Genomic DNA, 72,089 nt, shown 5'->3' with positions numbered 1-72,089 from the left:
TTGATTACATCAAAATTGCACGTCCATTTCATTCATTCTTGATCTCAGCTTGCCAATCCATATGGAATTGGGCCCTCCATGTGCCTGTACAGGCCCATGCATGGAGGCCCCCTTCATTCATGCAAGTTTGAAATCACACTTTCAGCATGGCATTGGCTATAAATACATGGCATGAGAGCTTCCATTATACGCCTAATTTCAACCTGAAATGCTGCAGAATTCATTCCCTAACCATCACTAAAGAAGCAAGTTTCATTTCTCTTAAAATTTTCAGATCTAGAATTCAACTTCATCTGGTTGTATTCTTAGATCTAGTGCTTCTAGACCTTCACCATACACTTCATTGAACTTCTGTTTTGATAAGGCAAGAAAGGTTTCAAGCGCAAATCACCAAAACTCAAGCTTACACTCCAACTGGTATTTTCTTCGATTCTCCTAATCCTTTGACCTATTGGCTATGATTTTGTGTTGGCTGAAGTCCTCTCAATGGAGGCATCATGTTTACGCTTTTAATTTTTGCAATTCATTGAGTTCATGATGAACACCAGATTTTTCAACTTTTGATTTCTCAAATCATAGAGATCTAGAATGAAAATGGATGGTATAGGGATGATGTACATCATCCCAACTTTCTATTGATATATAGATCGCACGTTTTGGTTGCCTTTTGAGTTTCTACATTTTGGTCGGAATCTGGAAGCTCACCGGAGAAGACGGTGGCTCCGGTGGCTTCATCATCTCCAGTTTAAATCTGGACCGTGTGATGATGTTTCCAGATTCGATCCCAGGCGTCCATTGTTATGACTTTTAATTCTTTCTCATGTGCACGCATTGACTTGGATCCATGGTAGGCGCGCGCTTCGTGGCCTCTTGTTTGCCAGCTCAATTAATGAGCTTAGATCAAACGGTTCGCGCTTTTTACAATTTCTATTTTCTGTTTTATTTTCCTTTTATTTTCTTTAATTCCAATTATTTTCAAAAATTAATATCTCTTTCATTTTTTATCCAAAAAATATGGGACCAATTGCATTATTTCCCAAATAAATTCTAGTTTCTATTTCTGATTTTTATTTTTTTTATTTTGTCATTTGATATTTTTTGTGAATTTTCTCTTTTCTGGTTATTTTTAATTCATTTTAAATAGTTTTTAATATTCAAAAAATACAAAAATATTTTCCTAATCTATTTGAATGATGATGGATCCATGAAAAATATTCTCATTAATTTTTGAATTGATTTGAGATTTATTTGAGATTTTAGTTCAATTAGGTTATTTTTATTCATTTTTAATTGATTAAAAATAGTTTCTAACTTTTAAAAATGCTGAAATTTTTTGTCAAACTTTGTTTGACCTTGTTGGATTTAGGATAAATCACTTGGACCTTCCAAGGTTGATTTGAAGTGATTTTGAAGTTTGACCTTTCCATTTATTTTAATTCAAGTTTATTTCTTATATAAAAAAATGCCAAAAATAGTTTATTCATTTCTTGACTTCCAATCTTCATCTCACTTCTGTTTTTGATTGTTTGACCTTGACTTTCAATGTTATTGGTCAACATATGAGGATTGGTACATGATTGTTCCATTTAATGCATTTATATTTCTTTTACCACTTTGACATTTCCATTTCTCTTATTCATCTCTTTCTTCTTCTTCTTTTCTTTTTAATCAACGAGTTGATGGTTGATAAGTTAGTATTGATTAGGGAGATTTAACCTTCCTTGATTCAAATCTAATTCATCTTGATCAATTGATCAAGTGGATGGCTTTGCATTAAGGATAGGTTGTCTTTTAAATCATGCAAAAGGCTTAAACCAATACAAGATCATTTCTCATTTTCTTTTTGGCATGGCAAGTTGTTGGGACTTGGTTCACTAATCAAGACTCCTAACTTGTGTTTGTTGCCTACATTATTATTGACCGGCCTCAGATAGTTGTGACTTCTACATAAGTCCAATTACGATTGCTTAACATAGCGCTAAATTTTGCCTTAGGGCATACTAACCCTCAACCACTAACAACTAACTTTTACTTTGTGTAATTTAATTTTATGCAATTTACTTTTCTTGCACATATTATCCATTTGATTTTCTCTTTGCTCACTTGAGCACATGTTTATGTTAATGTCATTTGCCTTTTGCTCACTTGAGCACATAATTGTGTATATACTATTATGCTTGTGTTTTGTTTTGATTGTTGTGAACCAAATGCAAAGAAATGGACTTAGCTTCTAGGACTTTCCCTATGCTAAAAAATGGAGAATTGGACTTAGATTCTAGGACATTCCTCATGCAAAATTGGAGTAAAAGGATCTTAATGTTGAAGATGGATTAGAAGGACCAAATCTCTAAACTCACTCTTGTCCATTCTTGTTTTACTCCATGAAACTTTTGATGTGTGTGTTTTTGTGCTAGGAGTTTCTATTTGAGCTTAATTGGAGGACCATTACCATGAGTATCCAAAGTGAGAAATAAAAAAGCCATTGGAGGATTCTTGGAAGCATGACCGTGTGTTTGATTGCTTGAAATATTTGCTTTGTGGTTGCTTTATTCCAAAGGATGGGAGCTACTTGAATCATCAATATGATCTCAAGAGAGGAACTCCTTGTGTGGTTTTGTTCTCTTTCCCCTCACCTCTTGTATGTTTAAGACTTAGCCCTTCTTCTTCATCTCTCCACTCTAACCCAAGCCAAAACTTTTGCGCAAACATTTAACATTTGTTTTCAACATTAGAAACCTAAGCCTTATGCTTTTGATTTTCAAACTTTCTTTTCATAACACTTATTTTGAATTGAATCCTTAAGTCAACTTTGACCATTTTTGTATATAGTTTTAATTGGTAAATATAACCCATTCAAATTTCTTTTTGTGGTTCCAATGGCCACTTCTTTAATCAAATTTTCCATAACCTTTAGTTATTAGGTTTGAGTTATCCTTGTGGTAGATGTAATACTCACCTATATCCGTAGTGATGGACAATGAGTCTTCCATTCTTATTATAGGGTTAACCCCTCATTAGCATATTGAAGCTATCCCCACATGGTGGATTTGTGGTTTGGTTGAGTTTTCTCCCTTTGATAACAAAAGACCTTAAGGCTTTTGGACCAATCAATTCACCAACTCATTTTGAGTTTTTTACCCCGAACTACGAGGTTTTGATCCTAATCTGTTTAAGATGGTACGTAGGCAATGGGTTTTATCCATCCAAACACAAACAAATGTAAATAAACTTATATATTCTCTTCTCATCTCTTCAATCAGGTTTGCACAAACAATTTTTTTCACAAGAAAACAACCTTCACAAGTATGAAAAGGGCTCCCTAGGAGTACCTAGGATGTTTTGGGTGCCTAACATCTTCCCATTGCATAACCAACCCCCTTACCCAGATCTCTGTTTCTTTTACTAGTTTTTGTTAAAACTATTAGGTTTTTGTTCGCTTTCTAACCATTCCTTTGGATAAATAGAAGTGCGGTGGCGACTCGACTTGTATGATTTACCTTGGATTTAGTCAATATCTCTAATGGTAACGAATACCCCTCTACAGAAAAGTGGCGACTCTGCTGGGGACACATTTTCCTAGTGGGTTTTGCCAACTTTTCATATTTGTTGTATTGTATTGTATATTTGTTTTGTGACATATTTTTGTGCAATTTGGGATTACTGTATTGTATGTAATGATTGAATTGCTTGGTATTAATTCCTTGTATGCTTGGTGATCTTTGTGAGATGAGTTCTATACCCGAACTCGAGTGCACTTAGGATAGGAGAATGGCGTAGTCTTGTTGACTTGTGTGGAGTTATTCCTTAGCAAGTTGACTTGCAAGTCCATTCACTTGGTGGAGGTCATGTTGGGATCAATAATGTCACACAAGTAAGTTGTGGTTAGACATTACTCTTTCCAATATAGAGCTTAGAAGCCAAGGACCTTAGTTTACCAAGCCCATCTTGGCCTATTCTTAGGATGTAGTGCGAAAGTCGTTCAAGTGTAAGATTTGATACGATTGTTACGCGATACTACACTCATAAGAGTCTCTCTTGAGAATATTTTTGGAATAGGAGTAGTCGTTTCTCCGATAATATCCGAAAGATGGGATGATGACTATGGGAACCTCTTGTAGACCATGTTTGGCAGGTTTAAACCCTAGTACACTCCCTTTGGGTGGTTCTTAACCGAGACTCCATGCTCGTGACTCGCAACAAACCCTTGATTCATGGTTGATCCGTTCATGTATCCTTAATATCAATGGAACTTGGGTGTTGATAAGGTGTAAACCATAATCCACCAAAATGGATGATTGATATTAGGGATAATATGATCCATCCCATGACCTTTGTTTGGTGTGCTTTGCTTGATCCTTGTGTGTGATTGTTGCATTCATGCATTCATGCACTCATTTGCATCCATATCATCGATAATGAAGAAAGTTATCAAGGAACTTAAGGGGTTTATTTGCAAATTTTCAGACATGGAAAGACAAAGAAGGAATACAAAGAAGTACAGCTTCAGACAACCAGATTTGAAAGAGTTAAGGAATCTGACATCCTATGTACTAGATCCCTTGGGTTTCAAAGCTCGTTTTGGGAAGCTTCTTCCTCTTCTGACTACTCAGGTGGATGAAGGATTGATGAGTGTATTGGTGCAGTTTTATGATCCCTTGTACCATTGCTTCACGTTTCCGGACTTTTAGCTTCTGCCTACCCTTAAGGAGTGTGCTTATCTTGTGGGTATACCTATCCTGGATCAGTTGTCGTTCAGTGGTTTGGAGAATATTCCTACTTCTCAAGAGATAGCAGACATGTTGCACATAGATGAATCCCTGGTTGGTGCTCATATGACTACCAAAGGTGGAATTCAAGGTCTCCCTTCTGAGTTCCTCATTGCTCAAGCTACTGTATATGGGAAGGCCATGAGTGAGGATGCCTTTGAAGCCATATTTGTACTTCTCATCTATGGATTAGTGTTGTTCCCCAACATCGACAAGTTTGTGGATGTGAACGCTATTAGGATCTTTTCTACTCTTAATCCTGTTCCGACTCTGTTGGGTGATACTTATTTCTCTTTGCATATGAGGAATGCAAAGGGTGGTGGCGCCATTGTGTGCTGTTTGCCTCTGTTGTATAAGTGGTTTATTTCTCACTTACCTCAGACGGTCGCCTTCAAGGAGAACAAGGGATGTCTACGGTGGTCCACAAGACTTATGTCTCTCACTAATGAAGATATCTCTTGGTATAACCGTGTGTATGATGGTGTGCAGATTATTGACTCTTGTGGTGAATTCTCCAATGTACCTCTTCTTGGTACATGTGGTGGGATTACCTACAACCCTGTTTTAGCACGTCGTCAGCTTGGGTTCCCCCTAAAGGATAAACCTAATAACATTTTGTTAGAAGGTGTGTTCTTTCAGGAGGGTAAAGATCCCCAAGGCTTGAAAGCTAGGATGGTCCGTGCTTGGTGCAAGATTCATAAGAAAGGAAGGAAGGAGTTGGGTCCTAATAATTGCATCGCTTTGGAACCTTACACTGCTTGGGTAAGGAAGAGAGCGCCTGAGTATCTCATGCCTTACGTGTATCCGAGACCTACACCTATGGTTGTGGCTGGGCCATCAACCCTCCCTAATCAAGGAGTAGAGGAGTTGAGAGACGAAGACCTATCACGTGCCTGGATCCGTGAACGTGAAGAGTTGCTTCAGCAAATTAAGGAGAAGGATGCTTTGATTGAGTTCCTCGAGCATCAGGTTATTGATGATCTTGATGATGCATGGACTTCTTTACTTCCTCAGTCTTCCCGATTTTGGAAGAGGAAGTACGATCGACTCGCCAAAGAGAAGGCGGATATGGAGGAAGCGTATGAGGAGGAAGTAAAGAGACTTCGTGCATCTTATCTTCCTGTGTCCCGAGCCTTAGATGATTGTTTCTAGGGATCCATAGGATGATCATTTTTCCTTTCCTCTTGTACATGATTGACAATGCTGTACTTCTTTTCCCTGATATTATTTTAAGAGATATCTCTATATGCGATAAATATTTAATGATTCCAAAATTTGCAAGTAAAACCCTAGAGTTCCTTTGAAATATAAAAACAAATCATGTGCATAAGCATTGCATGCATCATGTGCATAAGCAGGTTTTGTTTCCGGTCTCTTGTCCTGTGGGCTAATTCTGTGTTCTTCATTTATTTTGAAGACAAGCTGACTCACCGGTACTACACTAGAGCCAACACTTCAAGACTGATGGATCAACTAGAGCAAGAGAACCGTGAACTCAAAGAGGAAGTGGCCAGACTAAGTGCTTTGATGGAATCGTTCCTGAAAGCCCAAAGCCAGTCTTCTCCGACGCCTTCAACTCCTCCCCAGAGGACAGTTATCTCAGAGATTGTCTCCTCAACTGTGCCTGCAGCTAGTGCACACTTTGTTCCGACAGCCATGCCAGCCATATTCCCGTGGGGGATGCCTCCTAATTTCATGCCTGAGGGTCCTGCTCCAACTTTTGCTTCTATGCCGATATCTAGCCCGGTCCTCGCCGTTCCTCCTCCAGTCGTGCATACCATGGCTAGGGTAGACGACACCATCTATCATTCTGAGTCGTCTGAAGGCCCAGATGTCTATGAGAAGATGGACGCTATGAATGATCAATTTCTTGAGCTTCGCAAGGAATTGAAAACGCTCAGAGGAAAGGATCTTTTCGGCAAGTCTGCTGCCGAAATTTGCTTGGTTCCTAATGTGAAGATCCCTGTGAAATTCAAGGTCCCTGACTTTGAAAAATACAAGGGAAATACTTGTCCTCTCAGCCACCTGGTCATGTATGCCAGGAAGATGTCAACTCAAACCGATAACGACCAATTGCTCATCCACTACTTTCAGGACAGTTTGTCCGGTGCTGCCCTGCGTTGGTATATGGGTTTAGACAGTGCGAACATCCGATCCTTCAACGAACTTGGCGAAGCCTTCGTCAAGCAATACACATATAACGTGGATATGGCTCCCGATAGGGATCAGTTGAGGGCCATGTTCCATAAGGATAAGGAAACATTCAAAGAGTATGCCTAGAGGTGGCGAGAGGTGGCAGCACAGATCGTACCTCCGCTAGAAGAGAAGGAAATGACCAAGATCTTTTTGAAGACCTTGAGTTCATTCTATTACGAGCGGATGATTGCTAGCGCTCCTTCTGATTTTACTGAGATGGTGAATATGGGGATGTGTTTAGAAGAAGGGGTTAGAGAAGGACGTCTAACCAGAGAAGAAAGCTCTTCTGCCAAACGTTATGGGGCATTTTCAAAGAAGAAAGATGGAGAGGCACATGCCGTGACCTCCCATGTAAAACCTAGAAGACCCTCTGTGAGGAGGAAGACTGTGCGTCCCGCCAGTAACCAGCACCAGGTGGCTCATATAACACCTGTTTTCAGAGATAATCAGCATTATCACCAACATAGCAACAATCAGCAACCACCACAGCAATATCAGCAACAACAACACCGACCGCAACAGCAGGCCTACCAGCCTCGAAACCGTAATCAAACCAGCACGAGTTACGAGAGGAAAAGGGTCACCTTTGATCCTATTCCAATGATGTACGCAGAAATATATCCCTCTTTAATAGAGAGGAAGATGATTACTCCGAGAGACCCACCGGCTATACCTGCTAACCCTCAGTGGTGGTATAAGCCCGAATTGCATTGTGTTTATCATTCGGGTGCTCCCGGCCATGACGTGGAAAATTGCTACCCTTTGAAGACCAAGGTTCAAGACCTTGTGAGGTGTGGCATTTTGTGTTTCGAGGACGTAGGTCCTAACGTGAAGAAGAACCCATTGCCCGAGCATGGGAAATTTGTCAACATGGTCCAGGGCTGCCCTGGCAAGTACAAGGTCAAATATGTTAGTCATATTCGACAGTCTCTGGTCGAGTTGCACCGTTTGCTGTGTGATTACAGTCACTATGAGCACGATCATGATAGATGCCGAATATGCCCTGTTAACCGATTGGGTTGTCGCCAGGTGCGTAAAGATCTTCAGGAAATGCTGGATGAAGGAGTCATTGAGGTTCTTCAGAATAGGAATATTGATGAAGATGAACCTGAGGTCAACGTAATCTCCCCAGTATTCCGGATGCCCGAACCTGTTATCATCAAGTATGATGGTAGCAAGCAGAAGGCTTCTCCTTCTCTGATCATTAAACCTGTCGGTCCAGTACCGTACTCATCTGAAAAGGCAATTCCCTTTCGTTACAATGCTGTTGCTGTAGAAGATGGGAAAGAGGTGACTTTGCCATCCTCCTCTGTTGTGAATATTGCAGATGTAAGTGGTTTGACCCGTAGCGGTCGTGTATTTTCAGCACCACCGAAGCCTCAAACTAATGCTGATTTTGCTGAACGCCCGATTGGGAATACGGTGAATCCTCCGAATCCGGCACTTGCGGTTAATCCCTCCTCTGTACTGAAAACTCCTACTTCTATTGGCCCTAGTGGCAATGAGAAAGAAGACTATGATGAGATGCTGAGGCTCATCAAAAGGAGCGAGTACAATGTTGTAGACCAGCTTCTACAAACGCCATCCAAGATATCTGTGTTATCATTACTTCTGAATTCAAAACCACATAGAGAGGCTCTGCAGAAAGTTTTGGATGTGGCATATGTAGATCATGATGTCACAATAGAGCAATTCGATAGCATTGTTGCAAACATTACCGCTTGTAACAATTTGAGCTTTTGTGACTCTGATCTCCCTGAGGAGGGAAGAGACCACAACTTGGCATTACACATCTCCATGAATTACAAAGACGACGCCATGTCCAATGTACTGGTGGACACTGGGTCATCTCTAAACGTATTGCCAAAGTCCACTCTCTTGAAACTAGCATATCAAGGGCCTCCCATGAGGTAGAGTGGAGTTGTTGTGAAAGCTTTCGATGGGTCTCGAAAGACTGTGATTGGGGAAGTGGATCTCCCAGTCAAGATTGGACCGAGTGATTTCCAGATTACCTTCCAGGTTATGGACATTCACCCATCGTACAACTGTCTCTTAGGCAGACCATGGATTCACGAGGCGGGCGCCGTGACATCCACCCTACACCAGAAGCTGAAATTTGTGAAGAATAAGAAACTGGTAGTGGTATGGGGAGAAAAAGGCTCTCCTGGTTAGCCGCTTGTCTTCCTTCTCGTATATAGATGTTGAGGATGAAGTTGGAACTCCTTTCCAAGCTTTATCTATAGTTGAACCTGTTGAGAAGAGAACTCCTTCATTTACTTCCTATAGAGATGCGAAGTTGGCCATCGAGTGTGGTGCAACTGCTGGATTAGGGAAAATGATTGAGTTGGAAGACAACAAGTCCCGGGCTGGCATTGGATTTTCTTCTGGGGTTTTCAACGCGCAAGGGCTATTCAAGAGTGGAGGTTTTATCCATACTAGTCAGGATGAGGAAGCTGCTGCTGTCTTGGAAGAGGATGCAGAGGATTCTGACAATTTCATTATCCCTGGAGGGATCTGCAACAATTGGGTCGCTGTGGATGTTCCTACAGTTATCCACAAGTCAACGTAATGATCACTTTGTTTAAAAACCCTTCTCCCATGCCAAAAGGAGGAGTGATGACATTGTTGGCAACATAAATACAATGATACTTTCATTCAATAAATTCATGTTAAATGTTTGTTTTTCCAAATTATTTTCCCTTTTTGCTTTTTGCATGAAATCGGTGATCACATAAAACCCTAAAAAAGAATAAAATCAATCTTTTCATCTGCATAATGATTTGCCTTGTTTAAATTCTAAAGCTTTTCATATCCAAAATCATTATGCAGGTTGATCAAACCCATTGAACATAATGATCCAACACCATCTCCCAATTTTGAATTCCCTGTATTTGAGGCGGAAGAAGATGATGTTGAAGAGATTCCTGATAAGATTACCCGGCTACTTGAGCATGAAGAGAAGATCATTCAGCCGCACCTTGAGAATCTGGAAACAGTCAACTTGGGGTCTGAGGATTGTGTGCGAGAAGTGAAGATTGGGGCACTCCTGGAAGAATCTGTTAAGAAGGGGTTGATTGAATTGCTACGAGAATACATTGATGTCTTCGCCTGGTCATATGAAGACATGCTCGGTCTAGATCCTAATATTGTGCAACATTTCTTGCCTTTGAAACCTGAGTGCGTGCCTGTGAAGCAGAAGCTCAGAAGAACTCATCCTGATATGGCAGTGAAGATCAAAGAGGAAGTTCAGAAGCAAATTGATGCGGGGTTTCTGGTGACTTCTACGTATCCTCAATGGGTGGCCAATATTGTGCCCGTGCCTAAGAAAGATGGAAAAGTCCGGATGTGTATGGACTATAGAGATTTGAACAAAGCTAGTCCGAAAGATGATTTCTCACTACCACATATTGACATGTTGGTAGACAATACAGCTAAATTCAAAGTCTTCTCATTTATGGACGGATTTTCCGGATATAATCAGATTAAGATGGCACCCGAGGATATGGAGAAGACAACATTCATCACACCTTGGGGAACATTCTGTTATCGAGTGATGCCCTTCGGTTTGAAGAATGCCGGAGCCACGTATCAACGAGCTATGACTACCTTGTTTCATGATATGATGCACAAGGAGATTGAGGTATATGTCGATGATATGATTGCTAAGTCAAGAACGGAAGATGAACATGTAGAGCACCTGTTGAAGCTTTTTCAACGTTTGAGAAAGTATAAGCTTCGTCTGAATCCCAACAAGTGTACATTTGGAGTCCGTTCTGGTAAGTTATTGGGCTTTGTTGTCAGTGAAAGAGGTATTGAGGTTGATCCTGCAAAGGTCAAAGCAATACAAGAGATTCCTGAGCCCAAAACTGAGAAGCAAGTCCGAGGTTTTCTTGGCCGCTTGAATTAGATTTCCAGATTCATATCCCACATGACTGCCACATGTGCACCGATATTCAAGCTCCTCCGGAAAGATCAGTCCCATCATTGGACCGAGGATTGCCAGAAAGCTTTCGACAGTAATAAAGAGTATCTGTCTGAACCCCCGATCCTGTCTCCGCCTGTGGAAGGAAGACCATTGATCATGTATCTGACTGTTCTTGAAGATTCAATAGGTTGTATCCTGGGTCAGCAAGATGAATCAGGAAAGAAAGAATATGTTATCTACTACTTAAGTAAGAAGTTCACTGATTGCGAGTCTCGATACTCAATGCTTGAGAAGACATGCTGTGCTTTGGCTTGGGCAGCTAAGCACTTGCGCCAGTATATGTTAAATCATATGACTTGGTTGATATCCAGAATGGATCCAATCAAATATATATTTGAGAAGCCTGCTTTAACTGGGAGGATTGCCCGTTGGAAGATGTTGTTATCTGAGTATGATATTGAGTATCGAGCTCAAAAAGCTATCAAAGGTAGTATCTTGGCTGACCACTTAGCACACCAGCCAATCGAAGATTATCAGTCAGTTCAGTATGACTTCCCGGATGAGGAAATTCTGTATTTGAAAATGAAAGATTGCGATGAGCCTATGCTCGATGAAGGGCCAGAGCATGGTTCCCGATGGAGTATGGTATTTGATGGCGCTGTAAATCAGTATGGAAATGGTATTGGGGCAGTGATTATTACTCCTCAGGGCACATATATTCCTTTTACAGCAAGGCTAACTTTCAAATGCACGTATAATATGGTTGAGTATGAGGCCTGCATTATGGGATTGGAGGAATGCATTGACCTCAGGATCAAGCATCTTGATATATATGGTGATTCGGCCCTCGTTGTTAATCTGATCCAGGGTGAATGGGAAACGAATCAGCCTGGCCTCATTCCGTATAGAGATTATGCGAGGAGGATTTCAACGTTCTTTCTTGAGGTTGACTTTCACCATATTCCTCGAGATGAGAATCGGATGGCAGATGCTCTTGCTACGCTTGCTTCAATGATTATGGTTAAACTGTGGAATGAAGTTCCCAATATCACTATGATGCGCTTGGACATACCAGCTCATGTGTTTGCAGTTGAAGAAGTGAAAGATGATAAGCCATGGTATTATGACATTAAATGTTTCCTCCAGAACCAGAGTTACCCGCCTGGGGCATCTGCGAAAGATAGGAAGACCTTGAGGAGATTGTAAGGCAGTTTCTACCTCAATGGCGAAGTGCTTTATAAGAAAAACTTTGACATGGTACTGCTCAGATGCGTGGATAGACACGAAGCAGACCTGTTGATGACCGAAGTCCATGAAGGTTCATTTGGTACTCATTCCAATGGACATGCCATGGCTAGAAAGATGTTAAGAGCAGGCTACTATTGGCTGACAATGGAGTCTGACTGCTGCAAATATGTGAAGAAATGCCACAAATGTCAGATTTATGCGGATAAGATTCATATTCCCCCGACACTTCTGAATGTGATTTCATCACCACGGCCCTTCTCCATGTGGGGAATTGACATGATTGGCATGATAGAGCCGAAAGCGTCCAACGGACACAGATTTATTCTCGTAGCAATTGATTACTTCACCAAGTGGGTTGAAGCAACATCATATGCAAATGTGACCAGGCAGGTGGTGGTGAAGTTTATCAAGAATCAGCTCGTATGTCGTTATGGTGTGCCAGATAAGATCATTACTGATAATGGATCTAACCTGAACAACAAGATGATGAAGGCACTGTGTAGTGAGTTCAAGATTGCACATCATAATTCTTCTCCTTACAGACCCAAGATGAATGGGGTTATTGAAGCTGCTAATAAGAATATCAAGAAGATTATACAGAAGATGGTTGTCACGTATAAAGATTGGCATGAGATGTTGCCATTTGCTTTGCATGGATATCGTACGTCTGTCCGCACTTCAACAGGGGCAACCCCTTTCTCTCTTGTTTATGGCATGGAGGTTGTACTCCCAGTAGAGGTGGAGATCCCATCAATGAGAGTCTTGATGGAAGCCAAGTTGACTGATGCTGAGTGGGTTCAGAGTCGTTATGACCAGTTGAATTTGATTGAAGAGAAGAGATTGACTGCCATGTGCCATGGTTAGTTATATCAGCAGAGAATGAAAAAAGCTTTTGATAAGAAGGTCAAGCCTCGGGTGTTCCGAGAAGGTGACCTTGTGCTCAAGAAAGTCTTGTCTTTCGCACCCGATTTCAGGGGCAAGTGGACTCCAAATTATGAAGGTCCATATGTTGTTAAGAGAGCCTTTTCAAGCGGTGCTTTGATACTCACCACTATGGATGGGGAGGATTTCACTCGTCCTGTGAATTCAGATGCAGTCAAGAAATACTTCGCCTAAAAATAAAAAACAGAATAGCTCGCTAAGTTGAAAACCCGAAAGGGCGGCTTAGGCAAAAATGAGCGTCTCGGTGGATTGAAAACCGAAAGGGCGGTCCAGGCAAAAGTTAGAGACATGAAAAAAAAATATGTATCCCACTAGATTGAGTACCTCATCCTGGGGAAATATAGACAAAAATTAGGGATTTGGTAAGTAATTGCATCCTAACAAGACTTTGTTCTACATCTGTCATCCGTCAGAAATTCTTGTTCATTCGTCATCAACCGAAGCTTCGAATACATCGAATTCAGAATTGGTGGAGAAATGGTCATTATGTTCAATGTAACCCTTTTCCAATATATATCACCAATTTCAAATTTGTAAAGATCTATGGAGTCTTGCCATTTGCGGACTACCATTCCATCAAATAAATTTGAGCCTTTATCCAATTATTTGCACTCTTATTTGTTTCTATTTCAACAAATGTTTCGCATGCTTTTAACTGAGAAAATATCATTGTTTTGAAAAAAATATTTTTTATAACTTGTTTTTTTAACAAAGTGAACATTCACAAAGACAAAAGGATACTTAAGAGATCCCCAGTGCTCTCCCAAGAGTGGTATGATCTCCAACAGGGTAAGACATTAGTTCATATTCCTGGCATAACTGTATCCTCTTCCCCCAGAATATTGTTGTGGTTTATCCCACCAAGTAGAGTGCTTGTTGAGGTTATTCACCTCCCTGCCCTTCAGCAGAGCAGCGATCTTTCCTCCTCAGCAGATGTGTCCTCTCTGGAAGATTCGTTTTTTTGGTGGTTGGTCCCCATAATCCCTTTATCCATCGGATAAACTCCCTAGTAGAATTGCTCATGTGGTGGAAGTGGTCTCATTGTAACTCATATCCCCGGCCAGGATGATTATTGATTCCTCTCTTGCAGAGACTTTGTTGTTTCCTGGTATCTCTAATCCCCGGCAGATTGGATACTCTCTGGTGATTCTGGCTTTCTTTTTCGAGATGTAGTACCGGGTGGTGGATTCCTGGATCCTGTGTGTGTTAAGTATGTTTGTTTGTCAGCATTCATCATACATAAACCACGCATATACATGCATAATTATAACATTCAGATATTCATGTTGCATTTTTTGCCATATATCATTGTTTGTTGTCTCCTGCTATTTGGTGATATATATCTCCCCAAGCAGATGTGTGTGTCTGATCTCTCCATGTAGAGAGTCGGCCCCTTAAGCATAAAGTGTTTATCTTTCCTTCCGCATTCCCCACTGAGTTATATCCTCGTGGACGACGTTTATTTTCGTTTCCTCCCAACACAGACATTGGGATGGGTTCCCCTGTGGAGTTATATCCTCACCAAGACAAGTCTTGATTCAGTTTGCCTTTTTGGTTTGATCCTAAATAGGCCCCTCGAAGCTGTTTCCTTTGTTTCCCGCGGTATAAATGAATAATTACTCGATAATTAGTAATCATTCATATTATCCCCGGCGGAGTCTGTGGTTTTCTACCCTTATACCGGTAGTTGTAAACCCTATTCTCTTTCCCTTTGCAGAGTTAACCTTGTGTTCATGGTAATTGATAACGGTTACTTTTCCGTGGTTTCCTACCCAGTATCCGGTAGGTTTAATCCCCTCCTTGATGGTTATCTTCATCCAGTATTCGGTGTTGATATTCCCTCTTTTGCCTGGATAATTGCCCTGTTTTCGCAATTTATCCCCAGCGAGTCATCTCTCGTTAACTCTTCATTTCATGCATATTTGAACTTATTTGAGTCTCCTCAATCATCAATTCATCAAGGTATGAGTTGTGGACCTGAGAAGTTGATCAATCAATTCATCTGACTATTTTGAAATGCACTGAGACCTAACTTTTGATGTGTTGGTCAAATGGAGATGATTCCAAAAGAAAAAATGTTCTTAAGGACAATATGAACAACTTTAATGTTCATCAAAATTTTATTTGAAGCTTGGAAGACCATCTTCTATTCCAATACATTATAGGTCATTTTGACTGAAACCCTAATTTTGGGTCAACTTCCCAAGGACATAACGCATTCATTTTTTATGATTTTGAGGTGGGATCAAATGAATTAGAAATCTTAATATGTCTACTTCAAATGTTATGTTGAACAAAATTTCAAAATCTTAAATGAAATACATGTGATAATGCAAGACATTATAGGTCCTTTTGGGTCAAACGCATTAAAAGTAAAAAAAGTCCAACTTCAAGTGCCCATAATTTCTTCATCAAAAATCCAAATGATGCAAAATGCAAGTCCATCTTGATTGTCTTGAAAAGATCTACAATTTTGATGTTGGAGGTTTTTCCATTTGAAGCTTGCATCATCCAAACAGAGGGGCTTGAAAGTTGGCCAATTTTAGAAACATTGCCTTGACATGTTTTGCACATCACACTTTAAACTCAAATTTCCTAAATTTCCATATTCCAAATTGATTTTTGACCAACATAACAATTGTTCCTTACACCAAGACCTTTCCAACCATTACTCACATGGCTACATTTGGATTTGGCAAATATCATTTTCGAAGAGGAGAACGTTAAGTGCATTTTTGGGAAACTTGATTCAACTACCATGCATGAGCTGATTACATCAAAATTGCACGTCCATTTCGTTCATTCTTGATCTCAGCTTGCCAGTCCATGTGGAATTGGGCCCTCCACGCGCCTGTACAGGCCCATGCATGGAGGCCCCCTTCATTCATGCAAGTTTGAAATCACACTTTCAGCATGGCATTGGCTATAAATACATGGCATGAGAGCTTCCATTATACGCCTAATTTCAACCTGAAATGCTGCAGAATTCATTCCCTAACCATCACTAAAGAAGCAAGTTTCATTTCTCTTAAAATTTTCAGATCTAGAATTCAACTTCATCTGGTTGTATTCTTAGATCTAGTGCTTCTAGACCTTCACCATACACTTCATTGAACTTCTGTTTTGATAAGAAAAGCAAGGTTTCAAGCTCAAATCACCAGAACTCAAGCTTACACTCCAACTGGTATTTTCTTCGATTCTCCTAATCCTTTGACCTATTGGCTATGATTTTGTGTTGGCTGAAGTCCTCTCAATGGAGGCATCATGTTTACGCTTTTAATTTTTGCAATTCATTGAGTTCATGATGAACACCAGATTTTTCAACTTTTGATTTCTCAAATCATAGAGATCTAGAATGAAAATGGATGGTATAGGGATGATGTACATCATCCCATCTTTCTATTGATATATAGATCGCACGTTTTGGTTGCCTTTTGAGTTTCTGCATTTTGGCCGGAATCTGGAAGCTCACCGGAGAAGACGGTGGCTTCATCATCTCTAGTTTAAATCTGGACCGTGTGATGATGTTTCCAGATTCGATCTCAGGCGTCCATTGTTATGACTTTTAATTCTTTCTCATGTGCATGCATTGACTTGGACCCATGGTAGGCGCGCGCTTCGTGGCCTCTTGATTTGCCAGCTCAATTAATGAGCTTAGATCAGACGGTCCACGCTTTTTACAATTTCTATTTTCTGTTTTATTTTCCTTTTATTTTCTTTAATTCCAATTATTTTCAAAAATTAATATCTCTTTCATTTTTTATCCAAAAAATATGGGACCAATTGCATTATTTCCAAAATAAATTCTAGTTTCTATTTCTGATTTTTTTTTTTTTTATTTTGTCATTTGATATTTTTTGTGAATTTTCTCTTTTCTGGTTATTTTTAATTCATTTTAAATAGTTTTTAATATTCAAAAAATACAAAAATATTTTCCTAATCTATTTGAATGATGATGGATCCATGAAAAATATTCTCATCAATTTTTGAATTGATTTGAGATTTATTTGAGATTTTAGTTCAATTAGGTTATTTTTATTCATTTTTAATTGATTAAAAATAGTTTCTGACTTCTAAAAATGCTGAATTTTTTTGTCAAACTTTGTTTGACCTTGTTGGATTTAGGATAAATCACTTGAACCTTCCAAGGTTGATTTGAAGTGATTTTGAAGTTTGACCTTTCCATTTATTTTAATTCAAGTTTATTTCTTATATAAAAAAATGCCAAAAATAGTTTATTCATTTCTTGACTTCCAATCTTCATCTCACTTCTGTTTTTGATTGTTTGACCTTGACTTTCAATGTTATTGGTCAACATATGAGGATTGGTACATGATTTTTCCATTTAATGCATTTATATTTCTTTTACCACTTTGCCATTTCCATTTCTCTTATTCATCTCTTTCTTCTTCTTCTTTTCTTTTTGATCAATGAGTTGAAGGTTGATAAGTTAGTATTGATTAGGGAGATTTAAACTTCCTTGATTCAAATCTAATTCATCTTGATCAATTGATCAAGTGGATGGCTTTGCATTAAGGATAGGTTGTCTTTTAAATCATGCAAAAGGCTTAAACCAATACAAGATCATTTCTCATTTTCTTTTTGGCATGGCAAGTTGTTGGGACTTGGTTCACTAATCAAGACTCCTAACTTGTGTTTGTTGCCTACATTATTATTGACCGGCCTCAGATAGTTGTGATTTCTACATAAGTCCAATTACGATTGCTTAACATAGCATTAAATTTTGCCTTAGGGCATACTAACCCTCAACCACTAACAACTAACTTTTACTTTGTGCAATTTACTTTTATGCAATTTACTTTTCTTGCACATATTATCCATTTGCTTTTCTCTTTGCTCACTTGAGCACATGTTTATGTTAATGCCATTTGTCTTTTGCTCACTTGAGCACATAATTGTGTATATACTATTATGCTTGTGTTTTGTTTTGATTGTTATGAACTAAATGCAAAGAAATGGACTTAGCTTCTAGGACTTTCCCTATGCTAAAAAATGGTGAATTGGACTTAGATTCTAGGACATTCCTCATGCAAAATTGGAGTAAAAGGATCTTAATGTTGAAGATGGATTAGAAGGACCAAATCTCTAAACTCACTCTTGTCCATTCTTGTTTTACTCCATGAATCTTTTGATGTGTGTGTTTTTGTGCTAGGAGTTTCCATTTGAGCTTAATTGGAGGACCATTACCATGAGTATCCAAAGTGAGAAATAAAAAAGCCATTGGAGGATTCTTGGAAGCATGACCTTGTGTTTGATTGCTTGAAATATTTGCTTTGTGGTTGCTTTATTCCAAAGGATGGGAGCTACTTGAATCATCAATATGATCTCAAGAGAGGAACTCCTTGTGTGGTTTTGTTCTCTTTCCCCTCACCTCTTGTATGTTTAAGACTTAGCCCTTCTTCTTCATCTCTCCACTCTAACCCAAGCCAAAATTTTTGTGCAAACATTTAACATTTGTTTTCAACATTAGAAACCTAAGCCTTATGCTTTTGATTTTCAAACTTTCTTTTCATAACACTTATTTTGAATTGAATCCTTAAGTCAACTTTGACCATTTCTATATATACTTCTAATTGGTAAATATAACCCATTCAAATTTCTTTTTGTGGTTCCAATGGCCACTTCTTTAATCAAATTTTCCATAACCTTTAGTTATTAGGTTTGAGTTATCCTTGTGGTAGATGTAATACTCACCTATATCTGTAGTGATGGACAATGAGTCTTCCATGCTTATTATAGGGTTAACCCCTCATTAGCATGTTGAAGATATCCTCACATGGTGGATTTGTGGTTTGGTTGAGTTTTCTCCCTTTGATAACAAAAGACCTTAAGGCTTTTGGACCAATCAATTCACCAACTCATTTTGAGATTTTTACCCCGAACTACGAGGTTTTGATCCTAATCTTTTTAAGATGGTACGTAGGCAATGGGTTTTATCCATCCAAACACAAAAAAATGTAAATAAACTTATATATTCTCTTCTCATCTCTTCAATCATGTTTGCACAAACAAATTTTTTCACAAGACAACAACCTTCACAAGTATGAAAAGGGCTCCCTAGGAGTACCTAGGATGTTTTGGGGGCCTAACACCTTCCCATTGCATAACCAACCCCCTTACCCAGATCTCTGTTTCTTTTACTAGTTTTTGTTAAAACTATTAGGTTTTTGTTCGCTTTCTAACCATTCCTTTGGATAAATAGAAGTGCGGTGGCGACTCGACTTGTATGATTTACCTTGGATTTAGTCAATATCTCTAATGGTAACAAATACCCCGCTACATATCCAAAAAATAATTTTAATTCAAAATATTAAAGAGGAATTTATTTAAATTTTTTTGGTGAAACTCTCATGTTTTTTGGATCAATATTAAAATTAATATGAATTAATGAAAATCAGATGATAATAAGAAAATCAAAAAAAATGTGGACCACTTGATTTCCCTCTTTAATTGAGGTGGCAGATCAAGTGGATGAAGACGCGCGTTCCATGGTGGAAGTTAGTCAGTGCGCCACACGCGTGGTAATCACAACCAACGCCCAAGATTAAAACATTTTAAATGAGATCAATGGCTCAGAACCTGTCCATCACACCACCGGCGCTGGACCGCCGGTCACCTTCTCAGGCGAGGTCCACCGGACTGGTTCACTCATCACCATCATGAAAAAAGAGGACATGATCTGAAAGAAAAAATGGCGTAGAGCACGAATCTGACCTCAATTTTAACTAACTCCACACATATGGAAAGATGTGAGGAGTTAAATTTTGAGGTGTGTCAACTGAGTTGCTTCAATTTGACCTCAAAGCAACTCAATCTTCTTGCCTACATTGGTAGGACTTTAGATAACCAAAGATCCAAGAGAATTGATGAGAATTGAGTGAGAATCGAAGAGAAAAAGTTTTCGGAAATTTATGTGTAGAAATGGATCTTGCTTGCTTCAAACTTGATCTGATCACACTTGAGAAGCTTGTAGAAGAGGTTTAGAAATGGTACAAAGCTTTGGATCATGGAGTTTTTGAATCTCCAAACAGTGAGATTCAAACTCAATTTTCAAGTTGAAAATTCTCAGGTTTTCCTTTGAATGGCGAGGATTTCAATTGGGGGGCAAAGCTGGCGCGCAAGGTGTGTTTGAAATGAGCTCTAAGGGCCAGTGTTTATAGCATTTAAGAGTGATATTTGCACACTTGAAAAATTTGTAAATTTGGACATGGTGATGCACAAGCTTGCATGGGTGTGTATAGGCCCATGAAGCAATCCAATTTGATCCATGTATAACTGTTCTAAAGTTCAAATGAGGCTTGAATGTCAAGGCAATGTGAAATGGGATTTTGAGCATTTGATTTCTTCCAATGATACATCCCTATTAAGACCATGCGCATCCCTAGCAAATCTCATCCAAAAATGCATGAAATTGGGTTCTTTGGAAGGCTTAGATCAAGGGGAACAACTTTGATGTTGGACACATTTTCATTTGGCACTTGGATCATGGTGAACTTTGAGGTGGAAGTTTGGAAATTTCAACATGTTGAAATTTTTTCTAAGTGTTAAGCCATATATCTCAATATTCCACCTTGCTTAACTTTTTATGTGAGCTTCAAATGAGAAAAGTGTATTCATCAAAGTTGTAGCTCTTTCTAAGACATTTAAAACGGTAACCAATTTCATGTCATTTGTATTTAGAATGATAGAGTTATGCATTTTTGAAGTTGAGGAAAATCACTTGTTCAATGGTATAAGGCAAAAATGACCTATAATGTATCCTTATATCACATGCTCATAAAAGTTGAATTAGCTCCCACTCCAAACATTAAAGTTGAAGTAGACATCTTGTATTATATTTTGAAACTTGGAAATATTTCATCTCATAAACATTGAGCAAGTTATGGCCTTGGGAAGTTGACTTTCAAATTAGGGTTTAGACAAAATGACCTATAATGTTTCAACATAGAAAATGATTTTCCAAGCAAAACTAGCTCTAGGTCTCAACATGAAATTTGTTTGGAATGTCATTTAGAGTAAAGTTTCTCTTGGAATAATTTTCATATGGTGAAAATTGTAGGAGATAGGGTCTAGGGAGAACCAGTTTTGAGTAGATAAATTCATCTAGCCAACCACCATCAACCAACTTGCTAACCTTCAACTCTCTTGACTTTCTAGGCTCATGGTAGATCATATATGCATAAGATGATGAATTTTGAAGTGTCCCTTGAGAAATTTGATCAATTGGTGAGATAGCTTGTTGGAGAAGTTACTTAAGATACCTAGTCAAACTAGGGTTTCCAAGGCAAATCACATCCAAACTCTTGAAGAATACTTGATCAATATGATATGTAGAGATCATTGGGACTGATATATGATGCTTTGAGACCTTGTGGACCAATCTTTGATTGTGCTCTTAGCCATGAGGGACTCAAACCCTAGATGTGAACTTGATAGATCAATGGTGGTCATGCCTTACCTACAAAAGAGTTAGGAAAATACAAAGACATATTTTTGGTATTTTGGTTAGTAAAATGATAAATATACAAGTATGATACAATCACATAGTGCTTGGTGATCTCTCCCAAAACAAACCCAATGAAAGAGGGGTAAGGAGGATGCCAAGGTGTGATCCCAATGCTAATGCATATGATGAGATAGCATGAGGGATCTTAGGGTCAAAATTGGGGTCTTACAGCTGCCTCTATTTAAGGACGTTCTAACTGAGGAGATGAAGGTTAAAATCTTCGCATCGACTTAGTAGAATGGGCTTAAATAACAAAATAAAAACAAATTTTGGTCCCTAAGAGACCTCATGATGCATATGGTATGAATGTAGAAGCAAATTCTCTATGGGGAAATGTTGCCACAAAGGAGAAGAAATCAGAGAGACTGAATATCCGTAGGAGCATAATGCATTCCATAAGGAAAACTCGCCGGGGAGACTGAGACTACAGGGAAGAAAGGGGTTATGCGTACGCCAGGCTACGAGTTGAAAACTGTTGGTGGGACTAAAGGAATTCCATAAAAAATGGAAAGACTCAGTCGGGGAAAAAAACGTCTGCAGGGGAAACAAGTATATTAGGATAAAACTGACATACTCGAATCATGCAGGAAAAACAATTTCACTAAGGAAATGTGCACTCAACTCAATTGAGGGAAGAAATAAACTTCATCACAGGAGGAGCAGAAATCTATTATCCACTACCTGTCACTGGGTAAGGAGATAATAAAAGTCTGACAGAGAGGACACCCTTCATCGGTTAAGATGAATATATCAAGGATGGCTCACTGGGAATCGCCACCAAGATGGAGTATTCATTACCGGTTACTGGGTAAGAAAAACCTTGCTGGGGGAAAACTGTAGAAATAGGATTTACAACTACCAGTTACTGGACAGAAGACCAAGGACGAGAATATCCGTCACCGGTTAGGGTGAACATATCAAGGATAGACTCAAAAGGAAAGAAAATTCGTCATCGGTTAGGATGAACATATCAAGGATAGACTTGTCTAGGATGTCAAGAAGGATATCCGTCACTGGTTAAGATGAAGATATTAAGGGTAAACCAACTGAACTAAAAGTAGGAATTACATCTATCGAATACTAGATAGAATACCAACAAAGAGAAAATTTGTCACCGGTTTGGATGAACATATCAAGGATAGACTTTGTTGAGGGAAAGTAGGATTTACAACTATCGGTCACTGAGTAGAAAACCAACAAAGAGAAGGAAACCCGTCATCGGTTAGGATGAACATATCAAGGATTAACTCTCTGGGGAACAAAATAGGGATTACAACTACCTTTTTACTGGGTAGAATACCACAGGATGAGAGTATCCGCCATCGGTTAGGATGAACATATCAAGGATAAACTCAAACAGGGGAAGTAAGATATCTGTCACCGGTTAGGATGAACATATCAAGGATATACTTCTGGAAAAAATGAATCCACTAGGTACTCTACTGATGAGGAAAACAGGGGTACTTTTTCCGGGTATTAGGAAAGAAGTAACGAACTGCAAACTAAGAAGAATACCACCACAAACACATACACACACGCACACCCACCCACACTATGATGATGCAAACTATGATGATGCGATTATGAAGTTATGAGTGTATATGTATATGTATATGTATATGTATATATGATGATTATGCTGACAAAACAATCGCAAAGGATACAAAGGTGTCGCAAAATTTAAATCATCGGTACAATCCTCGGTCAATCCCCAAAATAAGGAGACGAATGCTGGAGAAAAGAGAGATCAACATCTCACAGGCCTAACCCTAACCGAGGAAGGAGGAGATCTGCCGAGGAAAGGAAACGTTATCGAATCTGCGGGGAATATTAAGTCAACACCATATTGAATGAGGAGATAACCATACAAAGGATAAACGCAAATGGATGCTCAAAAACCAGGAGGAAACTCTGACTGGGAGTGAGTCGGATGGCAACTGGTGGGGAAAATAAAGTTCTACTGTCATCACGCAAACTACTGAGCCTGGGAGTGAGTCGGATGGCAACTGGTGGGGAAAATAAAGTTCTACTGTCATCACGAAAACTACTGAGGAAACCCTCCTCACTCTATTGGAGATCAAAACTAGCTGGGTGATCACCGATTCTGTTGGGAACTTATGGATAAACTTCGTTGGGGACAAACACTCCGCAGGGGAACTAAATCGACCAACTTAGTCGGGGATAACCGAGGGTTAACTGCTCGAGAACCATTAATGCTTCACACTTAGGACTTGCTGTTTTTTCAGAATGTTGTTGATATTGCTTTAAAATTCTTGCTTTTATATGTTTTAATAAAAAAATGATTTTGATTTAAAATTTTAATTCCAAAGATGATCATAATAAAATTTAAACTATCTGGCTGAAACAAATGAGAGTAGAAACAATTGGATAAAAGCTCAAGTTTATTTAATAGAATGGCAGTCTGTAAATGACAAGACTCCATAGATTTATACAAAGTTGAAAATGGTAATTTACATGGAAAAGGGTTACATTGAATACAATTGACCACTAATCCTTCTACCAACTCTTAATATCCACTATGCTTTTGGCCGCTACTGGGGACGATGAATTGATGTCAACCTTTGTGCTCAACAAAGTTTCTACAAAACTGGAAGATCAGCAGGGTGCAATTACTTGCCATAATCCCTAATTTTTGCATAAGTTCCCCCAAGGTGGGGTACTCAACTTATCGGGAAAATCTTTCTATTTTATGTCTCTAACTTTTTCCTGGATCGCCCTTTCGGGTTTTCAATCCACTGAGACGCTCATTTTTGCCTAAGCCGCCCTTTCGGGTTTTCAACTGAGCGATCTGTTCTTTTTCTTTTTTTAGGCGAAGTATTTCTTAACTGCATCTACGTTCACAGGACGAGTGAACTCTTCACCATCCATAGTTGTAAGAATCAAAGCACCGCCTGAAAAGGCTTTCTTGACAGCATATGGGCCTTCATAATTAGGAGTCCATTTTCCCCTAGAATCTGGTTTGAAATATAAATTCTTCTTGAGCACAAGGTCACCTTCCCTGAATACACGAGGTCTGACCTTTTTATCAAAGGCTTTCTTCATCCTTTGTTGATATAACTGACCATGGCGCATGGCAGTCAATCTCTCCTCTTCAATCAAACTCAACTGATCATACCTGGTTTGACACCATTCAACCTCAATCGACTTGGCTTCCATGAGCACGTGCAATGAAGGAATCTCAACCTCTACAGGGAGTAATACTTCCATACCATATACAAGAGAGAAAGGGGTTGCCCCTGTTGAAGTGCGGATGGATGTATGATACCCATGCAGAGCAAATGGGAGCATCTCATGCCAATCCTTATACGTCACAACCATCTTCTGAATAATCTTCTTAATGTTCTTATTTGCAACTTTAATAGCCCCATTCATCTTGGGTCTGTAGGGAGAAGAATTATGATGTGGAATCTTGAAGTCTTTACAAAGAGCTTCCACCATATTGTTATTCAAGTTTGATCCATTATCAATAATGATCTTACTTGGCACACCATAACGGCATATAATCTGATTCTTGATAAACCTTACAATAACTTGCTTGGTTACATTCGCATACGATCCCGCTTCAACCCATTTTGTGAAGTAGTCAATAGCCACCAAGATGAAACGATGTCCATTCGAAGCTTTAGGCTCAATCATGCCAATCATATCAATTCCCCACATGGAGAAGGTCCATGGGGAGGAAATGACGTTCAACAGTGTCGGAGGGACATGAATCTTATTTGCATATACTTGACACTTGTGGCATTTCTTCACAAACTTGCAACAATCAGATTCCATTGTCAGCCAATAGTAACCTGCTCGCAACATCTTCTTCGCCATTGCATGTCCATTGGAATGGGTACCAAAGGAACCTTCATGGACTTCAGTCATCAACAAGTCTGCTTCGTGTCTATCCACGTATCTGAGCAGAACCATATCGAAATTTCTCTTATACAACACATCACCATTCAGGTAGAAGTTGTCGGCTAATCTTCTCAAAGTCTTCTTATCTTTCAAAGATGCCCCGGGCGGGTAAATCTGACTTTGGAGGAAACATTTGATGTCGTAATACCATGGCTTTTCATCTTTGACCTCTTCAACAGCAAACACATGAGCTGGCCTATCAAGACGCATCATAGTCAAATTAGGAACCTAATTCCAGTATTTCACTACGATCATTGAAGCCAACGTTGCAAGAGCATCTGCCATCCGATTTTCATCTCGATGGATATGATGAAACTCAACTTTTTGTAAAGAAAGTTGAAATCCTCCTTGCATAGTCTCTATATGGTATCAAACCGGGTTGATTCGTCTCCCATTCACCTTTGATCTGATTCACAACCAAAGACGAATCTCCAAAGACATCTAAATATTTGATTCTGAGATTAATGGCCTCTTCAAGCCCCATAATGCAAGCTTCATATTCTGCCATATTGTTTGTACACTTGAAACTGAATCTAGCTGTAAATGGAAAATGCGTGCCTTGAGGAGTAATGATTACTGCCCCAATGCCATTACCATATTGATTAACAGCTCCATCAAATACCATGCCCCAACGGGAACCGGGTTCTGGCCCTTCTTTAAGCAATGGTTCATCACAATCCTTTCATTCTCAAGTACAAGATCTCTTCATCAGGAAAATCATATTGAACTGACTGGTAATCTTCAATTGGTTGGTGAGCCAAATGGTCAGCCAAGATACTACCTTTGATTGCTTTCTAAGATCGGTATTCAATATCATACTCTGATAACAACATCTGCGAACAGGAAATCCTCCCAGTTAAGGAAGGCTTCACAAATATATACTTGATTGGATCCATTTTGGATATCAACCAAGTGGTATGATTAAACATATACTGACGCAGACGCTTAGCAGCCTAAGCCAATGCGCAACAAGTTTTTTCAAGCATAGAATACCGAGTCTCGCAGTCGGTGAACTTTTTATTGAGGTAGTAAATTGCATATTCTTTCTTTCTATTCTCATCTTGCTGACCAAGAAAACAACCCATACTATCTTCAAGCATAGTCAAATACATGATCAATGGTCTTCCTTCAACAGGTGGAGACAGAATCAGAGGCTCAAGAAGATATTCTTTGATACTGTCAAAAGCTTTCTGGCATTGTTCGGTCCAATCACAAGACTGATCTTTCTGAAGAAGCTTGAATATAGGCGCACATGTGGCAGTCATGTGTGAAACGAATCTGGAAATATAATTCATGCGACTGAGAAAACCTCTAACTTGCTTCTCAGTTTTGGGCGCAGACATCTCTTGTATTGCTTTGACCTTGGCAGGATCAACCTCAATACCCTTCTCGCTGACAATAAAACCCAACAACTTACCAGAACGAACACCAAAAGTACACTTATTGGGATTCATGTGGAGTTTATACTTCCTTAAACGCTGGAATAGCTTCAAGAAATGCTCAACATGTTCCTCTTCATCAATAGATTTAGCAATCATGTCATCGACATAAACTTCAATCTCTTTATGCATCATATCATGAAAAAGAGTAGCCATTGCTCTTTGGTAAGTTGCACCAGCATTCTTTAAACTGAAAGGCATCACTCTATAAAAGAATGTTCCCCAAGGTGTAATGAATATGGTCTTCTCCATATCTTCGGGTGCCATCTTGATCTGATTATATCCAGAAAATCCATCCATAAATGAAAAGACTTTGAATTTAGCAGTATTGTCTACCAACATATCAATGTGTGGCAGAGGGAATCATCTTTCGGACTGGCTTTATTCAAATCTCTATAATCGACACACATGCGGAGTTTTCCATCTTTCTTCGGCACAAGCATAATATTGGCCACCCATTGTGGATACTCAGCAGTAAGAAGGAAACCGGCATCAATCTGCTTCTGCACTTCTTCTTTGATCTTCACTTCCATATCAGGATGCGTTCTTCTCTACTTCTGCTTGACTGGAGGACATTCTGGCTTAAACGGAAATCTATGCTCCACAATATTATAATTCAAACCAGACATGTCTTGATAGGACCAAGCAAACACATTTGAATACTCTCGAAGAAGATCAACCAACCCCTTCTTTGCATCTAGACACAGTCGAGACCCAATCTTGACTTCCTTCACATCATCCTCGGAACCCAAGTTGACTAACTCAATCTGCTCTTTGGAAGGTTGAATGGTCTTTTCATCATGCTCGAGAAGACGAGACAATTCATCACTCACCTCTTCATCGCTTTCTTCCTCAGCCTCAAACACAGGGAATTCAAAATTTGGAGAAGGAGAAGGATCAATGTATTCAATGGGGTTAGGAACCAACCTGCATAATGATTTGATATTTTGATTTTAGAGAAGTGAATTTTGTGACCAAATATTATGCAGATGTACGATTATATTATTTATTTATGTTTTTTGTGATTACCATTTTTAGAATAAAGCAAAAAGTAAAAACAAAACATCATAGATGTGGATGAATAAAATTAAATTTATTGATGATCAAATTTGAAATGTCTAACAATGTTCACCTCTCCCTTAGGCATAGGAGAAGGATTTTTAAAACAAATAAAAGCAATTACTTAGATTGATGCAAAATAACAGGAATGTCAACAGCAATCCAATTGTTGCAAGCCTTTCCATGCGTCACAAAATTGGTGCAGTCTTCCTCTTCGTTATCTTCTAGCACAACAGCTAAGTGTTGTTCATTGCCATGAATGAACCCTCCTCTACGGAAGCTAAGTTGCATATCCTTTGGTCTAGCAGTAGACAAACCTTGCTGAAAACCCAGACCGGTTCTACCTTTGTTGTCGGAAACCTCTACCATGCGCTCCCACTGATCAACATTGCCTTCTTCAACAATCTTCCTTACATCCTTCAATGAGGACATAGGTACCCCAACCCTCTTTTCAGCAACAATAGATAAGGCTCAGAATGGAGTTCCAACCTCATCCTCAGCTTCAACATAAGAGAAAGATGATAGGTGGCTAACCAACAACGCATTTTCCCCGCTAACAATAACAAGCTTCCCATTCTTCACAAATTTGAGCTTCTGATGCAATGTGGAGGTAACAGCTTCCGCCTCGTGGATCCATGGCCTTCCCAACAGACAACTGTAGGCTGGGTGGATATCCATTACCTGAAAAGTAATCTGAAAATCACTCGGACCTATCTTCACTAGAAGGTCCACTTCACCTATCACTGTTTTACATGAACCGTCAAAGCTTTGACGATTACACCACTATACCTCATAGACGCTCCTTGATATTACAACTTTGAAAAAGTTGACTTTGGCAGTACGTTCAATGAAGACCCGGTGTCAACCAATACAATGGATAAAGCGTCACCTTTGCAATTCATGGAAATATGCAAAGCCAAGTTATGATTCCTACCCTCCTCAGGGAGTTCCTCATCACAAAAATTGAGGTTATTGCAAGAAGTGATGTTAGCTACTATATGATTATACTGATCCACCGTAACATCATGTTCCACGAACGCTTGCTCTAGAACTCTTTGCAGTGCTTCTCTGTGCGCTTCTGAATTCATTAGCAGAGACAACACTAAAATCTTTGAGGGAGTTTGGAGCAGCTGCTCCACCATGTTAAACTCACTCTTCTTTATTAGACGAAGTACCTCATCATCATTATTAGCCTTCAAATTGCTGGATTCACCAGACTGACACTTTGAAGCACTAACCGGATCTACAGCAGGCACTTCCACCTTCTTATTGACAGTTGATTCTTCCTTATCTTTTGGGAACACCGGCACAAACACTCGACCGCTACGGGTCACCTTAGTAACATCAGCAATACTCACTACAGAACTAGTTGTCGGAAATGGAACTTCTTGACCATCTTTCAACATTGTCGTATTGTACTAATACGGAATCGCTTTATCGGGTGAATACGGGTCTGGGCCCGCTAACCGTATGACCAACGACGATACCAATCTTTGACTGTTGCTGTTACTATTACTGTTGTCGTACTGAATGACTACTCTTTCCAGATTCTTGAAAACGGGCACTATGGCATTCACATCATCATCTATATGACGGGATTGAACAATTTGGATCATGCCTTCATCCATCAACCGCTGGATGTCCCTTTTCACTACCACACAACCCCTCGGGTTGACACTGCAGATAGCACAACCATCATGGTCATGCTCACAATCACTCACCATACAAATGTCCTTATGCATTGCCACTAAGGACCTCCGGATGAAACAAACATCAAACACTTTAAACTCTCTGGGACAACCATCCACCATGTTAACAGAAGAATTCCCATGAGCGGGAAGTGGATTTGCTTTCACGGTCGGTGCACAGTCCTCGAAGGATACCATTCCACTCTTTATTAGCTTCTAAACTTCGTACTTGAGCGGATAGCAGTTCTCAATGTCATGTCCGGGTGCCCCTTGATGAAAAGCACAACATAGTTCAGGTTTGTACCACCATGGAAGTGGTTCTGGAATTTGTGGCGGGTTTCTCGGTTGGAGTAGGTTCTTGACAACCAAAGATGGATAAAGTTCTGCATAAGTCATAGGAATCGGGTAAAAAGAGACCTTCTTCCTCTCGAAATTTTGCTGATGATGATTGTTGGTATTGTTGTTATTGTAGGTGTTTATTCGTTGTTGTGGTTGTTGCTATTGACGTTGTTGTTATTGAATTGGTGTTGGTTGACTGTTCAAAAATACTGGAATTACTGATGATACTTGATGATAGTGTTGACGATATGGTTGACTCTTTCTGATCTGAGGCCTCCTCTGCCTCCCACTGGAGATTGCATTAGCTTCGCTATCTTTCTTCTTCCCGAAACTGCTGCCATATCTCTTACTTGATGATGCTTTCTCCTTTGACAATCGTCCTTCTCGGACACCTTCTTCAAGCATCATCCCCATGTTTACCATTTCGGTAAAGTCACTGGGGGCACTGGCAATCATGCGTTCATAGTAAAATGAACTCAGGGTCTTCAAAAAGATCTTTGTCATCTCCTTCTCTTCTAAAGGAGGGGTGATCTGAGCAGCTAATTCTTTGAATGTCTCCTTATCCTTCTGAGACATGGACCTCAACTGGTCTCTATCAGGCGCCATATCCACATTATATTTATACTGTTTGACAAAAGCTTCTCCCAAATCGTTGAAAGTGCGGATGCTTTCACTGTCCAACCCCATATACCATCTGAGCGCAACACTGGTCAAACTATCATGGAAGTAGTGGATTAACAGCTGGTCATTGTCAGTTTGGGTAGACATTTTGCGGGCATACATCACCAAATGACTGAGCAGACATGTGTTCCCTCTGTATTTTTCAAAGTCAGGCACTTTGAACTTCACTGGAATCTTCACATTCGGCACCAGACATAACTCAGCAACACTTTTCCCAAACATGTCCTTACTTCTCAACGTGTTCAATTCCTTGCGCAACTCAAGAAATTGATCCTTCGTTTCTTACATTTTCTCATAAACATCCGGGCCCTCAGATGACTCGGAATGGTAAATGGTGTTCTCCACACGAGGTAAGGTGTGCGCAACGGAAGGTGGCACAGACACGAACGAGCTAGATGCCGGCATGGAAGCAAAAGTAGGCGCAAAGCCTTCAGGTATGAAGTTCGGCGGCATTCCCCATAGGAATCTGGAAGGCATGCCAGGCGTAAAATGAGCGGTAGCAGCAGGCATGGTAGAGGTAGCCACCTCTGAAATAACAGTCCTTTGAGGAGGAGGAGTTGCGGGTGTTGGAGACGATTGGCTCTGAGCAGCTAACAGTGACACCATCATGGCAGTCAGGCGGGCGATCTCGTCCTTCAATTCTCTGTTCTCTTGCTCAAGATGTTACATGATTCTCAGATGATTGGCGCGAGTGTTGTACCAATGAGTCAACTTGGCTGAAGCACAGAAGAAACACCAATGAGACATCTGGCGAAAGAGAAACCTGCTTATGCAAATGATGCATGGAATGCAATACTTATTTATTTATTTTCATTTTTCAAGGAACTTACTATATTATTTGCAAATATATATATATATATATATATATATATATATATATATATATATATATATATATATATATATATATATATATATATATATATATAACAACAATTACAACAATTTGATATGACCAAAAATCTCTTTTTATTTATATAATTGGAAGGATTACACTGAGTACAATTTCAGAAATCAAATGAAAAATACAAGAGAAAAGGAGACTAGTCATCCTAAGGATCCCTAACAACAAAGTCAGAAGATCCGAATGTAGGCGTGTACTTCCTACGAATGCGTTGAATCTCGGTCTCAAAAGAAGCCTTCATCTGAGTCTTCTCGAGGACAAGCTGATCAACAATCTTTTTTCAAGCGACGGAAGGCCTAGGCATGCTAGAGGAAGATGAAACCTCCGGCTCTCTCTGTCTCTTTGTCACTCGGTCTTCAAGTAGCTCGATAAGTGCATCTTTTTCCTTAGACTCCAACTGCAACTCTTCATGCTTCTTTCTCAAAGCACATAAGTGCTCTTCCCACATATCTTTCTCTTGCTTCATCTTGGCGAGTGCGTCTTCCAACTCCTCTACATCTTGGTTAGGGAGAGTTCATGGCTCAACCACAACCATATATATATGTCTCACAAGGATAAGGCATCTTCAACTCCAAAACTCTCTTCTTCATCCAAAGAGTGTACCCTTCTAAAGCCACACAATTGCACGGACCAAGCTCGGATCTTCCTTTCCTATGCACATTATACCAAGCATGCACAATCTTCTGTTTCAAATGTTAGGGATCTTTACCCTCTTGATAGAAAATACCTTCTAACAAAATGTTATTAGGTTTGTCTCTCAAGGGGAACCCAAGTTGACGACGAGCCAAAGCAGGGTTGTAGTTAATTCCTCCTTGTGTACCAATGAGAGGTACATTAGAGAATTCACCACAAAAATCAATAAATCTCCAAACTGCTCAAAGAAGGATCATACCAAACTATATCATCATTAGTGAGAGACATAAGTCTCTGAGACCACCGTAGACATTGTTTGTTCTCCACAAAAGCAGGTGTCTGAGGTAAGTGCGAAATAAACAACTTGTACAGAAGAGGAATGCAACAGACAATAGTTCCACCACCCTTAGAGTTCCTTAGATGCAAAGAGAAATACATATCACCCAACAAAGTAGGCACATGATTCCTAATCAAGAAAATTCTAATGGCGTTAACATCAACAAAACCGTCAATGTTAGGGAACAAAGCTAATCCATAAATGAGCAATACAAAGATAGCTTCAAAAGCATCCACACTACCGGCTTGAGCAAAGGCAGTAGCTTCCTTGATGAGGAAATCAAATGGCAACCCAAACAACCCTCGTTTCTTCACCCAATGAGCCTCTACTTCAGACATTTTCAAGTGAAGAGCTTCAACAATAAGATGAGATCTGGGAATCTCTTCCAACCCACTAAAAGGTACCTTGCTAGAAACAGGTATTCCCAAGAGATGGGCATACTCCTCCAATGTAGGCACAAGCTGATAATCAGGAAAAGTGAAGCAACGGTAGAGAGGGTCGTAGAACTGCACTAATACACTCAAAATTCCTTCAACCACATCAGCATACAAGATAGATAGAAGCTTCCCATGACGTTGTTTGAAGTCTAAGGGATCTAATACAAAAGATGCTAGCTTCCTTAACTCTTCCAAGTCGGGACATCTGAAACTGTACTTCTTAGTGTTCCTTCGTCCACAATCCATGGTCTGAAAATATTTTCAAATAATACCTCAGTTCCTTGAAATTTTCGTGTGATGAATGTTATGATGCATATGGATGCATGAAAGCAACAATCACAAATAAGGGATCACACACAAGGCAAGCAGACAAAGGTCAAGGGATGAATCAACTCATTGTCAAGATCAATCATCCATTTTGGTGGATTATGGTTTATACCTTATCAACACCCAAGTTTCATTGATATTGACAAGACTTGATTGGATCAACCAAGAATCAAGGGTTTGTTGTGAGTCCCGAGCATGGAGTCTGGGTAAGAACCATCCCAAAGGAGTGAACTAAAGATGAAACCTGTAGATCATGTTCTAAAAGTTCCTAGAGTCTTAGTTCCATCTATCGGATATTACAGGTTAAGATGACTGACTCATCGACCCATAATATTCTTAAGAGAAACTCGTCTGAGTGTAGTATCGCGTAACAGCTGTTATCAAGTCTACACTTGAACAGTCTCCGCACTACATCCTAAATAGGCTAAAAGGGGGTAAATGTTCTACGGTCCTCAGCATCTCGGACCCAAATTAGAGATAGTAATGCCTAACCATAAATACTTGTGTGACATTTCCAAATCCAAAAGGGTCTCCACTGAGAAGATGGATCTCAAGCCAACTTGTTAAGGACTACTCCACACAAGTTGAACATGACTATACCATCATCCTATCTTAATTGCACTCAAATTTGGGTTAGAACTTATCTCACCACTCAGAGATCACCAAGCACAACAAGCAGATTATATCACACAAATATACATACATCACATATATACACACAAAAAGTAGGCTAAACCCACTGGAGACTACTCCCCAGCAGAATCGCCACTTAATTTCTGTAACGATAAATTCATGATCATCAAGCTATGGATAAGCAAGACGTCAAATAACAAGAGTAGCCACCGCGCTTTTATTTTTTCCAAGGGAAAAGGGAAAAGTACGAACAAAACCCAAAAGTAAGAAGTTTTCAAATCTAAACTAATAAAATTTCAGAGATTACAGGTAAGGGGGTTGGTTACACAGAGGGAAGGTGTTAGCACCCAAAGTGTCCTAGGTACTCCTAGGGAGCCCTTTCTTGTGTGCATATGTATTTTGGACAAAGTGATGTTTACAAACAAATAGAATGGGAGGATTATAAAATAATTCATTGATTATATTTTTGTGTTTGACAAGACCTTCGGACTTGTGCCTACGTACCAACATGAAAATGAGGGATCAAAACCTCGTAGTTCATGATACAAATTTCAAAATGGATGCATTGCTTTTAATAAAAAATTAAGTTTGAGAGGAACAAGGGCCTAGAAAATGGTTTGAAAGAGTTAGTTCTTTTTGACTTTTGAAAAATTTAAGTCAAGTATAGTTAAGTATATTTACAAGTTTGATTTAAGAAAAGAAGTTTAAAAATGCAATGGTATAAGGCCAAAGTTTCTAGTTTGCAAAGTGTCTAAGTTTAGAAAATAACAAGTTCAATAAAAGAAGTTTTCTTTTTAAAAGGAGGGAGAGATTTTGAAATTAAAGAGATGGGGAGGAGATGAAGAGACTAATCCTAAGCATAAATTTAAAAGTTAAGAGTTGAAAAGATCTGATCGATGGGTAGGAATCCAATAGACAAGAATGTCATATAGAAGCCCCAAATTCCATTTGAAATTAGAATCAAGCAACAAATAATGTATACAATATTATCTTGAAGAGCAAGGCATCAAATAAAGATAGCCCTATCCAAGCTTTAGCCACTCCATGATCTCCTTCAAATTTGCTCATGTAACAGATGAATTCCACAAGTCACAGGTTCAAAATAACAGCTTCACAATGATCATGTAGCAGATGAACTCAAAGGAATCTTCAATGAAGTATCCGATGAAGTTTCAAACTGCAAGCATTTGGTTACATGAAAGATGGCATTGGCCAAGTCCTTTTGCATAGGGATATTGCCTAAATTCTAAGTCCAATTGTCCAATATCAAACGAGCAGTCCACACAATAGTTTTTTAGGGTTTTTTGTTTCTTATTATGTACATTAATGGCCTAAGACCACACAAGCAAACATAATACACACAAATAAGATATATTACACAATATGGTCCAAGTGGACAAAGTGAAAAGGAATTAATATAAACAATTAGAATGGTATGAATAATGGCAAATGAATAGAACTTAAAGATTAAAGTACATTAAAATTAAATGGCTTGAAATTAAATATTAGTTGTTAATGAATTAGAAGTTAGTATTGTTTTTTTGCTCTTTTTTAAGTCATTCTTTGGAGAACACCCAACCCACTTATCACAAGCATGGATCCTTGAACCAAAACATCTTCCAAAGGAAGGAAAAAAGGCCAAGTTTCCACACAATACCATGAAAGAGGGGAGACTTACAATCTCACTAACTAGAATGCTATGCCTTTTGTATAAAAAATTTAGCGCTATGTTAAGCAATCGTAATTGGACTTATGTAGAAGTCACAACTATTTGAGATCGGGCAATAGAATTTTGGTGTTAATGCATGTTAGAGACATAGTATAATGGACTATACTCATGAAACATACCACACACAAAAAGAATATACAAAGGAGGTGGCATAATCTCATCCATACTTATGTTAATTTTTCAATCAACTAGCCTTAGGATTTAGAGACATCATAGACCAAATGAAATGGATGCATAAAGAAGGGGAATTAGATGAAGAGGGAGGGGAATGGATCAAAACTCAAATTGGTCAAAGGATGACTCTTACCAAATTAAGATCATTCATTCATTTTGAGAGATGGAATATACATTCCATCAATCCCCTAAATCCAATGATCTTAACCTAGCAAAGTCAAATCAACCTTGACCAAGGCCCAACAACACAAGTCAAACTTATACAAACCATCAAAATAGCTCAACATAATTATTTGGCATTTATTCAATTTAAAATACTAAAAATAAAGCATTAAATTAAATATGGTTTGTCAAATTCCTAAAACCTCATCAAAACACCAAAGAAATGGCCATGAGATTTATCATAGGTCAAACAAGGTCAAAGGACCTTGGAGAAAAAAAATTCAGAATTTTTAGAGACTTAAAAGTATTTTTGAACAATTAAAAATATTCACAAAATCAATTAAATCATGAAAAATATTAATAATGATCCAAAAAATAATTTTAATTCAAAATATGAAAGAGGAATTTATTTAAATTTTTTGGGTGAAACTCTCATATTTTTTGGATCAATATTGAAATTAATATGAATTAATGAAAATCAAATGAAATAAAATGAAAATCAGAAAGAAAAAAAACGTGGACCACTTGATCTCCCTCATTAATTGAGGTGGCAGATCAAGTGGATGGAGACGCGCGTTCCATGGTGATACTTATTCAGTGCGCCACACGCGTAGTATTCACAACTAACGCCCAAGATTAAAACATTTTAAATGAGATCAATGGCTCAGAACCTGTCCAGCACACCACCGGCGCTGGACCTTCGGTCACCTTCTCAGGCGAGGTCCACCGGACTGGTTCACTCATCACGATCAAGAAAATGAAAAAAGAGGACATGATCTGAAAGAAAAAATGGCATAAAGCACGAATCTGGCCTTAATTTTAACCAACTCCACACATATGGAAAGATATGAGGAGTTGAATTTTGAGGTGTGTCAACTGATTTGCTTCGATTTAACCTCAAAGTAACTCAATCTTCTTGCTTACATTGGTAGGACTTCAGACAACCAAAGATCCAAGAGAATTGATGAGAATTGAGTGAGAATCAAAGAGACGAAGTTTTCTGAAATTTACCTTCAATGTTGTGCAGAAATGGATCTTCCTTGCTTCAAACTTGATCTGATCACACTTGAGAAGCTTGTAGAAGAGGTTTGGCAATGGTACAAAGCTTTGGATCCTGGAGTTTTTGAATATCCAAACAGTGAGATTCAAACTCAATTTTCAAGTTGAAAATTCTCAACTTTTCCTTTAAATGGTGAGGCTTTCAATTGGGGGGCAAAGCTGGCGCGCAAGGTGTGTTTCAAATGAGCTCCAAGGGCCTGTATTTATAGCATTTAAGAGTGATATTTACACACTTGAAAAATTGCTAAATTTGGACATGGTGATGCACAAGCTTGCATGGGCATGTACAGGCCCATGAAGCAATCCAATTTGATCCATGTACAACTGTTCTGAAGTTCAAATGAGGCTTGGATGTCAAGGCAATGTGAAATGGGATTTTGAGCATTTGATTTCTTCCAATGATACAACCTCGTTAAGACCATGCGCAGCCCTAGCAAATCTCATCCAAAATTGGTGAAATTTGGTTCTTTGGAAAGATTAGATCAAGGGGAACAACTTTTATGTTGGACACGTTTTCATTTGGAACTTGGATTATGGTGAATTTTGAGGTAGAAGTTTGGAAATTTCAACATGTTGAAATTTTTTCTAAGTGTTAAGCCATATATCTCAATATTCCACCTTAAATAACTTTTAATGTGAGCTTCAAATGAGAAACGTGTCTTCATCAAAGTTATATCTCTTTCAAATACCTTTAAAATGGTCACCAATTTCATGTCATTTGTATTTAGAATGATATAGTTATGCATTTTTGAAGTCGAGGAAAATCACTTGTTCAATGGTATAGGGCAAAAATGACCTATAATGTATCCTTATATCACATGCTCATAAAAGTTGAATTAGCTCCCACTCCAAACATAAAAGTTTAAGTAGACATGTTGAATTTGATTGTTCAACTTGGAAATATTTCATCTCATAAAAATTGAGAAAGTTATGGCTCTAGGAAGTTGACTTTCAAATTAGGGTTTAGACAAAATGACATATAATGTTTCAACATAGAAAATAATTTTCCAAGAAAAACCAGCTCTAGGTCTCAACATGAAAGTTGTTTGGAATGTCATTTAGAGTAACTTTGCTCTTGGAATAATTTTTATATGGTGAAAATTGTAGGAGATAGGGTCTAGGGAGAACCAGTTTTGAGCAGATGAACTCATCTGGCCAACCACCATCAACCAACTTGCTAACCTTCAACTCTCTTGACTTTCTAGGCTCATGGTATATCATGTATGCATAAGATGATGAATTTTGAAGTGTCCCTTGAGAAATTTGATCAATTGGTGAGATAGCTTGTTGGAGAAGTTACTTAAGATACCTAGTCAAACTAGGGTTTCCAAGATAAATCACATCCAAACTCTTGAAGAATACTTGATCAATATGACATGTAGAGATCATTGGGACTGATATATGATGCTTTGAGACCTTGTGGACCAATATTTGATTGTGCTCTTATCCATGAGGGTCTCAAACCCTAGATGTGAACTTGATAGGTCAATGATGATCATGCCTTACCTAGAAAAGAGTTAGGCAAATACAAAGACATGTTTTTGGTATTTTGGTTAGTAAAATGATAAATATACAAGTATGATACAATCACATAGGGCTTGGTGATCTCTCCCAAAATAAACCCAATGAAAGAGGGGTAAGGAGGATGCCAAGGTGTGATCCCAATGCTAATGCATATGATGAGATAGCATGAGGGGTCTTAGGGTCAAAATTGGGGTCTTACAGTGTTGCTCTAAAATAAGAAGTCACACAATGTTCAATGCTCCCTAGTGTAAAACCTCCCTCAACAAATGGTATCAGAGCCTTTGGTTTCAGAAAGGGACCGGATTACTTGTATTGAAAGTCAACGGCGCCAGGATGGTGAATAAGAAACGTTCTGTTGAAGAGTGTCAATTGCGCCAGTGTGGTGAATAAGAAACGTTTCGTGCGATACAAGAGAAATAAGTAGAACTTTCACTTGAGGGGGAGCATTGTGGACTCACACTTGAGGGGGAGTGTTGAGAATGTATCAAGTGTGAGTAGTATGGATAATAGTCTCACAGTGGTTGGAAATGTGGAGGCTTGAGCTTTTATAAGTGAGAGAACCCACTCACCTGTTACCTTAAGGTTTTAGGTGAATATGTGGTGTGTATCTCACAAAGGTGTTGCTCTAAAATAAGAAGTCACACAATGTTCAATGCTCCCTAGTGTAAAACCTCCTCCAACAATGGTATCACAAGCCTTTGGTTTCAGAAAGGGACCAGGTTACTTGTATCGAAAGTCAACGGCGCCAGGATAGTGAATAAGAAATGTTTCGTTAAAGAATGTCAACGGCGCCAGTGTGGTGAATAAGAAACATTTCGTGCGATACAAGAGAAGTTAGTAGAACTTTCACTTGAGTGGGAGCATTGTTGACTCACACTTGAGGGGGAGTGTTGAGAATGTATCAAGTGTGAGTATTGTGGATAATAGTCTCACAGTGGTTGGAAATGTGGATACTTGAGCATTTATAAGTGAGAGAACTCACTCACCTATTACCTTAAGATTTTGGATGAATATGTGGTGTGTCTCTCACAAAGTTGTTGCTCTAAAAGAAGAAGTCTCACAATATTCAATGTTTCCTAGTGAAAAAATCTCTCAACATTATTATCGTAAGTCATATTGTTCAAAACAAGTTTTAAATAACTTTTCAAAGCAACCAATTAATAAAGACATTTTTATATTATATGCTGTTTCATTGTAAAATTTATAGTGTCACTGAAACAAGTTAAATGTTATTTCATTATTATAAAAAAATATTATTAACAACTGTTCAGTTCAGTTATGCGGTTGGATTCGATTTTATGGATTTTTTAACAATCATATATATATATATATATATATATATATATATATATATATATATATATATATATATATATATATATATATTATAAAAGATAAATTTCACCAATCCAACCTTAGAATTTAAAATTCATATCGATAAAATCATGTGTACAAATTTTTAAATCTTTTTGAAATGATTTGATACGTCAACTAATAGATTCAATTGGATGTATAGTATTATTTTTAAAAACTCAGATAAATATCAATTATTTCATTACATGATTGTAAATTTTTCTAAAATTTTGTACATATAATCTAGTTGATAAGAACTTTATATTTAACGCTTGAATGGTTGAAATTTAACATTTACAATTAGTTTTGAAATTGTATAACTGAATGTAAGTTATCCTTATGTTCTCCTGCATTCAACTTTTGAATAAGCTTACTTTTTTATGATCATTGTAATAATTCACGTGAGTTTATTTGTTAGCATTTGTTAGAGTTTTGAAATTTAAAATTGTTTGGATTAGTTTATATGAATTTGTTTATTGACAAACACTATGGGGTTATTTATGAGGTATGAATAGAAGGATGCACCAACTTCTATAACTCATTTAACTAAATAAAACTCATACTTTTGTGAAAGAAAAAAGTACATAAATAAAACTCATACTTTTGTGAAGCAAGTTAAACGACATAAACCAACTCATGAAGCATATGATGATGAAACAAAATTCATAGATTTCTTAAGCCAGTTAAACCGCATAAAGGAAAAATATGAAACATGTGATGATAAAAAAAAAAGCAGCTACTATCACTCATGAACACAAACATACATAAGGAATGTCATAAACAACGTTAACAAAGCTTTTGTTTTTATAATATAAAACCACACAAAATCAAACAATGTTCATCTTCAACTATATTAAAAGACTATAGTTTTAATGAAAAAATGAATGGCGAAGAACATAGCTTCACATAATGAGAAAAAAAGATATAGTGAAGACAACAAACTCAATAATCAAAGAAATCATCATTGGAAGAAATAGACAGTAGAAACTAAAAGAAATGTTGCACAATCGCACGTCTAACACTGTGACATACACACTACAACAGAAACTCATAGCAGAAAAGAAAATACCTAAAAAAATTCCCTAACCTTTGAGGATGAACATGAATGAAACATTCATCATTCGTTCACACTCGACAAATTGTCCCCGCTCATGCTCGATCTATCGCATTTTGTCTTAGATCCCATTCTCGTAATGTCATCAACAACATTAACAAAACTTTTGTTTTTATAGTATAAAACCACACAAAATCAAACAATGTTCATCATCAACTATATTAAAAAACGATAGTTTTAATGAAAAAATGAATGGAGAAGAACATAGCTCCACATAATGAGAAAAAAAAAGACATAGTGAAGACAACAAATTCAATAATCAAATAAATCATCATTGAAAGAAATAGACAGCAGAAACTGAAATTCTGGTATAGTCAGAGTTTAGATGTTCTACACGAAGTCATGACATTTGATCCAACATTGTTACTAATACAGCAAGACAGTTATAAAAATTAAAATCCAGTACTCATATGCACACAGTCACAGATGTCATGACATCTGCTACTATACCACCATGGACAGAAGAACATCCAGTTTTGTCCATCTAGTACAAAGACATAGTAGAGATCAAACATAACACTTATGTTTATTGATCATGCCCAATTATCAACATGATGTCTCAACATTGATTTGAACATCACCTGTTCCAACATTACAGATGGTTGAACTGTAACAGACCAATCAGTCTATACATCAGTATTAGCAGTCAATTATGAATGTCATAACATTCTGTTATGCATTCAGACTGCAGGCTATGTGTCAGGTCTGTTATTCCCTTCATAAACAGACTAACACCAGACTGAGTTATAACAGACAAAATATAGTGTGCAGAAGGTAAAAACACCAGTAATTGTTAACCCAGTTCGGTACAACATTACCTACTCTGGGGGCATACTAAGTCAAGAAGAAGATCCACTATTAGCAGTATTAATTCAGAGTTAAACTTCCCCATTTACAACTCTTCACTTAATCCCTACCCAATGCAATCTATACCTAGGCACTCCTAGATAGAAACCTCCAGTTTCCATTCCTATCACTACAATTACAATGTAATGTTTAAACAACTTGAACATGCTTCACAGCTTCGTTCAAGAACATAACAACTCTTTCCTACAGGCTTTGAGTTACAAATAATCTCATGCTTTCAAGCACTGAAAAACACCTGGTAACCTTCCCACAGGTTGGGAGGTTTACCTCACACACACCTCTAATTTTTACATTGTTTGAGGCTTACAAAACCTAGGTTACAATCTGCTATTTATAACCTAACCACCCAACTGGATTTAGGCCTTCAGAAATCGCAGCAAGCTTCTCCTTTGCTTGTTACAGAGCTGGCAGAATTCTTCTGCTACAATCAAGGTCTTCAATCTTTTATTTCCTAAAAGATCTCCATATTTGGAAACTGTATATTCACCAAATATATTCACCAAATCTTCTGATTGAATCTTCAAGATCTCCACATAGGAGTTAGGATATTCACCAGATATCCTAATTAATCATTTAACACAATCTAAAATTAACTGATTCAGTTTTATACACATGTGAGATGTCACAGTCCCGATGTCGTGACATCTTACATGACATGTTGTTCCAGATGTTGAACTTCTTCAACCCAACATATTAAAACAACAGAGGTGATTACATTATTTGTTTTACAAAATTAATGTCAATCTTAAGGTACTAACAATCTCCCCCTTTGGCAAATTTTAGCTAAAACAAATAACCCAATATGGGTCTGCACTTCCTCTTTGTCATTGACAGCCTTATTGCCACCATCACTGTTGGTGTACATGAGGAAGAAGTTGTACAATACACAGCTGCATCCCAACCCTTCCCCTCAATAGGAGGGCTTCCTGAAGAATATGTAATACTGAGTACATAGAAAATGTAACTCAGATCACAAGACACAACTGTCTTCTTAACTCAGATCACAAGACACAACTGATATACCCAGTTAGTGACTTTTGTGTCTGAACCCATCTTCTCCTTGCTACCAGATATTGCTTGCTTCTGGTGCATCCTCGGGACAATGTTTCTCTCCCTCTTTTTAGCTAAACATTTATAAATGACACCTTCAGAAATCCAGATCCAGGAGCAGTATGCCCAGATCTTAACAAACCCCATGGTTTAGAGGGAATGAAATGTCTCTCTTGTGAGAAGAGGAGTGCTGATACATCCTTTAAATAGGCCAGACCATGCTTAGGAATTAACGGTAGGAGTAAATGCTTGGTCAAGATCCATAAATATTTGCTGAGAATCAGTCAGAGAATCACCACCAATATCCCGGACTATCTTTGAATACCTTTTATAGCTCTTGACTGTTTCTTTCTAGAAACAATAGTTCCAAGACTATTCCATAAATGTTGTTAGACACGTTGCAAGCTATGTCTTAACATTTGACACTGCTTTTGTCTACATTCTTCATGTATTCTCCCTATCACCATTTCCTAAGCAACTTTCTCACCTCTAGTGGTGGCTTGACATCTGGCACCACACATTCACATATCCTTATACAACTTCCAGCAGGAACAAATGATATCTTATGTTAAGACATCACTTATGATATCTTGTGAATACTCTGTCCTTTTTGTTCACAAGGACAACTACCAGTAGTTAAACAACTTGACAGTAGTTTAATCAGCAGCAGAAGCAAAACAATTACTAGCTATGGCTACTAGTAATACACACATGCACAAGGGTACTTCTCCTCCCCCTAAATCTGTGCAACAATCAACAAAATTACTAGTTATGGATGCAACTAGTAAGACACACAAATGCACCAGGGTATTCCTTCTCCCCCTAAATCTGTGCATACATCAAGTAACAGACACTCCAGCACCTGTTCCTCACAACTGTAATACACAGGCTCATTCTAATATAACATAATGAGACACACCCCATCCATATTTCCTTATGACTGTGAGTTACGGAAGGAAATAACAATATTGTCCAAGGCAATGTCATGACATCCGGTCAGACATTCTTCTGCTTACTCAGCCTTGACACACACCACAACATCCCACTAACTAACAAGGTTCCATACCTTATTATTTGAGAACACATAGACCACAAGCTTGTTGATTACTTATAGTGCAAAGACATAACTCCCCCTGTTATGAACAACCAACTCTCCTCTTGAAACATGGAGATCACACATGAACATATCCAACACCCCCAGGTTGGACCTTCACAAACTTCCTGATTCAAAGAGAACCCATACAACTTAATGAATGGAAAACATAAGACGCATCTTCATGTCTTCAAGAGCACACTCCCTGTTCAACCCTCTTGGATGAACACATCCACACCCTATGACTATCTCTCTTCTAACCAGAATAGAAAACCACTTCACAACATAACACCATCTGATATTCTTCAGATATCACTAAATCATAGGCTTGATCTAGACAACAATTGGGACATATGCATTCTCATCCCATCAAGAGATAGTCTTCCATAGATAGCTCAGAACTCCTTCCACAAGCTTCAAGAGATGAATAGAAAACACCTCCTTTTATCTTCAACTTACTCCTTTTCTGCTCAAGGTAATTTGTCTCAGACCTTCCTCAAGAATAATCAGCTGCCATAAGTTGATTGTCTTGATTCTTCGAACTCACTTCTGAGATAGACCAAATGCTACTGGTTGATTACCTCCGTCATGAATCCTCATATGAAAAAGTCAAATGCCATTCTTTGACCTCTCCACGTTTATCAGACTTCTCCCAAAGATATTCTGACCTTCCAAGTGAGACTTGAACTTCAAGCTACATGTTGAACAAAACTTAGATTTTCCAAGACATGAACATGTAACATCCTCTCCATCCAGCAACTCCAAAGAACTGCAACGAGAACGATCTTTTTGAAGTATCTAATCTACAACCCTGTAGACCCTTATATCTCAAGTTGATGTGCCACTTCACCAACTAAGATTTTGATGTTGAACCAAATGTCACAACATTGTGTTTTAACATCTAGCTGTTGAATTCAGCTCCTTCTTCTGCCACTTGAAAGAACTTCCTCCCTTCACAGAACAAGAGTTCAATGTTCTCATATACTTGATTGTGGAACCGAGTTTGAGTAAACATCCTCCATCCTGCAGGTTTGCAGTTAAATCATCCAAGCTCACACCTTGATGAATCCCTGCTTCTTCTCCAAAGACATCAGACACTCTGATGCATGAGTCTTCAGAAGGACCAGTTAGAAACTATCCCTTCAGCTATACCAAGGATTCCAGTTCCTAAAGCAAAGTTGTTTCCATGATGTCAAGACCGCTGCCACTTGTTCTTGACTCCACAGTGTGCATTAGCTAATGCACTTCCTTACCTAGATCAGAAGTGAACTGATCCAAGTAACCACCATCAGGACTATGATGTTTTCTTCTTCTTGTACACACCAAGGCTGAACATGTTTCTTGCCAGGAAACCTTTTCAGAGATCATATGCTTTTGCTGCCACCAAAGTGATAGATCATAAACCAATGTACTATCCTTCCTGTGATTCTGCACAGGGTCTTGAAGACAAGATGTTCCAACATCTTTTAAAAAAACATCAGTTATCTTGAGTTCCAAGGATAATCAATTAAATAATTGTACTTGGCACAAGTAGACATTGATCTTAAATCCTTTCCCAATTTTCCTTTCAGATACTTCCACCATAAGAATACTATGAAAATACTCTTCTTGTGTCAACATTTTCTGCTTGCAAGCACCTCAACAGTTTTGAGAATCTTTCCAGATTAGATTCACCCTTAGGAATGAGAGAGATGAATCCTTCCTTGCAAATGTGTCACACAACAACCAGAACCCATGTGACACAGGTCAACAGCCAACCAGACCCTAGGCTGACCAAACGTGAGGAGGTTAACCAAAACTCCCCCTTAAATTAACAATCATGGAAACTTCACACCAATATCCATGCATTGTACACAAATGTCTCAACATGACATACATCACCCCTATCGGTGGCAATTAACTCTATGAGTTATACCTATACATACTCCAATCACACCAATCAGACTCCAGCTGACCATAAGTACTGGTGAAAGAAAAACAACACCCATCAATAGTAGCTATGCATTGCCAGAGCATACTACCTCAGCCAATCTCTGAATCTTCATATTCTCACTCCTTGAAAGAATTGTCACTTTTGAGCGTGGTGTTTGAATGACTAGATTCATGGTCCCAATCCTCTCAAATGACTTATCAATCAGGTTACCCCAGTATTGACTTCTATCATCCAGGGGACTTGTCTTCCAACACAACATAGTACTTCAGGGAACAACTATCCAATCCTGATCAATCTATAGGAATAAGACAGACAGCAGGAAATTGCACCATGTCACATCTCAACCAACTTCACTTCTAGAGATCAGACGTCTAAAGGTGACCTTCTTGAGCACACATACAGTTGACCCTACCCTTGTCAACTTAGCACACACAGATGTCTCCTCTTCCAGGTCAGGAGTAGGTTCCATACAAACGTATCCCTTTGTTTGACACCTAAACACATATGCTCTTCAACCAGTAGCTGCATACTTGTTGAACAACATGTTCTAACATCACATGGAACATTAGTTCCACCTACTTGGAACAAAACCCTCCTTGAAAGTCTTCAAGGTCTTCATATACACTACCCAAGAGAGTAAAATAATCAGTGATCAGGTGATTCTTACAATCCTGAAGTGAGAACGTCATGATGAGTGGACTTGAGGATACTCAAGTATCTTTGACATCTTCAGTAGATTATGATGCAATCTCGAATACAGCAGCCTTTCATCCACATGAGGGGAAACTACATCAGAGTTTGAGTTTTGCCAGGTATTATGCAGCGGAAATCATAATACAACTCAACCTATGAACACACACTTCTCCAGATCAGCCTCCAAGATCGAATATGATTCAATACTAGCAGAGCTGTCCCACACAAAGGCCAATTGTCAACCTCCAGAGACAGGTACACACAGATCCTGTCATGAATAGTCCATCCACCTACTTCAAGGGACCATTCAGGGGAATCACAGAACCTTCCACAGGATCCAACAACAGTATTGACATAACTTCTTGCAAGATACCAGAAAGTATCACCCATGGATCTCATCCAGAAACAGAACAGGATGCCTGCACTGATACCAATTGAAATTCTGGTATAGTCAAAGTTCAGATGTTCTACACGAAGTCATGACATCTGATCCAACATTGTTACTAATACAGCAAGACAGTTATAAAAATTAAAACCCAGTACTCATATGTACACAGTCACAGATGTCATAACATCTGCTACTATACCACCATGGACAGAAGAACATCCAGTTTTGTCCATCTAATACAAAGACAAAGTAGAGATCAAACATAACACGTATGTTTATTGATCCTGCCCAGTTATCAGCATGATGTCTCAACATTGATTTGAACATCACATGTTCCAACATTACAGATGGTTGAACTGTAACAGACCAATCAGTCTATACATCAGTATTAGCAGTCAATTATGAATGTCATAACATTCTGTTTTGCATTCAGACTGCAGGCTATGTGTCAGGTCTGTTATTCCCTTCATAAACAGACTAACACCAGACTGAGTTATAACAGATAAAATATAGTGTGCAGAAGGTAAAAACACCAGTAATTGTTAACCCAGTTTGCTACAACATTACCTACTCTGGGGGCATACCAAGCCAGGAAGAAGATCCACTATTAGCAGTATTAATTCAGAGTTAAACTTCCCCGTTTACAACTCTTCACTTAATCCCTACCCAATGCAATCTATACCTAGGCACTCCTAGATAGAAACCTCCAATTTCCATTCCTATCACTACAATTACAATGTAATGTTTAAACAACTTGAACATGCTTCACAGCTTCGTTCAAGAACATAACAACTCTTGCCTACAGGCTTTGAGTTACAAATAATCTCATGCTTTCAAGCACTGAGAAACACCTGGTAACCTTCCCACAGGTTGGGAGGTTTACCTCACACACACCTTTAATTTTTACATTGTTTGAGGCTTACAAAACCTAGGTTACAATCTGCTATTTATAACCTAACCACCCAACTGGATTTGGGCCTTCAGAAATCGCAGCAAGCTTCTCCTTTGCTGTTACAGAGCTGGCAGAATTCTTCTGCTACAATCAAGGTCTTCAATCTTTTATTTCCTAAAAGATCTCCATATTTGGAAACTGTATATTCACCAAATATATTCACCAAATCTTCTGATTGAATCTTCAAGATCTCCACATATGAGTTAGGATATTCACCAGATATCCTAATTAATCATTTAACACAATCCAGAATTAACTGATTCAGTTTTATACACATGTGAGATGTCACAGTCCCGATGTCGTGACATCTTACATGACATGTAGGTCCAGATGTTGAACTTCTTCAACCCAACATATTAAAACAACATAGGTGATTACATTATTTGTTTTACAAAATTAATGCCAATCTTAAGGTACTAACAGAAACTAAAAGAAATGTTGCACAATTGCGCATCTAACACTATGAGTTACATACTACAACAGAAACTCATAGCAGAAAAGAAAATACCTAACAAAATTCTCCAACCTTTGAGGATGAACATGACTGAAACATTCATCATTCGTTCACACTCAACAAGTTGTCCCCGCTCATGCTCGATCTATCACATTTTGTCTTAGATCCCATTATCGTAATGTCAAAAACAACATTAACAAAACTTTTGTTTTTATAGTATAAAACCACATAAAATCAAACAATGTCCATCAGCAACTATATTAAAAAATGATAGTTTTAATGAAAAAATGAATAGAGAAGAACATAACATCACATAATGAGAAAAAAAGACATAGTGAAGACAATAAACTCAATAATCAAAGAAATCATCATTGGAAGAAATAGACAGCAGAAACTAAAAGAAATGTTGCACAATCGCGCATCTAACACTATGAGATACATACTACAACAGAAACTCATAGCAGAAAAGAAAATACCTAACAAAATTCCCCAGCCTTTGAGGATGAACGTGAATGAAACATTCATCATTCGTTCACACTCGACAAGTTGTCCCCGCTCATGCTCGATCTATCACATCTTGTCTTAGATCCCATTCTCGTAATGTCATAAACAACATTAACAAAACTTTTGTTTTTATAGTATAAAACCACACAAAATCAAACAATGTCCATCATCAACTATATTAAAAAATGATAGTTTTAATGAAAAAATGAATGGAGAAGACCATAGCTTCACATAATGAGAAAAAAAGACATAGTGAAGACAACAAACTCAATAATCAAAGAAATCATCATTGGAAGAAATAGACAGCAAAAACAAAAAGAAATATTGCACAATCGCGCATCTAAAACTGTGAGATACATACTACAACAGAAACTCATAGCAGAAAAGAAAATACCTGACAAAATTCCCCAACCTTTGAGGATGAACATGAATGGAACATTCATCATTCGTTCACACTCGACAAGTTGTCCCCGCTCATGCTCGATCGTTCGCATTTTGTCTTAGATCCCATTCTCGTAATGTCATAAACAACATTAATAAAACTTTTGTTTTTATAGTATAAAACCACACAAAATCAAACAATGTTCATCATAAACTATATTAAAAAACAATAGTTTTAATGAAAAAATGAACTGAGAAGAACATAGCTTCACATAATGAGAAAAAAAGACATAGTGAAGACAACAAACTCAATAATTAAAGAAATCATCATTGGAAGAAATAGACAGCAGAAACTAAAAGAAATGTTGCACAATCGCACATCTAACACTGTGAGATACATGCTACAACAGAAACTCATAGCAGAAAATAAAATACCTAACAAAATTCCCCAACCTTTGAGGATGAACATGAATGAAACATTCATCATTCGTTCACACTCGACAAGTTGTCCCCACTCATGCTCGATATATCACATTTTGTCTTATATCCCATTCTCGTAATCAAAATCCAAAGGAAATATGAAACAATAAAAGATGGCAAAGTGAGAGAGTGGAAATAGTGGAAAATCTAGATATGAGAAAATATGAGAATTGTCGAATAATTTTTTTTTTGTGAACAATAGCAGAAAAAGGTTATGTATTTTATCAACCTTGAGATGAAGAAGATGAGTTATGAGAAAGTTGGAAAGATTGTTTGAGAAAGAGGATGCACCGAGAGTGAATAAGTGAATATTGAATGAAAAATCGAGAAAAGAGGGAAAACTAATTTTGAAAGGAGAAGTTGATTTTGTGATGCCATGTGGCAGACCGTGATTAGATGAGTAGTGAAAATATCGAGGACATTTATCTTTTACTTTTTAATCCTTTTTGCAGTGTAAAAATGAAAAACAATGAAGGGTAATTTGGAGTATGTGGTAGTATTTTTTATTAACTCATATATAGTTGATTTCGTTTGTTTTTGGTTGGTTGGGTTGGATTTAATTTATTTGCTTTTATAGTATTTGGTTTTTTATCTAATAGTTTCTCTCTTTGGTGGAAGCTTCTCTATTTTTAGCTTCCTCTCTTTTGTTGTTGCTTGTGGTTTCTCCTTTGGTTTCCTTATCCCCTATGATAACTCATTACATTAACCGACGAAGGGTGGGTTTCACTCCGTTTATTTAGAAAAGAGAAAAAGATATTTGATTTGATTTGATTTATTTGAGTCAAATCCATTTGACATCTATTTAAACAGATTTTTTAATCTCTAAAGCAACACAACAAATAACAAACTTACAAGGATTTCAGAGAAGAGCACAAGGGTTTTAGAGAAGAGGAAAATGCACAAGTGATAGAAGTGTGTGTAACAAACCTTATCAATTTGAGCTACAAATTCAGTATGTTGTTCCTATCACTTAGCTAGTTTTGTTGATATTCTTGTTGAGTAGTTTTAACTTCTCTTAGAGTTGTATTAGTATATCGATAACTTATGAGGTATTGTTTAGAGTGTGTTTCTCACCTTTATTGTTTACCGATGAAGATTGTTATTCCCCAGTGTTATTAGGAAGACTTTTGTATTCCCATTATTGATATAGTGGAATATTTTACTAGACTAGGTCTCGTGGTTTTTATTCTCTCACTTGTGTCGTGAGAGGGAGATTTGTAGGGTTGACTCACTCCTAAAGTGGGACCCATCATTTAGTTAGATAAAGGAAATTCTTTTATTAGATTTATTTTATTTGGGCCAAAACCATTTGACATCTATTTAAATGGATTTTTTAATCTCTAAAGCAACACAACAAATAAGCAACTTACAAGGGTTTCAGAGAAGAGCGCAAGGGTTTCAGAGAAGAGGAAAATACACAAGTGATAGAAGTGCGTGTAACAAACCTTATCAGTTTGAAAACAAATTCAGTATGTTCCTATTACTTAGCTAATTTTATTGATATTCTTGTTGAGTAGTTTTATGTTCTTTTAGAGTTATTTTGGTGTATCCACAATTTGTGGAGGTCAATTTTAGATTGTGTTTCTCACCTTTATTATTTATCGGTGAAGATTGTTTTTTCTTAGTGTTACTAGGATGACTTTTGTATTTCCATTATTGATATAGTGAAAAGTTTTATTGGACTAGATTATGTGGTTTTTATTCTTTTACTTTGAAAAAAGTTTTCCACGTTAAAAATCTTTTGTTCTTCTTATTTTATTTTCCCGTTATTATTATTGTGCTCTATAATTGATTATGTTGATTGTCTATTTAAATTGCATAGATTTGAAAAAATATTCTACTTGAGAAAAATATTCTGATTATTTGATTATTTCCCAAATGTTAATTCTCTATGTTGGTTATGATATTAATTGGTTTGATTTGGTTAAGAATATTATATATTTTTTATTTATATATATTTTTAAAAGTAACATTTTATGAAATTAAAGAAGACCCATTTAAACAACATTTAAAATGGACTTACACATTTCTTTATCTTCTCCGTAGACACAAGGTTTAAGCAATATGATTCAATTTCCACTGCATTAAAGGACACTCTTTAGCAAATCACTATTAGAATTTTTGGATCACAAATGTAATATTACATGTGTTAGGGTCATTATTTAATTAGCCAAAACTACAGTGGTCTAATTAATATTAAATATGTGGTTACAAGTATAAATATCATGAAATATGAGATTATTGTGCAGATACCATAAGTCAATATCTAATTTGATGAGGGGTCAAATTAGAATATTGAACACTAAGGAATAATCCCAAGGTTATTTATAGAGGTTATGGACCCCATTTGTAGACAAGAAAAAACAACTTATCAAAAATTCTCTCTTCATCCTCATCAAAAGAGAAACAATGAGGCATAAAGGAACTCTATAAATCGGAAGATCAAATATCCACAAGCCTTTGGTGATTTCCAATGACAAATTAAGGTACACTTCTGCTTTTATTTTTTGATTGAATTCTGATATGGGTTTAAGGGGTACAAATTTAGGTAAGACTCATAGAGATTATTTTAGAGTTCTATTTTTTATTCCTATATCGATAGAATAAATAAGGTTATGAACATATCTAACAAGTGGTATCAAAGCCACTCATATCTGATTCAATTTGATTTTTGGAATCTTTATTTTCTAAGATTGGGATTTATGTTATCTTCCAATTGTAGGGTATATTACTCTATTTTTCTTAGAACCAATACCAATTGATTGCAAATATCATTCCAAACGAGATAACAATTTGTTGGAAACCCTTATATTTGCATGTATACCTTTAATTTGCAATCAGTGGGTTGAATTACATGTATATTTGTTATGTATCCTTTTTTTATTCAAGACCGATAACAGTGACGATTATCTTTTATTAATAAGATGAATATTATATATTATATATGCAATCATGGATGTAAAAATTTTGAGATATTTTTGTTTTCTAATTTTTTTTCTTCAATTCAGCCTTTAATTGAATGAATCATCAAAAGCAAATTTATTTATTTTATTTAATCTTTAATTGAGAATTCATTCTATTTGCAATTGTCTGGATGAGTATAACGTGAGTGAATTGGATAAGTATAACCTTTGCATATGTTATTATTTATGTCATGTACCGTATAACTTTCTCCTATGCATGTATGTTATAATAATTATATTATAATTATTTATAATAATTAATATATATAATAAATAATATATATAACTTAAGTTTTTTTTAAAATATTATTATTTAAAATAAATAATATATGTGACTTAATATTTTGGAATCAAACTGAATACCAATGTCGTAACGATATGTAACAAAACAGTAAAGTGCATTGGTATTTTTGATTTGGATTTAATTTCAATTTTTTCTTTCGTTCATTTTTTTTCAAATTTGATTATGGATTATATTTTTATACAATAATTTGACCTTTTAAGTAAGTAGTTGAAATTAAAAAAGTCGCCGAAGTGACATCTTTTGTAGAAATTACTTATGAAAAATGTTAAATATTTTTCTGGTTGTGTGTATGTTTGTCCATGTGAGTATCATCTGACCCAAAGGACAATTGGTGTTTACCAATTTTCATACGCGTCTATGATGGTAAACATGTGATAATTATAAGCTTCTATATGTGAATAATAAATCAATCCAAAGACGGGTTTATTATTCGACATTTTTTTATTATCAATATTTGACAGTTACAACAAGAGTACCACTATCAGTTAATGTAATTGTCCAAATACTCAATATTGATGGTGCACTAGGTATCTTGAGATGGTTTATGCCTTTACTTGAATAAATTGAGAATTATATTTTTTATGTGATTCTATTTATAGTGTTTATTATGTTCTATTTTTCAGCTATAGTTTCTTCAATATCTATTAATATGAATAAGGTTCAAGCTCTTAATGGGACAAATTTTAAAGGTTGGAATGACAACATGAAAATTGTTCTTGGCTGTATGGATCTTGACATTGCATTAGGGATGGAGCAACCACCTTCTCCTACAGAATCTAGTACCTATAAACAAAGGAAAATTATGAGAAGTGACATTGCTCCAATCCCATGAGTCATCGTTTGGTCTGTTCTTAGGTCAATCCCATGACTCTAGTGCAACTACTAATATCAATGTTTCAATGAAGTGTTGCCCGAACTACCGAAAACCAAACGATATTGAAAGATACATCTATGTGGGAGATGACAAGTCGGTAGAGGTGGAAGCTATAGGGAATTTTAGATTATTGATGTGTACCATATTTTATTTGGATTTGAAAGACACTTTTGTGGTTCCATCATTTAGACAAAATTTAATTTCAGTTTCTTATTTGGACAAATCAGGTTATTTTTGTTCATTGGGAAACAATATGTTAAGTTGTCTTTCAATTCAGATATTGTTGGAATTGGTTCATTATGGGTCATGATAATCTATATTTTATTGATACAATAGCTACCTACGGTGAATCCTTGAATGTGGAATCACGTGGTACTAAGCGTAAAATTGATGATAACAATTTAGGAGCACTATGGCACAAGGGCCTAGGTCACATCTCTAAAACTAGAGTTGAACGACTAGTGTCTGATGGAATTTTAGATTCCATTGACTTCAAACACTTTGATGTTTTTGTTGAGTGTGTTAAAAGTAAACAGACCAAAATAAAGACATATGTTGCATATAGAGCTACGAATGTCTTAGAATTAATACATACAAACATTTTTGGACCATTCCCGACACCTTCTTGGAATGGCCAACAATACATACATACAAACATTTTTATCATTCATAGACGATTACTCTAGATATGCATATATATTTCTTTTACATGAAAATTCTCAATCATTGGATGTCTTCAAATCGTTTAAGGCTGAAGTTGAGAATTAACTCAACAAAAGAATTAAGAAAGTCAAGTCTGACTGTGGCGATGAATATTACGTTAGGTATGACGGTTCAGGTGAACAACATCTAGTGCCTTTTTCCAAATACCTGGAGGAATATGGAATCTTCCTACAGTACACTATGTCAGGATCACCTAGTATGAACGATGTTGCTGAAAGACGAAATCAAACTCTTAAGGATATGGTAAGGAGTAAGATTTATCATTTTACCATACCAGAGACACTCTAGGGAGAGACACTAAAGACTACAACTTATTATCATACCCTAATTTTTAAGCCTAAGATCCCACATCTCATTTGCATCATTGCACACAATAAAGGTCACATCTTGGTCCTCCCCCTATCCATATTTGGGTTAGCCTCTTGCAGGGATCACCAAGCACGTTTTTGTTGGTTTGTTTTACCTTTGTTCTCATATGATTAATTGCGTATATAACTGTAAGACCTTAATTTTGACCCTAAGATCCCTCATGCAATTTCATCATATGCATTAGCATGGGATCATACCTTGGCATCCTTTTTACCCCCTTTTCATTGGGTTTGTTTTGGGAGAGATCACCAAGCACTATGTGATTGTATCATACTTGTATTTTATCATTTCACTAACCAAAATACCCAAAATATGTCTTTGCATTTGCTTAACTCTTTTGTAGGTAGGGTCTGATCTCCATTGATTCATCAAGTTCACATCTAGGGTTTGAGACCCTCATGAACAAAGAGCACAACCAAGAATTGATCCGAGAATGGTTATGAGCATCATATATGAGTCCCAATGTTCTCTACATGTTATATTGATCAAGTTTTCTTCAAGAGTTTGAGGGTGATTTGCCTTGGAAACCCTAGTTGACTGGGTATCTTGAGTAACTTCTCTAACAAGCTATCTCACCAATTGATCAAATTTCTCAAGGGAAACTTCAAAATTCATCATATTATGCATATATGATCTACAATGAACCAAGAAAGTCAAGAGAATTGGAAGTTAGCAAGTTGGTTGATGGTGGTTGGCCAAATGAATTCATCTGATCAAAACTAGGTCTCCCTAGACCCTATCTCCTATAATTTTCACCATATGAAAATTATTCCAATAGAAAACTTACTCTAAATAACATTCCAAACAACTTTCATGTTGATACCTAGAACTAGTTTTGCTTGGGAAATCATTTTCTATGTTGAAACATTATAGGTCACTTTGTCTAAACCCTAATTTGAAAATCAACTTCCTAAGGCCATAACTTGCTAAATTTTTATGAGATGAAAGATTTTCAAGTTTCACAATCAAATTAAACATGTCTACTTCAACTTTTTTGTTTGGAGTGGGAGCTAATTCAACTCTTTTGAGCATGTGATATGAGGTTACATTATAGGTCACTTTTGACCTATACCATTGATCAAGTGATTTTTCCAAACTTCAAAAATGCATAACTCTATCATTTAAAAGTCCAAATGACATGAAATTGGTGACCATTTTTAAGGTATTTTAAAGATCTAAAACTTTAATGAAAACACATTTCTCATTTGAAGCTCATATAAAAAGTTAAGCAAGGTGGAACATTGAGACATATGACTTGACACTTAGAAACATTTTGATATGTCAAAAATTTCCAAACTTCCACCTCAAATTTCTTCATTATACAAACTCCAAATGGAAAAGTGTTGAACATGAAAGTTATTCCTCTCATTCTCACATTTCCAAAGAGCTCAAATTCATCCATTTTTGACAAGGAATACATAGGTTGCGCATGGCATGAATATGGTGTCATCACTTGGCAAGAATCAAATTTCAAATCTTCATGAACACTAGCCTTGTCATCACTTGGCAAGAATCAAATTTCAAATCTCACACTCATTTGTGGACATAGGGTAATGATTTTATGGGCCTATGTGTGCCCATGTGTAACACCCCAAAATTTGCCCTCCTCATTCATGCATTCATTTAGCATTTCATATTGCATTTCATCATGTCAATCAGAATTAGATCCGAAAAAAAAAACAAAAAAAAAATGAAAAAAAAAAAAAAAACGAATTTTTTTTTTAATTAATTAATTAAATAAATAAAATATAATAAAAATTTTTGGACTTGGGTCTCTCTCATTTGAGCCCACAAAATCATGAAATTCAGTCTATAAATACCAAGGCTTCACTTGAGAGAACACAGAACAAAGGGGGATTTTGAAGAGAAGCAAAAATACTCTGAGGTTTCCTTGGAACAAAACCCTGAGGAAAAAGATAGTGAGAGAAGACCTAACGGAGTTCAGAGCAGCCTCCAAACACCGAAGGGAACTTAACTACACAGAATCACCTCTGCCTCACATAAACCCTGAAGATTGTTTTGTAAACCTCACGGGTGCAACTCAATTTCAATCAAGCTCTCCAATCAGGTTTGCCATTATTCCCATTACCTTTGCCCATGGGTTTAATATGTATATGAATGTATAAACAATGCCTTGAATGTTTAACCGTTTAATTTTTGAGTGTATGCCACAGGGTTTGAGGTTTCTGAAACCAGACTGTTATTCATGAAAAAAATGCTTATGATGTTTCACTAACCCTTTTGTTGAATTTTTGTGAGGGCTCACATGACTTTTGCAGGGATAACTTGCGTGGTTTCCAACTTTATTTGTGGGATAACCCCTGGAGGTTCATTCCGATTACCTGTACTGACTCACTTTTCTTTGATGGCATTAGCTTGGAAGGATCTCAGGGTTTCCCATTCCTCTAATTGCTGTTACTTCGGATCTTTATCCGTGTGGTACTTTTACATTTTTCCCGCATTTTACTGCTTTCCTAGCTGGAAGACCTCGATAGGAGGCAACGTTTGAGCCCCTTGGTGGCATTTTACTTTGAGATACATGTTTTGTGTTTTGTATTCATATCCCTGCAGGTAGCGCGGTTCCTTCGTCAAGGACTGCCTTTTTGCCCTTGAGCATCCCAAACCCTAACCCTTCATTGATTTTTCTTCTCCTAAAACCCAAAGCAACGCGTTTACTCCTTCTACTACAGGCGAGTAAGTCTCCAAAGGTCGAGCATCCGGTAGATTGCGTAGTAACGTCGTTCGTCCAAAACCCAATCCATAACCCCGTAGTTAGCCGAACTACGTTTTGCTCTGATTCTCAGGCCAGATGAGATACGTAGGCATAAGACGCGATGTCTTAGCGAGCACACATCCCAACCCATAGGTCAGCCGAGCTACGAAGACTCTGATTCTCATATTCAAATGAGATACGTATGCAGTGGATGCGACATCCGCGCGAGTCATTTTCATTTAACCCTTTTTTTTGGCAAACAGCACAAGATAAACCCACACCCTTTAGACAAAAAAACACAAAAGTGGATCCCGTAGAGTACTACGGATGCGTAGGGGTGCTAATACCTTCCCTTTGCATAACCGACTCCCGAACCCAAGATTTGGTTGCGAGACCCCGTCTTGTCCTTTCCTTTTTCAGGTTTACTTCGAGCGTTTCCTTTCCCTCCCTTGGGATAAATAACGCACGGTGGCGACTCTTCTGTCTTTTTCTTTCGCCGGTTATTTTTTTTTCGCACTGTATTTTTCAGGTTGCGACAGCTGGCGACTCTGCTGGGGAGAAAGAAGTTGACCTCTTGCTGGTCCATCTGCCCTAAGCGAGTCCCTCCTAGCTTTTGTAGTTTGTTTGTTTATTGGGTGTTCATGCTTTTGTGCAGTTATTTATTTACCTGCTTTACCTTATTGCATTGTGTATATATCATTGCTGTTTCTGTTGGTTGGCTGCTTGGTGATCTTTGTGAGATGAGTTCTATACCCGAGGTCGAGTTCACTTAGGATAGGAGAATGGCATAGTCCTGTCGACTTGTGTGGAGTTATTCCTTAGCGAGTCGACTTGCAAGCCCATTCACTTGGTGGAGGTCATGTTGAGATCAATAATGTCACACAAGTAAGTTGTGGTTAGACATTACTTGGTCCAATATAGACATAAGAAGCCGAGGACCTTAGTTTACCAAACCCATCTTGGCCTATTCATAGGACGTAGTGCGAAAGTCATTCAAGTGTGAGATTTGATACGATTGTTACGCGATACTACACTCATAAGAGTCTCTCTTGAGAATATTGTTGGAATACGAGTAGTCGTTCCTCTGATAATATCCGAAAGATGGGATTATGACTATGGGAACCTTTTGTAGAACATGTTTGGCAGGTTTAAACCTTAGTACACTCCTTTTGGGTGGTTCTTAACCTAAACTCCATGCTCGTGACTTGCAATAAACCCTTGATTCATGGTTAATCCGATCAGGTATCCTTAATATCAATGAAACTCGGGTGTTGATAAGGTGTAAACCATAATCCACCAAAATGGGTGGTTGATATTAAGGATAACATGATCCATCCCATGACCTTTGTTTGGTGTGCTCTTAATTTCTCTCCAGACAGTGCAACCTGACAGATGTTCAAGCGGATCCATCAATTCTGATTGACATGCCTTTGCATTGCATAACATCATCTGCATATTTACATCCAACATCTCATGCTTATTCATTTGCAGGGTATTCCCTTTCAAAACGGGGGTGCCTTAAAACTGAACAAGCAGTGCATCGCATACCATGCATATTAACCCTTGTCTGTTTTGCAGGTGTCACCGCAGTGTCTAATGTTTGTTCCCTGTATCAGGCAGTTATTGGTCCCAAGCGAGTTTACAGATACCCGACAAAGGAAAACCGTCCACGACTAGCGATGGACCAAGTACAGAAAGAGCTGGCTGATATGCGTGAAAGGATGGATCAGTTCATGACATTGATGACTGGTATGGCAGCAGGCCAAGAAAAGCTGAGGTAATTGGTTGAGCAACCGAGGCCCAATCCAGATTTGGAGATACCAAATGCTGAGAGAAACCCTGGTAACCCTGGGAACGCTGATAACCCTGTGAACACTGGTAACGCGGGTAACGCAAATGCTGATGGAAACCCGGGTAATGTTGGCAACACAGGGAATGTTGGAAATGGTATTGGCGGAAGGTACAATGTGAATCAAGGAATTCAGATTAACGGGCACCCCGTTACTGAAGATTATCAGTGTGATCAATTTTCTTTGCACGACGAGGCCCTCGAGACCACTCGCCGTATGGATGAGCTTGCTGAGAAGCTCAAATCTTTGGAGTCTCAAAATTCCTTAGGCTTTGATGTCACAAATCTTGGTCTGGTTCAGGGAGTAAGGATTCCTCACAAGTTCAAACCCCCTACTTTTGAGAAATACAACGGGGCTTCTTGCCCACGCACTCATCTCCAATCTTATTTGGGAAGGTTGGGAGCTCACACGGAAGATGAAAAGCTGTGGATGTACTATTTTGAAGACAGTCTAACTGGAGCTTCTCGTGAATGGTATTCTCATTTATCTCGTACTACCATCAAGAGCTGGAAAGACTTGGCAGAGGCTTTCATCAAGCAATATCAATACAACTTGGACATGGCTCCAAATTGGACCTTGTTGCAAGGTATGTCTCAGACTGCCAAGGAAACCTTTAGAGAGTATGCTCAGCGTTGGAGACAGATTGCTGCGTCCGTCCAACCCCCTATGTCTGAAAGGGAGATGGCGGACATGTTCATGAACACTCTTCAAGGCAATTATATTGAGAGATTGGCTGCTTGCCCGTCAATTAGCTTTGCAGAGATAGTAATTGCTGGAGAAAGAATCGAGAGTCTATTGAAGATGGGCCAAATTCAAGACAATAGTGCTTCCAACTCATCAAGTCCCAAGAGACCGTTTGCTGGTAACGGTCAGCGAAGAAAAGAAGGCGAGGCAAGCGTTGTGTATGCCGGCAGAGGTAGGGGTAGAGGACGCCCTAATTATTATCAAGATCAAGTGGCCGTAGTCACTATTCCAACACCTGTTCCTCAACTGCAATATCATCCGCAACAACAACCCAGGTACAACAATCAACAACAAGGAGGTAATCCGGGTCAGCAGAGACACTATCAACAACGTCCAAGGCAAACGGACCGGGTCATCGAGCCAATCCCAATGCCTTATTCAGTATTACTTCCCAAGATGATTGACATGAATCTGGTTACGTTGAGAACTCTGGCCCCACCAATCGATCCCAATAATTTGCCTAGAGGTTATGATGTCAACGCCAGATGTGCTTTTCACTCCAACGCACCTGGCCATACTACAGATAATTGCAAGGCTCTCCAGTTAAAGGTACAAGATTTGAGAGATACCCAGGCTATCAATTTTGCTCCGGTGCCTAATGTTATCCAGAACCCGATGCCGGCTCACGGCGGGCAGGGGATTAATGCTGTCGAAGTGGTTGAAGCTGGTAATGCCCAAGGCTGGGGCAAATTTGTGGAGCCAGTCATCAAAGAAGACAAGTTTGGATTGGGGTATGCTCCGGGATCTCAGAAGAATGAAACCGGTACTCTCTCCAGCGGGGGTTTGGTTTCTCCCCACACCGTCAATGCTGCAGATGAAGACAAGGCTGACAGCGACTGTGAATTAGATAGCTGGATTCGCCCGTGTGTCCCGGGAGAAAAGCTCGACAATTGGTCGTCTGAAAAAACCGTCCGGGTTACTCTACTGAAAGAGTGATTTTTATTGTTTTCCTTTATTACATGCATAATAAAGTCTTACACTTTGCCCAAGGTGTAACGGCTCATTTGTAGGGCCATCCATTTAGTTACGTTTCGCAATTATTTTTATCATCAATAAAGGACGGTTTTTGCAAACAATTTTGTGTTCTCTTTCTTTCAGTTTTTTTACTTTTTACAAAAAAAATGGCAATGTTTCTTTTTTCGTTTTTCCTTTCTTTCAAAAAAAAAATCTCTCTCATTCTAAGGTAAAGCATGATCCTCCATCATGCAGAGCCGACCACTCGGATCTCACTGCTAACGACACTGTTATGGCCAAGTATGACTTCGACAATCCTATCTATCAAGCCGAAGAAGGGGCTGAGGAAGTTTGTGAATTGCCTGAAGGGTTAGCTAGATTGTTGAAACAGGAGGACCGAGCTATTACACCTTATCAGGAGGTGATTGAGACTGTCAACATCGGTACCGAAGACGACAAGAAAGAGATCAAGATCGGGGCCAGGCTACAGGCCGAGAGGAAAGACCGTTGATCATGTACTTGACTGTGTTAGACAAGTCAATGGGTTGTGTGCTCGGTCAGCATGACGAGTCAGGTCGAAAAGAGCATGCAATATACTACCTTAGCAGAAGTTTACCGACTGTGAACAAAGATACTCATTGCTCGAGAAAACTTGCCGCGCTTTGGCATGGGCTGCTCGCCGACTAAGACAGTATATGTTGACTCACACGACTCTATTGATATCAAAAATGGATCCAGTCAAGTATATTTTTGAAAAGCCATCACTTACCGGAAAGGTTGCTAGGTGACAAATGATACTGACAGAGTATGACATCCAATACACTTCACAAAAAGCCATCAAGGGAAGTGTCTTGTCAGACTATCTTGCAGAGCAACCGATTGATGATTACCAACCTATGAGGTTTGACTTTCCTGATAAGGACATCATGTTTCTCAAATCGAAAGATTGAGAGGAACCACTCCCGGAGGAGGGGCCTGACCCTGAATCCAAATGGGTTATGATGTTTGATGGGGCGGTCCACGTCAATGGTCGCGGAGTTGGTGTAGTTTTGATCACACCGGAAGGGGGTTCATATGCCATTTGGTGCCAGAATAACTTTTCCCTGCACCAACAATGAAGCCGAATACGAAGCTTGTATCCTAAGACTTGAGGAAGCCGTCAATATACAGATTAAAACCCTGGATGTATATGGGGATTCAGCTTTGGTCATCAATCAAACCAACGGGAAATGGTGCTATGCTGGAACTACGTACCCAGAATTGACGTATCTCGGTCAGAGACGAATGAAGAAAGCATTTGGTCAGAAAGTGCGCTCTCGGGAGTATCGAGTCGGTGAATTGGTACTCAAAAGATTTCTTCCTCCCAACACAGATCACAGGGGCAAATGGACACCGAACTATGAGGGTCCGTACGTGGTTAAAAGGATTTTCTATGACGGAGCTTTGATGCTAACAACCATGGATGGCGAAGGATTCCCGTCCCCTGTCAACTCAGACGCAGTTAAAAAATACTTCGCATAAAATAGACCCGCTGGACGATAAAAAGAATAGTCCAAGCAAAAAAAGGGCATCCCGACGAACCAAAAAAAAAAGAATAAAGAGGTTCGGGCAAAAATTAGGGATATAAAAGAAGAGTACACCCGGTGAGTCGAAAACCCAAAAGGGAGGCTCAGGCAAAAATGGGTATCCCGATGGATTGAAAACCCGAAAAGGGGGCGATCCAGGCAAAAGTTAGGGAATACGCGAATGACTGTGATCTGAGTTCATCAGTGTTATATCACCGTTTCATTCAATCCGGCAATCTTCGAAGGTTAAAGATCGACTAATCATCCACTTCAGAAAGCAAGATGAGCAGAGCGTCTTGAGGACATACGAGCCATAGCAGAGTCGAAACTCAGTGGGACCCCGTTCCCACATTTGCCATTAGGATAGTTCTCTTTTTATAGCGATCACCTCTTTTCAGGGATCAGCTTCCTGATACCCTCGCCTATTCCTGGCACAAATTTTCTCCCCAGTAAGAGTCGAATAATTCAGTTAAAGAGCCTCTTTATTTTTCATTTATCAGTTTGTTTGCAAAAATATCCGAATTTTTTATAAAACATATTGCATATGAACATAATGGTGGCTTTTGCAGATGATTTGCACAGGAAAACATTTAAAATTGCTTTGAATGTGCTTAATCCCGAACGGTGATTTCAAACCGAGTAATTCCCCCGAGGCATACGTGTATTTTTGGTTGCAGGTCACAGAAACTGGATGCCAAGTCATGAATCCTCATCCCCAAGCAGTTGACAAAGTCTCTCCTCAGCAGAGCGTGTTCCCCAACAGAGTTGACAGTATCCAGACTGTCTATCCCCAGTAGAGTTGACAGTATCTAGACTATATATCCCCAGTGGAGTTGACAGTGTCAGACTGTATCTTCCTAGCAACAGCGGAGTGGTTGCATAACCAACAGATGAGAGGGTGGCGTTCCCAGTGTTCATCTCATCCCCAACAGATTATTTCTAACAGATTTGTTCTAATCCCTAGCTTGAGGACGATTAGCAAGTTCATATCCCCAGCAAAGGTCGTTTCCTACGACATTTCCCCAGGAAGTGTTTTCCCCACAGACTCTCCTCACAGAGCCTCGCCGAACAAAGTTTCCATAGTTGATACTCCCCCCGCAAGGTCAACTTTTCAAGCAGCCAATTTATTTTTGGTGGCTCATTGGTCCCGGCAGACGGATCATTCCCCACAGAGCATTCAAGGATTGATACAGCGACCTGTTCCCTACCGGAGTTTGCTTCCCCAAGCAGATTTCTTTTTACACCATGCATAGCATTTGCATTCGCATGCATATCATATCAAGCATACACGTAAGCTGATAAACAGGTTCTTCCAAGCAGACTGAAGAATTACTTTACAACCAAGGTCATGAGATCCAGCCAGAGGATCAAGCGTGAGTGATCCAGCCTGAGGGTCATTTTGAAGATTCAGCCTGAGAATCGTTTTCCAGTGATCCAGCCTGAGGGTCATTTTGAAGATTCAGCTTGAGAATCGTGTTCCAGTGATCCAGCCTGAGGGTCCATTTCGAAGATTCAGCCTGAGAATCGTGTTCCAGTGATCCAGCCTGAGGGTCATTTCGAAGATTCAGCCTGAGAAACGTGTTCCAGTAAGCCAGCCTAAGGCTCAATTTGAAGATTCCCCAGTGAAGTCGCCTACAAGCTTTATTTCCCCAGCAAGCCTAAGTCTAATTGAGGAGTCGTTACAACATGTTCTAGCCCGAAGAATATGTACGAAGCCCAAAAGTGGAATATTCTCGAAGCTGCATATCTAATATGAAGGATGGGTTTAGATTTCAAAAGAAGGTCAACCAACGCATGCCTCAGATGCGGGATCCTAATGACGGGAATTTATCATCAAAACAATCCAGATCTAGCCAAAAGATCGAAGTAGATTCAGCCAGAGAATCGAAACAAAGGAGATCTAGCCAGAGAATCGAAACAATTCAGATCTAGCCAGAAGATCGAAGTCAGGTCTAGCCCGAAGACCGGAAATAGATTCAGCCAGAGAATCGAAACAATTCAGATCTAGCCAGAAGATCGAAGTAGATTCAGCCAGAGAATCAAATTAAGTTCAGATTCAGCCAGAGGATCGACACTCCAGATCTAGCCAGAAGATCAAAGTCAGGTCTAGCCCGAAGATCGGAAATAGATTCAGCCAGAGAATCGAAACAATTCAGATCTAGCCAGAAGATCGAAGTAGATTCAGCCAGAGAATCAAAGGAAATAGATTCAGCCAGAGAATCGAAACGGAGGAGACCTAGCCAGAAGATCGAAGAAGATCTAGCCAGAAGATCAAAATCGTATCCAGCCCGAGGATCAAAATTAATATCCAACCAGAGGACTAAATTGAGTATAGGTTCAGCCAGAGGATCGAAACTCCAGATTAAGCCAGAGGATCGGAAGAAAAATAAACAGCAAGGTGTATTTCCGCGTTTTTGTGGTGTTCTCGGAGCGCAAATTTTCGGTCTATCTTTGGTATTCAATCACAGCTCACCCCGTTTGTCTGATAAGCTGTTCGCTTTCATCCTACTCGGTTTAGCTAATGATTGAATATGGGCAGCTGTAACACCCCAAAATTTGCCCTCCTCATTCATGCATTCATTTAGCATTTCATATTGCATTTTATCATGTCAATCAGAATTAGATCCAAAAAAAAAAAAAAAAAAAAACGAAAAAAAAAAAAAAAGAGAAAAAAAAACGATTTTTTTTTAATTAATTAATTAATTAATTAATTAATTAAATAAATAATTAAATAAATAAAATATAATAAATTTTTTTGGACTTGGGTCTCTCTCATTTGAGCCCACAAAACCATGAAATTCAGTCTATAAATACCAAGACTTCACTTGAGAGAACACAGAACAAAGGGGGATTTTGAAGAGAAGCAAAATACTCTGAGGTTTCCTTGGAACAAAACCCTGAGGAAAAAGATAGTGAGAGAAGATCTAACGGAGTTCAGAGCAGCCTCCAAACCCCGAATGGAACTTAACTACACAGAATCACCTCTGCCTCACATAAACCCTGAAGATTGTTTTGTAAACCTCACGGGTGCAACTCAATTTCAATCAAGCTCTCCAATCAGGTTTGCCATTATTCCCATTACCTTTGCCCATGGGTTTAATATGTATATGAATGTATAAACAATGCCTTGAATGTTTAACCGCTTAATTTTTGAGTGTATGCCACAGGGTTTGAGGTTTCTGAAACCAGACTGTTATTCATGAAAAAAATGCTTATGATGTTTCACTAACCCTTTTGTTGAATTTTTGTGAGGGCTCACATGACTTTTGCAGGGATAACTTGCGTGGTTTCCCACTTTATTTGTGGGATAACCCTTGGAGGTTCATTCCGATTACCTGTACTGACTCACTTTTCTTTGATGGCATTAGCTTGGAAGGATCTCAGGGTTTCCCATTCCTCTAATTGCTGTTACTTTGGATCTTTATCCGCGTGGTACTTTTATATTTTTCCCGCATTTTACTGCTTTCCTAGCTGGAAGACCTCGATAGGAGGCAACCTTTGAGCCCCTTGGTGGCATTTTAATTTGAGATACATGTTTTGTGTTTTGTATTCATATCCCTGCAGGTAGTGCGGTTCCTTCGTCAAGGACTTCCTTTTTGCCCTTGAGCATCCCAAACCCTAACCCTTCATTGATTTTTCTTCTCCTAAAACCCAAAGCAACGCGTTTACTCCTTCTACTACAGGAGAGTAAGTCTCCAAAGGTCGAGCATCCGGTAGATTGAGTAGTAACGTCGTTCGTCCAAAACCCAATCCATAACCCCGTAGTTAGCCGAACTATGTTTTGCTCTGATTCTCAGGCCAGATGAGATACGTAGGCATAAGACGCGATGTCTTAGCGAGCACACATCCCAACCCATAGGTCAGCCGAGCTACGAAGACTCTGATTCTCATATTCAAATGAGATACGTATGCAGTGGATGCGACATCCGCGCGAGTCATTTTCATTTAACCCTTTTTTTTGGCAAACAGCACAAGATAAACCCACACCCTTTAGACAAAAAAACACAAAAGTGGATCACGTAGAGTACTACGGATGCGTAGGGGTGCTAATACCTTCTCTTCGCATAACCGACTCCCGAACCCAAGATTTGGTTGCAAGACCCCGTCTTGTCCTTTCCTTTTTCAGGTTTACTTCGAGCGTTTCCTTTCCCTCCCTTGGGATAAATAACGCACGGTGGCGACTCTTCTGTCTTTTTCTTTCGCCGGTTGTTTTTTTTTTCGCACTGTATTTTTCAGGTTGCGACACCATGCACCCATACATCATCAATACCAAATTTGGAAAGTGGATTTCAAGTGTGTAAAAAGCAATGGTTTCAGCTATAAATAGAGCCTCATATGCTCAGCATTTCACAGACATTCGCGCCAACTTTGATCCCCTACCTCTAACCCTCACATTGCAAAGGATAATCCTGAGAAATTCACTTGAATTTGAGTTTGAATTTCCACTGTTTTGAAATTCAAATCTCCAGGGATCCACAACCTTTTGAGCATTTAATCCTTCTTTTGCAAGCATTTGGAGTGAGATCAAGCACGAGCAAGAGCAAGATCAGTTGAATCCAGACCTCCATTGAAGGTATTTTTCAGAAATTTTGATCTCTTCAATTCTCTCTAATTCTTGCTCAATTCTATTGATTCTTTGGTTGTCTGAAGTCCTACCAATGTAGGCAAGAAGATTGAGTTGCTTTGAGGCCAAATCAAAGCAACTCAGTTCATGTACCTCAAATTTCAACTCCATGTATCTCTCAATATACTAGGAGTTAGAGTGAATTCAGGCTAGATTCAAACTCAATGCCATTTTTACTTTGAAATCATGTCCTTGTTTTTAATTTTGGTGATGGTTATGACTGAACCAGTCCGGTGAGGTTCCCCGGAGAAGACAACCGGTCCTTGGCCTCCGGTGGTGTGCTGGATGGTTCTGAGCCATATGATCCATCTAATTTGTTTTAATCCTGAGCGTTTCTTTTGAATACCATGCATGTTGCCCACTAACTTGAGTGCACGGTGCAACGCATGTTTTGATCCACTTGATCTGCCACCTCAATTAATGAGGGAGATCAAGTGGTCCACGTTTTTTCTGATATTTTAATTTTCATTTTAATCGCTTTATTTTCAATAATTCATATTCAATTTAATATTGATCCAAAAAATATGGGACTTTCACCAAAAATTTTCAAATATTTTCCTCTTTCATATTCTGAATTAAAATTATTTTTTGGATCATTATTAATGTTTTTCATGAATTAATTGATTTTGCATTTGTTTTTAATTGTTTAAAAAGATTTTTAAATGTCCAAAAATTATGAAATTTTTTCTCCAAGGTCCTTTGACCTTGTTTGATATATGATAAATCTCATGGTCATTTCTTTGGTGTTTTGATGAGATTTTAGGAATTGGACCAACCATATTTAATTTAAATTCACTATTTTAGTATTTTTAATTTGAATAAATGCCAAATAAATTTGTTGACCAATTATGATGACTTGTTTATATTTGACTCTTGTGGTTGAGCCTTGGTCAAGGTTGATTTGACTTTGTCAAATTAATATCATTGGATTTAGGGGATTGATGGAATGTACATTCCATCTCCCAAAATGAATGGATGATATTAATTTGGTAAAAGCACTCCTTTGACCAATTTGTGTTTTGATCCATTTCCCTCCCACATCATCTTATTCCCTTTCTTCATTCATTCATTCCATTTGACCTATGATATCTCAAAATTCTAAGGCTTGTTGATTGAAAAATTGACATGAGTATGGATGAGATTAGGCCACCCCTTTTGCATATTCTTTTTGTGTGTGGTATGTTTCATGAGCATAGTCCATTATACTATGTCTCTAACATGCATTAACACCAAAATTTTATTGCCCGACCTCAAATAGTTGTGACTTCTACATAAGTCCAATTACGATTGCTTAACATAGCGCTAAATTTGTGACATAAAAAGGCATAAGCATTCTAGTTAGTGAGATTGTAAGTCTCCCCTCTTTCATGGTATTGTGTGGAAACTTGGCCTTTTTTCCTTCCTTTGGAAGATGTCTTGGTTCAAGGATCCATGCTTGTGATAAGTGGGTTGAGTATTCTCCAAAGAATGACTTCAATTAAAAAGCAAAAGCAGAGCAATACTAACTTCTAACCTATTAACTACTAACTTTTAATTTCAAGCCCTTTACTTTAATGCCATTTAGTTTTTTGCTTTTATTCATTTGCCATTGTTCATATCATCCTATTTGTTTATGTTAATGCAATTTTCACTTTGTCCATTTGGACCATATTGTGTGATATATTTTGTTTGTGTATACTTTGTTTGTTTGTGTGGTTTTTGACCATTAATGTACATAATAACAACAAAAAACCCTAAAAAACTTTTGTGTGGACTGTTGGTTTGATCTTGGACAAATGGACTTAGAATCTAGGCAACATTCATATGCTAAAGGACTTGGCCAATGCCAACTTGTTGAAGAACCAAGTGCTTGCAATTTGAAAATTCATCTGATACATCATTCAAGATCCTTTTAAGTTCATCTGCAACATGATCATTGTGAAACTGTTATTTTAAACCTGTGACTTGTGAAATTGATCTGTTACATGAGCTATTTTGAAGAAGATCATGGAATGGATAAGCTTGGATGTGACTATCTTTATTTAATGCCTTTCTCTTCAAGATAATATAATTGTGCATTGTATTGTTTGATTCTAAAAGTCCAAGGGAATTCTGGGTTTCTATTGACATTCTTGTCTATTGGATTGCTATCCATTTGGTCAGATCTTTTTCAACTCTAAACTTTTAATTTTGTATGTAGGGTAGTCTCTTCATCTTCTCCCCATTTCTTTAATCTCAAAATCTCTCTCTCCATTTTTCAAAATCTTCTTTGTTTGAACTACTTTTGTTCTAAACTTTGACCACTTTGCAAAAAGATAGAAACTTCTTTTCTTAAATCAAACTTCTTTTCTTAAATCAAAATTGTAAATAAACTTAACTATACTTGACCTAAACTTTCAAAAAATCCAAAAAGAACTAACTCATTCAAACCATTTTAGGCCTTTGTGCCTTTCAAACTTAATTTTGTTAAAAGCAATGCATCCACTTTGAAATTTGTATCACGAACTACGAGGTTTTGGTCCCTCATTTTTATGTTGGTACGTATGCACAAGACCGAAGGTCTTGTCAAACACAAAAGTATAATCAATGAATTCTTTTCTCATCCCCCCATTCTATTTGTTTGTAAACATCATTTTATACCAAGTACATATGCACACAAAAAGGGCTCCATAGGAGTACCTAGGACACTTTGGGTGCTAACACCTTCCCTCTGTGTAACCAACCCCCTTACCTGTAATCTCTGACATTTTATTAGTTTTTATTTGAAAACTTCTTACTTCTTGGGTTTTGTTCGTGCTTTTTCCCTTTTCCTCTAGAAACAATAAAAGCACGGTGGCGACTCTTGTTATTTGATCTCTAGCTTGTCAATAGCTTGATGATCATGAATTTACCGCTACACTAACCACTAATAAAAATAGAAAAAATATGTTTTATCTTCATTAAATTTTGTGCAAGGTAGGTTTTTTTTTTCAGTCAAGAGCATCTCAAAGTTTTGTTGCTTACTTCTCTAGGAAAGTCAAAGGTTCATGTGTTTATTTCCATGCCTTCTCCAAAAAGCAAATTCAAGCTTTGAGAAATTTAATCAAGAGTAAAACAAGAACACCTTATTTTGAGTGTACTTTGAAATGCAAGGGAAGTCCAAGTACACAAGCTTGTTCCAAGTGGTTTGACCAAAAAGTTAACATTTTAAGGTCAAGGTTCCAAGGATCACAACTCCTTCAATTCTTCACATTTTTGAATGCTTCTTTTTAAATATGACTCTTCTCAACAACCTCTATAACTTCTATTTACATGACAAGAGCCAATTATGCTTGTAGGATCATCAAACATTCTGAGATATTATAGGTCATTTATGGACATAGTGAAATTTGACCTATTTTCAAGTGACTTTTCCCCAACTTTCAAAGATCATACCTTCTTCAAATTTCAATATATGAGGCTGATTATTTTTGCACAATGTCATTTATGATACGCTCTACAAGTTTTCTTCAATTATCAAGGCCAAAATATGCTTGGAAGGCCGTGGAATTCATTGAAACATTATAGGTCATTTTCAACCATGAAGCACTCAAATTTTTCTAAGTTATATGATCAACTTTTAATGGCAACTTCAACATGACATAACTTTATGCTCAAGCATCCAAATTCAACCTTTCTTGGAAAATGGTAATCTTGGCCATAATGTTAACACATTCCAAAAAGAATGGGATCAAAAAGCCTCCTGAGTAGGATGCCCCATTGGGTTGAACATGGTGACCTATAACTGAAGAAATTACCATTGCCCGAATTTTGAACTTCACTAATCTCAATTCCAAGCCAAATTAACATGTGTTTTGGGCCTAAACATGTTTAAACAAGTCTCCAAAAGTTAATTGACCCTTAAAGCACATAATTTGGCTGAGTTTTTATGAGTTTCAAGTCACACTTTTCTCACTTCATGATCAAATTTGTTTTACACGAATTCAGCTTGACTCCACATGAGTCCAACCTTCGACTCATAAATTAGCATAATTATTTATCTTCACAAAAATATCAAGTTTGTTCCACTTTGTTTTTCTTTTTCTTCGAAGTTAAAGTAAAATTTTATTGATTTTCCTCATGCATATCAATCCTACTGAAATCGAGATAAACTTGGTGATGAAAATCTGTTTAAAGGTCTTTACTAGTATATAATAGGAAATATTAGCAAGCTGGATTTCACTAACCATATTTTAAGCGTTATTAACTAGCTTGGTTGAAGGTATGTCTCCTTTTCTTTCTTTCATAAACACGTCTAAAATAGAAGTATAATAAGCAATGTTTTTGTGTTACTTTGTTATTATTTAGTATAATTAATTATTTATAGAGGTGTTGTGATTCTTTTCAATGTTGTTTTTTGATCGACTTAAATGTAGATGTTAGAGAATAGAATTTTGGGCTTTATTATTGGATATTTCATAATTTTAAACAAGTAGTCTAGTTCTTTTATATTTTATTATAGGTTTAATATACTTTTTAGTCCCGTATTTTTGA

Source organism: Lathyrus oleraceus, chromosome 3, assembly GCF_024323335.1.
Source record: "Lathyrus oleraceus cultivar Zhongwan6 chromosome 3, CAAS_Psat_ZW6_1.0, whole genome shotgun sequence".
NCBI lineage: Eukaryota > Viridiplantae > Streptophyta > Magnoliopsida > Fabales > Fabaceae > Lathyrus > Lathyrus oleraceus.
The sequence above is the reverse complement of the archived record's forward strand: the minus strand, read 5'-3'. Positions refer to the sequence as shown.